This window comes from Rattus norvegicus, chromosome 12 (genome assembly GCF_021556685.1).
Source record: "Rattus norvegicus strain SHRSP/BbbUtx chromosome 12, alternate assembly SHRSP_T2T, whole genome shotgun sequence".
In the NCBI taxonomy this organism is placed as follows: Eukaryota; Metazoa; Chordata; class Mammalia; order Rodentia; family Muridae; genus Rattus; species Rattus norvegicus.
Genome location: NC_141545.1, coordinates 49,886,709 through 49,939,877, shown reverse-complemented (window position 1 = coordinate 49,939,877; position 53,169 = coordinate 49,886,709). Strand labels below are relative to the sequence as shown.

The 53,169-nt window shown below is 51.8% G+C and overlaps 3 protein-coding genes across 13 annotated transcripts in view; 2 read left to right on the top strand and 1 right to left on the bottom strand.

Annotated features, from left to right (window-relative positions):
• The first annotated feature begins 13,687 nt into the window (after nucleotides 1-13,687).
• On the top strand, nucleotides 13,688-18,553 carry Ficd (FIC domain protein adenylyltransferase). 3 transcript variants are annotated; one of them, XM_087578138.1, is made up of 3 exons: nucleotides 13,688-13,843; nucleotides 14,660-15,014; nucleotides 15,944-18,553. In XM_087578138.1, the coding sequence occupies exons 2-3, from the start codon at nucleotides 14,714-14,716 to the stop codon at nucleotides 17,017-17,019; spliced, it is 1,377 nt and encodes a 458-aa protein (XP_087434264.1). In that variant the 5' UTR covers nucleotides 13,688-13,843; nucleotides 14,660-14,713; the 3' UTR covers nucleotides 17,020-18,553.
• Nucleotides 18,554-21,260: 2,707 nt separating this feature from the next.
• Nucleotides 21,261-48,992, bottom strand: Sart3 (spliceosome associated factor 3, U4/U6 recycling protein). Of its 9 annotated transcripts, none has more exons than XM_087578614.1 (20): nucleotides 48,665-48,992; nucleotides 46,923-47,178; nucleotides 40,995-41,121; nucleotides 39,768-39,872; nucleotides 38,479-38,663; nucleotides 36,846-36,951; nucleotides 35,843-35,967; nucleotides 34,003-34,158; nucleotides 32,737-32,875; nucleotides 32,080-32,187; nucleotides 30,844-30,921; nucleotides 30,668-30,726; nucleotides 29,707-29,816; nucleotides 27,466-27,578; nucleotides 26,638-26,714; nucleotides 25,515-25,683; nucleotides 24,518-24,969; nucleotides 23,991-24,143; nucleotides 23,691-23,881; nucleotides 21,261-22,144 (listed from the first exon to the last, which is right to left on the bottom strand). In XM_087578614.1, the coding sequence occupies exons 3-20, from the start codon at nucleotides 41,035-41,037 to the stop codon at nucleotides 21,970-21,972; spliced, it is 2,544 nt and encodes an 847-aa protein (XP_087434740.1). In that variant the 5' UTR covers nucleotides 41,038-41,121; nucleotides 46,923-47,178; nucleotides 48,665-48,992; the 3' UTR covers nucleotides 21,261-21,969.
• A 1,140-nt stretch (nucleotides 48,993-50,132) lies between these two features.
• Nucleotides 50,133-53,169, top strand: part of Iscu (iron-sulfur cluster assembly enzyme) — a 5,425-nt gene continuing 2,388 nt past the window's right edge. The window contains 3 exon segments of the mRNA NM_001105936.1: nucleotides 50,133-50,287; nucleotides 51,406-51,519; nucleotides 52,264-52,374. Coding sequence (NP_001099406.1) covers nucleotides 50,174-50,287; nucleotides 51,406-51,519; nucleotides 52,264-52,374 — 339 coding nt within the window. The 5' untranslated portion in view covers nucleotides 50,133-50,173.

The following is a 53,169-nucleotide window of genomic DNA, read 5'->3' as shown; positions in this document are numbered from 1 at the left end:
AGAAAAGTCATTCGCTGAAGAGCCCGCCTGGGAGCCCAAGAGCAGGACACAGAAGCTGCTCGCCCGACTCCCAGCCTAACAGAGAGAGGCAGCCTCAGTGAGGGCGGAGGGCAGCCCCGGCAAGCATCCTAGAACAGGCACCAGAGCACTACATGCAGTTTTCTCAGTGGCTTTCCGAGGGCTCTGTCATAAGATGTCATGGATACCAATAGGTGCGGCGGCGGCCAAATGACGAACTCTCCCGCCAAAGGCATACAGATGAGTCAACCGGAAAGTTCACCAGCTTACACAGGGCCAGTCATAAACAGTCATCAAGAACCTTTTAAGTTGAGTGTGTGGTGCGTGCGCGCGCACACATATAAGCATATACGTCTGAGGACAATCTTTAGAGTCGGTTCTCTCCTCTCCCCTTTCTAACATGAGTCCCGGGGTCCAAACCCAGGCCCTAGGCTTGTGTGGGGCCACTGTGCTATCTTGTGGGCCTGAGAATTTTAAAATAAGGCCATGTCTGTAAGATATCATCAAGGCATCCTTGAGAGCCAATGGAGGAACACTAGCTGTACAAAGTGGGGCTGCTCCTTATGACAGCAAGGGGGTTGGGCAAGTGTGGGTTCCCGAGCGAGCCACGGTAGCACCATGCTCCACCATAGAAGACAGGCCTAGGGGGGAAGAGCTTCGGGGTGAGATGAAGCCTGAGGCTGTGCAGTGGCCACCCCAGACAGGATCCCAGAGGCCAACTGCCCTAAATAAGAAAGCAGGCGGGCGGGGTGGGGGCTCACTGCCATCAAGTCCTAAGATGTGAGTTTGATCCCAGGGACCTACAAGATGGCAGAACAGGCTCCTACAAGCTCTGCTGAGCTCTACACAGGCTGTAGCAATCGCCCGCCCCACCCCCACTGTCTCAGATAGATTTAAAAAAAAAATACACCAGTTATCACGGCTCCCAGACACTGTGAGAGCCCAGGTGACATTGGCTGCCACCATCCCTACTGTGTTAAGTGAACTGATGAAGAAATTAAAGTCGCAGGAGACAGTGGACTCCGCTAGGCTGGTCACAAAAAGCTTCACCAAGAAGTTCCGTCTTTGCTGAGACCTGAAGGGTGTGGAGGAGCTGGAGGTAAAAGCAGACTGACCAGAGGGAACTGCACAAAGGTCCTGGGGTGGCAGAGAGCTGGGGAGCCACAGCTGGGGTTTGGGGGGAGCTCCTCCCACCTCCATGCTTTTGCTGACTGTCCCCTCCCTCTCCCCTCACTCCCAGCCAATCAAACTCTTACTTTGCCAGCTTCGCTCTAATCTCTTGCTACCCTACATGGTCTTCTCTGTTCCCTTATAGGAACGCTTGTCCTTCAGTTTAAGGCAAAGCCAAGAAGGGTCAAGGTAAGATTCCCTCATTGCAACTGCAGATTCCCAGGTCCCATTGAGGGTGTGGATGTGGTTATTTGGTTTGTTTTTGCTATTGGTTTGAGATGAAACTCTGTAGCCAAAACTGACCTTGAAGTCTTAAACCTCCTAGTTCTGCATCCTCAACACTGGGATCATAGACAGGCGTCCCAGACCTAACTAGACATGGAAAGGGGGTGTCTTAGGGTTTTACTGCTGTGAACCCACACCATGACCAAGGCAACTCTTACAAGGACAACATTTAATTGGAGCTGGCTTACAGGTTTAGAGGTTCAGTCCATTATCATCAAGGTGGGAACATGGCAGCGTCCAGGCAGGCCTGGTGCAGGAGGAGCTGAAAGTTCTACATCTTCATCTGAAGGCTGCTTGTGGAAGACTGGCTTCTAGGCAGCTAGGATGAGGGTCTTAAAGCCCACGCCCACAAGACACACCTCCTCCAACAAGGCCACACTTTCTAATAAGGCCACTCCCGGAGCCAAACGTATTCAGACCATCACAGGGAGTGCTGTTAAGCCACCATACTGTCTCAGGGTGTCTCCAGCCAGTCTGCCTCCCCTCCTTGTGCAGTTTCATATTTATTTGGCATGCTAACCTCTCAGGAAGCAAGGACAGGGGTCGACCCTGTGCTGTGCTATGTATAGAAAGAGCTGCTGCAGGAGCCTGAACCATGGTCTGGTCTAGAATCTAAGCTCAGGGCTGGAGAGATGGCTCTGGTGTGTCTGAAGACAGCTACAGTGTTCTCATAAAAATAAATCCTTAGAATTTAAGTTCAGCAGGGCAGTGAAGACACAGTGGCATCACTCTCATGCATAAGATAAATGCCTTTAAAAGAGAGGATTGAAGCCGGGCAGTTGCGCCACACTCCTTTAATCCCAGTGCTCAGGAAGCAGAGGCAGGCGGATCTCTGAGTTCAAGGCCAGCCTGGTATACAGAGTGAGTTCCAGGAGAGCCAGGGCTACACAGAGAAACTCTGTCTAGAAGAGGGGGTGGGGGAGACAGACAGAGAGAGAGAGAGAGAGAGAGAGAGAGAGAGAGAGAGAGAGAGAGAGAGAGAGAGAATGAATGAGAGAGAGAGAGAGAGGGAGAGAGAGAGAGAGAGAATATGAATTTGATCCAGCTGTAAAATGAAGTCAAGAATTATGCAGGTGAATGGATCACATTGTGTGAAGTGACCCAGACCCAGAAAGGCAAACATCACATGTTCTCTCTCACCAGGGGAGTGAGTACAGATCCTGGAACAATGGATCCCAGAGTAATGGATCCCAGAGTAATGGATCCCAGAGTAATGGATCCCAGAATAACTGCAGAAGCCAAGACAGGGAGAGGAGTTTGGGGAGCAACAGAGGGGATTTGCAGGATGCTGGTGCTCTGATCATTGGAGAAGAACCTTGGACCTTGGAGAACGTACAGACACCACTTTACTAAACCAGCACAATCCCTAAGTGCACTCTAAACATTGGTCCTTACACCCACAGGGAAGTGTAGCCCTCATCCCTCATCAAGGACACTTCTCTTTGTAACAGATGGCAACTGTTACAGAAAACCACAGCCAACCAAAATGCAGAGTTCTGGAGCCCAGCCCCAATGGAAACACTGTAATACAATACAACTCCTGCACCGCGAGGCTCAGGGAACATTTCAGCAACTGGGGCAGAAAAGGAATGTAAGAGCTGGAGGATCTGGGAGCTTGCCGTGAGATTTCTTCTCAGAATGTCAGAAGCTACATGCATGAAGTCTCACCAACATGATCGCCTAACATAACCTGAACGAGAAAGACACCAGCAGACATGCTAAGGTAGACAGAGAAACTCACAAGGCTTCGACCTTAATCAAAGAACATCAGGCAACGAGGGAATGCTGAAGGGAGAAACAGTGTAGGCATAAATATTTTGCTACCTACTTTATAAGGGTTCAACCTCTCCTCTAGCCCGCCACCCTGCAGAGGTAGTGGATGAGAAAAGCTGTTAGGATGTGGGAGAAGTGGACCTGTTCAGCCATAGTTCATTGGAGGTGAGCTCAATCTTTGGCAGCAGTTCAGTCCCATAGCAAACACCAAATACGACTCAGCAGCTGCAGGCAGACACCAGGCACGAACCAGCAGCTACAGCCCAGTCCTTTCACAAGCACACACCAGGCAGCTGCAATTCAATCCTGAAGAAACCGCCAGGCTCACCCATGGGCCTGAGGCCAGGCTGCGGAAGTGTCGAGCTGCCGCAGGAGCCTCAGAGCAGTTCTTGGGCTGGTTTCTCTCAGTGGCAGTGTTACCACAAGTTGAGCTCAACTTCCCTATGTATGGTGAACCAATACAAGCGTGTCTCTAGTAAAGAATAGCGAGGTGGGGCAAACCAAACCAATGCTCAGTGCTCGTCTCCCGCTGATGGTGGGGCCACATTGATATCCCTTCATCAGGAGTCCTTTCACATGTTTACTATATCAAAACATCCCTTCACCTGTGTCTGCTTCAGGAAAACATTCTCTCGAGTGTTTGCTTTCACCTGTGTGCCCCAGCAAAGCACCGTTTGGCATAACTGACTTTCCGAAGAAACTAGAAGCTTCTATTTCAAAACAGTTTCCCCCACAGGAGAAGAGCACACCCACCAGCTATCAAATGATCAGCCCTGAAAACATACAGACAGGTAACATCACACAGACCGAGCAGGTCGAGTTTATGTATTTAGGAATACGTATTAAAAGAAAAGGCCATGGACTTGAAAGTAAGAGGTGGGTACGTGGGAGGGTTTGGAGGGAGGAAATAGAAGGAGGAATGATGTAACTACATTAGGAGCTCAAAAACACCTTAATTCTTTAAAGGTTTTCTTTTTTAAGGTAAGGACTGAGGGTGGCAGGGGACGTGGCTCAGCAGACAAAAGCGCTTTGCCAGAGGACAAGCGGACTGTGATCCTCAGGAAAGCTGCCCTACCACCTTTGATACAGGGCTGCTCACTTCTCTCTCATGTCTCCTCACAGCAGTATGACGCAAACAAGTGTCTTGAGAATGTCACTGAAAGGGAAGAGGGTGTGGGAGTTGCATGGGGCTGAATGTTGAGGGCACCAGTCACCTCAGTCAGGTAGGTGGCCTGGAGCAGAAGGACTCAAGCCGGAGGGCACAGACTGATTCCTCCAAGACTCTGGAGAACCCAGGAAATGCCATTCACTCCCTCCCCGCTCTGAGGGTGGGGGATAGGTATCCTTAAGGTATAACAAGATATATAGACATAGCTTTATATTATGAGAGGAACTGCTGGTCCAAAAGTGCCAAATTATTTATGGTGTGTTTCCCAGAACTCAAAGAAACACTGAAGTTTGGTTTTGTTTTTTGGTTTTTTTGGGGTTTTGTTTGTTTGTTTGTTTTTTGGTTTTTTATTTATTTATTTTGTTTTGTTTTTGTTGTTTTGTTTTGTTTTTTTGTCTTTGGCGCAGGCCTGAAACCAAAGCGAATTTTATAACAATACATCAGACTTAGCAGTACATAAATCCTCCCACCTTACAAAAACACAGCGGGAATTGTTCACTCTCTGTAAGTGGCTCAAGGCCAGCCTGAGTTCGCATGTCACCATGGACAAATTCCCATCACCGAGAAGAAGCTGCTTCTACCGCAGGTGATTCCCACAGTAGCAGAGGGAACAACTCGAGAAGCAGAGAAATCCCCACAAAGTGGACTGTGAAGACCTACCCCAATCTGCCTGCAGTGCATGGACCCGGAAACTAGTCTCCTCTTACTGAACTTCTGTCCTTCTGTCTCTCACATGGAACCAGGGGCAATGCTAGAAAAATCTAAGGGTAGGAACTATGTCTAGGTTTATGTCCTGCTGTAACCCAAGTACGGTAACTGCTCAATAAATGTTGGTTTGTGAGGAGGAAGGAGACAGGAAAAACAGTAGAGAGGAAAGAGGACACTACAGGATACAAATGTATCAGTTACCCATTGCCACAATGCTGCTGTGTAACAAGTGCCTGGAAATTTCAATGACTGAAAATTATTCTTTTTATGGTTGTCTCCGTGAGTCTGAAGGCTGGCTGGAATTCTTCTGGCCCCAGCTGGATTCACTCACACAGTTCCCAGTGTTCTAGTTGGTATCTGGTGACCTGGACAGCTAAACTTTCTCCCTCCTCTCTCCCTGCAAGTGTCTTTCACATGTTCTCTGGAAGGCTGCTCCGGGATGTTTTCCAGATGCCCTGGGCATGTTTCCATGAGGACAGTATGGGTACCAAAAGGGCTGACCCAATGCTCCAAAGCGTCATTGGACAAAACAGGTCACCTGTTATGACAGATCCAGAAAGGGAGTGAGTGGTAAAATACAGGATGTGAATGTAGCCAGCCTACCTCAGAGCAACACCCAACTCCCGAGCTCCCATTCCTAGCCTATGCCACACCCAGCTACCTAACCCAGGGAGGGAAAACAGACACCAAGAAACCCCAGCCTCTCATACGGGAAACGGTTGGCCAAATGCTCTTAGAGACGCGTTTGTTTGGAGAGCAGACACAAGTCTTTGATGATTTCACAAATGTATACAATGTATGTTGATCAGACCAACCCCCTCCCCCCTCTAGAAGTCCCCCAGGCTTGCATTCAACTGGAGGCAGCCCTTCCATCACTCAGGGGCTGAAGTTATGGGTATCTCTTCACAACCTGACTGATGACTGGAGTCTTTTAAAGTCCCTAAGGAACGTCTTAGAATCGTCATCTAGGAGAAAGGCAGTCCCACTGACACCCCCCCCCGCCCCCATCTTCTGTCTTCCAAGGCTCCTTTGAGCTTCAGGCCAGCACTTGCAAGCCTTCTGAGATGGACTCTCCAGCAGCAGGATGCAGGGGGCGCCCCCTCTGTGTTGGCTGGTCCTAATGGCCAAGGCTAGAACGCTGGCTAAAGCGTGAGTCTGGGTAACCTGAAGCTCCGCGCTGATTGGCTTGGAAACTCTCGGACTGGCTGTGCAGCTAATGACCGGCCTTATCTGACTGCTAGTTTGTCAGTTAAGAAACCACCTCCCTGGTACAAGGCCTGGTCTGAGAGGAACTGTGCGTCCAACCACGCAGCTCCAAAGCACAACGCCTGCCGCTTCTCCTTCCTCAGCTGTGTCCGAGAGCCCGGGGTTCAGTCGGCCATGATGTCCTTTTCTTGGCTTGTCTGGTACCACTCTGCTTTATAGAATTTTCTCACTTCCTAGGACGACAGAATAGATTATTTTCCTGTTATATCCATGAAACCAGGACCAATGGCTTCCAAGGACTCATGAGCCTCCCGAGTTTGCCAATAATCCAGGTGGGCAGGCCATAACAGTGAGGACCAATGACTTCTAAGGACTCATTAGACTCCCGAGTTTGCCAATAATCCAGGGGGGCGGGCCATGTAAAACGAGGACCAATGGCTTCCAAGAGCTCATGAGCCTTCCGAGCAGTGGGCCCGGTGGAAGGGAGAAACCCAATCTCCTGAGCCAGGCTCTGGAGTAGTCAGGTGTCTTAATCATGGCCAATCAAGAACTCTTCCTTGGGAATTTCAGTTGTCTCCCGGAAGGCCGAGCGTTGCTCTTGGCAGGGCAGGGCTGAAATCCGGGTCTTCCATATACTCATGCTATCCAGAAGCAACCTGGTTCTTCCTGCCAGGTGGCTCTGGGTCCAGGGTTCCGATGACATCACTTCCTCAGGTGGGGGGGGGGGCGTCTGGCCGTGGTTACCAAGGTAACCTGCTATGGGTCCTTTGCAGATCCCCTTAACTGACCCATTTGACTTCTCGGTTGTTGTCATACTTGCATTGCCAGCTTCCCGTCGACCCGTCCACCCTCCAACCCCAGGCATCCTCTCGCACAAGAACAGCAACCTTCTCAGATGTACATTAAACCAACTTACCTTACTTTAACCCCAGTGGCTTCCCGTCAGCCTTAGAATAAGACCTAAGTTCTTCACTGCAGCCTACAGGGCTGCTGAATCCCTGCCCCCTCCCTTCCTCATCCATGCCCTTCTCCACGCAGAGCATTCAAATGCTCGCCCTGAGCCAGTCCCTGGGTGTGGCAGGCTCTTTCCTCTTCTGAGCCTTTGCCTGTGTCTTGAAAGATTTGCCTTACTCTCAACCCTGCTTCCTCAACCCCTCTCCCCGCTGTAATTGCCAGTATAAACGAACATTTCTTCTTCCAAGGCCTTCTACCCAGCCACCATCACCATCCGGTAGAAGGCCCACTGTCACTTTTGATTGTCTTGGTCCCTTTGACATCTCGTTCGCTTATGGAATGTCAGCCTTCCACACTGGCACCCCAGTGTGGTTCTGTGCCACCCTCGTATGGTACAACCAGTGCATATTCGTCAGGATTCCCTAAAGGAACAGAACAGAGAGACAGAGGGGATGCTGTGGGTCGGGATGGAGGAGGAGGCAGCGGCGCTGTGGTTCAGTTCTTGCGGCGGAGTGTGCTTGGCATCCCGTTACAATCCCTGGCGCTGCATAAATTGGGCATTGTGGCATCTATCTTCAACCCAGCGCTCCAGAGGTGGGAGTAGAAGGATCAGAAGTTCAAAGCCATCCTCGGCTACACAGTTTGTACAAAACGAACAACAACAAAAAAAAAAAAAAAAACAAAAAAAACTTTTTTTTTTCTTCCCAGCCCCTGCTCCTGGAATGGCGACTCCGAGACTCATTAGTCACTATCAAATGCCTAGACCATAAGCTTTGGTTCACTCCCTGACCAGCTCGTAACTCCACAGGGTTAGCTATCTCTGCTTCAGTCCCGGCCTGCTTCTTCCTCAGCGTCTCGCTGTTTCCCACAATCCTCTCTCTCCTATTTCCTGCCTCCGCTCCTTGGCCGTAGGCCTTTTTATGGACAGGTGATGCTTGTAAGAGATTCTCTCCTCATGGTTACCTGGGCCCTTTGCCCATTCAAGTTGACACCTCAGATTAATGTGACTCCTACAGGGCCAGCACCATAGATCTGTCAGATGAAAAAACTCAGTGGGGACACACAGTGCAGGGTCAACACTGGGGTCATCATTTGGGGTCATCATTTGGGGTCCTGGGGTCCCGAGACTGTTTTGAGTTGGGATACAAACCCAGTCTGGGGTCATTGCTGGGTTCTCTAAAAACAGGCTCTAAGCAAAGTTTGGTTGGTGTCTTATTAGGGTTCATTCAGAACTCAAGCAGGCTGGGCACCTGGAGGCAGGGGCTGATGCAGAGGCCATGGAGGGGTGCTGCTTACTGGCTTGCTCCCCATGGCTCGCTCAGCCTGCTTTCTTATAGAACCCTGGACCACCAGCCCAGGGATAGCTCCACCCACAATGGGCTGAGTCTTCCACCATTGATCATTAATTAAGAAAATGCCCTACAGGCTAGTCTACAGCCTGATCTCATGGGGGCATTTTCTTGACCAAGGCTCCCTCCTCTCAGATGACTATACCTTGTGTCAAGTTGACCAAAAACAGCCAGGACTGGACAGGACAGGAAGGACATGCACCATGGTGCACATGTGGGTGTCAGAGAGCGTGCTTGGGTGCTGATCCTCAGATTCCACCTTGTTGGAGGCAGGGCCTCTTGTTCTCTGCTGTGCACTTCAGTGTAGCTGGTCTGTGAGCCTCCTGCCTCAACGCTGCTGTGCTGAGCTTGCAGATGCCTAGGGTGACATTTGCTTGTGTGGTAGGTGCTTTGCCTGTGGATGCCAGCCCAGAGGTGCTAGTTTGAGAAGAACAGGTTGCCTAGGCACTAGGCTCACATCTGGTTCCCCCTAAGAACCCCCCCGATGCCGCCGACCTCTCTGATTAGGGACGAGTTCATTTCCCAGTCATTAAGGAACCATGTCCTCGGCTCCTGAACTAAATCCTTGGATGTCTGGCCAGCCCCTCCTCCCCCAGGAAAATGGTCTCTAAAAGAGAGGCACACAGTATTGAAAGCTTGACTTCCCTGGCCAGCAGGAGCCTGTGTTCATTTCCACGGTTCCCGTTACTATGACAACACAACACTTCCACCCACAGAGCTTTTGGGTATCTGGATGAATCAAAGGGTCAGGGAGGTATGAAACCCCTCTGCCCTGCTCTGGTCGCCTTGAGCAGATGAACCAGAGGGTGTGGAGAAGCTGGAGAGATTATGGGGGTGGCTCCTCTGGGGCCACACTGCATCCTGATTTACCGTCCCCCAGCGGGAGGAGGAGAGAGTACTGGTCAGGTTGTGGTGAAGCCTGATGAAGCCAAGAGTACACTGAGTGCCCGAGGCAGCTTCCAAGTCAACACTGCATCTTGGGCTTTTCGCGCCACTTAGGAGTCCTTCAGCTGGGGAAGGCTCATGCACAACTCGGGGAGACGGTGACTAGCGGAGTCCCCGCTGCATTCAGATAAACGCTCCCAGCCTGGATCAAGACCGACCACTTGGCAGAATTACTTCTGGGTCTGAAGAGGGAAGGGCCAAGGTGTATGGTCAGAGGCTTCAAGACGGCCCTGATAGTCTTCCCCATGACAAGTCTCCCCGACCACAGGGAACCTCCCACATCAAACCAAGAGCAAAGGTGACAGACAGCAGGTGGTTTCCAAAGATAAAGTCATAAAAGGCACTGCCCAAAAAATACTTGGGAGGCAGAGATCTGGCTGCATCTGCCTCCCCAGTGGTGGGATTAAAGGCATGGGACGCCACACCACGCCTGGCTAACATCCACTCTTGAGTTATTCAGCCTGGGAGGACCCCAGCATCATGCTTTGAGAATACTCAAACACTGCCATAGAGAGACTATATATATATATATATATATATATATATATATATATATGTATATGTAGAACCTGTCTTCATGCACACCAGAAGAGGGCATCAGATCTCATTACAGATGGTTGTGAGCCACCATGTGGTTGCTGGGATCTGAACTCATGACCTCTGGAAGAGCAGTCAGTGCTCTTAACCACGGAGCCATCTCTCCACCCGTCTCCCACCACCACTGCCTTTTTAAATGATGTATACTGGCTGCCTCAGCTGGTTCTGTCCTTTGGAGCCAAGACATCTACCTCAACTAGAAAAACATAACAGACATGTAGAGACACAGAGGCTCGTGTTTGGTTTGGGTTTTCATAATGGACAGATTTTTTTCACCCAGCCATTTTCTAGATTCTTTCTCATGAGTCGAGGCGAGCATTTTAAAAACAAAAAACAACAACAAAAAACGTCTTGTGTGCCCCAAGGAGGTGATTCTACCTAATACAAACTATTTAAGGTCGAGAAAGCTAACTTTTCAGGATGACTTCAGGGACCATATTTTGTACATTCAACAAAGAAAGGCCACAGCTTCTCCAGACCAGGACTGGAGGAGGAGAGCCATTCCAAAGGAGCTACCTCCCCCTGGTGGCCAGACAGCCAGATACCCAGTGCTCTGTTCCTTCTGCCTCTCTCCCCTGCATGTTTTGTGCTTTGGGTTTTGTTGTTACATTGTTACATTTCCCACTCCATATATTTCGATCATATTCCCTCCCTCCTCCCCACCCTCCACCCTCCTTCCGACATCCCTGAGGCCTCTAAGGTCAGCTCTTCTCAGATTACAACCCGGCTTACAGACAATGCCTACTGTTAAAAATTCTGAAAATGCTACCTTAGAACCCGGACGCGATGAATCTTTTGAGAACTCTGGCCGGATGTCAGGGAAGCAGTCACCGGTTAGACTTAACCCAGCATAAGAGCTGTGGGCTAGACCTCAGCATCTGCAAAGGAAGCCCTGTGTTCTTGGGTACCCCATAGTCCCTGCCCCTCCCCAGTGTCTCCCATTCATCAGCAGGGCCCTCAGAACTTCTGCATTTGCCCAAGACCATTAGAAATTGTTTATGTCTGCCTCCCAGGAAGCCTTGGAGAGAGGAGGGCACTACAAGTGGTAATTTTATGTCTGAGCATCTCTGCTCGAAAACTTCAGAGGGTAAGTGACTTGTGCCCAAGGTGGTGGCCCTGTGTGTGAATGGCCATCAGTCTGGCCTGAGAGCCCTCTTGTCTTCTGTGACAGCAACTGCCCCCGACACACACACACACACATTGTTTGCCTCCTCTAGGAAAGGCTTTTACAGTGAAATGATTACTTAGAGTGTCTGAATGACACCTCAGAGGTTGCTCAGAGAACAGCGTTGAAGACTCTTGATCATAGGTTAAGCACAAGAACCTCGGCACCAGCCAGGGTTACGCCATCCAGACACAGACTAGAGCTGTGGGTTCTCAACCTTCCTAATGCAGTCACTACATGTAATGGTTATCCTGGGTATTGTCAACTTGACTATATCTGGGATGAACTACAACCCAGAATTGGAGGGCTCACCTGTGATCCAGGTCTTGAGGCTGGAAGACACAAGTTTCTGAGCCAGATCTTGGCATGGAGATCTTGAGGCATAGTGGCTATGAAAAGATTAGTACAGGTCTTTAATCCCAGGAGACTAAGGCAAAGAGATCTCTGAGTTCAAGGTCAGCCTGGGACAAGGCAAGTCCCAGATCCAGGCGTGGTACACCTTTAATCTGGGCCACCCTTTTGCTGGAGACCTACATAAGGACATTGGAAAAAGAAGATTCTTCTTTTTCTTCACCTGCTTGCCAGCACATCTGTTGGAACCTACTTCTACAGGAGGCCAGCTGACACAACTAGCCTCGTGGGACTGAGCAACTAGATTCTTGAACTTCCCATTCACAGCTGACCATTGTTGGGGAGTTGGATTATAGACTGTAAGTCATCACAATAAATTCCCTCAATATAGACATCTCATACTTCTGTGACTCTAGAGAAATACACTGCATAATAACATTGTATTTTAACATTGTTTCTCATGCTGTGGTGACCCCCAACTATAAAATTATTTCGTTGCTACTTCATAACTGTAAGCTTGCTACTGTTATGAATCGTAATATAAATAGCTGATATGCAACCCCCTGTGGGGTCATGGCCCACAGGCTGAGAATCACTGTACTAGAGGTATCTGGAGGGAAAGGAACTTCAACTGAGAAAATGTCTCCATAAGATCCAACTTTAGGGCATTTTCTTAATTAGTGATTGATGGGGGAGGGTCCTGCCCATTGTGGGTGGAGCCATCCCTGGGCTGGTTGTCCTGTGTTCTGTAAGAATGCAGGCTGAAACCCGGATTGGGTGGTGAATGCCTCAAGTCCCAGCATTCAGGAGGCAGAGAGGTAGAGGCAGGAGGCTGAGGATAGCCTGGGCTACACAGTGAGTTCCAGACCAATTTGAGTTTCAGTGTCAAAATAAAATAAAATATAAAAAGACTCCATCAGCACATTGCCTGCAGATGACAGATTGCAAACTAAACAGGTACTACCAAGTCAGTTCTACTCAGACTGCAAGCGGCAGAACCGGGATATGAAAACCCAGGACTGTGTGGCTTCATGTCCCAAATCCAGAACCCGAGGGCTAAGGCAGATAGGAGCCACCAAGCGTGATGACCTGAGTTCAGTCCACAAACCCATGCGGTAGAAGGAGAAAGCCCAACGTTTGCAAGCTGATCTCTGTGCACGTGCGCGCACACAAAAAAAGTTTTTTGTTTTTTTTTTTGTTTTTTTTTTTTTAGTTAAGTGATCTGTCGTCCCATTCTGCCGTTGAGAAAACTGCAGAAGGGAGTAAGGGAGTAGTAACATGCTCCAAGGTCAGAAGATGCTGAGGGCAAAATCTGTGGGCCATCTGACTCCACAGTGTGCCAGTAACCTCTCAAAGCAGGCCCTGGAAGCTTCGGTTCAGTATTTGTGGGTTGGGATGGAGGCCTTCCCTCTGCACCGAGGGAAAAACAAAAAACAAAAAAAAAAAAAAACAAAACAAAAAAAAAACGATCTGGTAAACAAGAAGGCCATAGCCGGCCGCTTCAGAAAATGCAAACTTTTGGTTAGGGAGGGCATGTTGGCTCAAAAGGATCCCGGTGAATTCTAAGCCAGCTTAGGCTACACAGTAAGTCCCGACGGCGAAACCGGGACTAAGAAGTGGAAAACGTTGGGTGGCATGGCTACCGCAATTGCACACCAGAGAAACTGAGGCACACAGAGCCCAGGACGAGGACTGAAGGAGGTAGGAGTTGCTGGCTGGGACCAGGGATACAGGACCCCAGTACTCGCACCGGCCGGTGGCCTCGACCCCGCCTCCTGCCGCTTATTGGCTGCTGCCTGCACGAGACGCAAACAAGCGACAGCCAATGGGAGTGGCACACGGCGCGCCTTTCCCGGGCGAACTCGAGAACCCGGAAGCGCGACGGATGGACAGGTAGAGTTAGCCAATCCGCCGCGGCAAGGGCGGCTGGCCGTCCAATGGTGAGGCTTCGGAGGCGGGCCGAAGCGGCGGAGGGCGGGCCCGGCGACCGCGGCTGCTAGGAACGGCCGCGCGGCCTCAGATGGTGCGGCGGGCGCGAACCTTGGGCCGATCCGCAGAGAGACCTTACGGCAGCCTCAGTTTCCCACTTCGGGAGTAAGCCCAGCATGCTGGGCTCAAGCAGCTGCACAGGCCGCGCGAAGTGATGACGTGCGGGTAAGGCCCTGGAACTCCGGCGCCGCCTGTCAGAACCGCGTCATCCCTCGTCTGTAAACTGGAGCCACAGGTAGCTTGCTCTTCACCGGGGGCTCACAGCATGCAAGGCTAGCCGCCAGCGCAGTGCCCGGCACACATAGTTGCCCAATAAATGCTTATTGTTGGCAAGATGGCATTTGCATACCTGACCCCTCGCTTACCCCTGCCAGCCCCAAGCTTGTGCTCCCCTCGCCGAGGTAGGGCATCACCCACTGTTGTTAGCCAGGCCCTGGGCTGCCTGTCTAAGATGGACAAGCCAGGAAAGGAAGGCCAGAAGGGACGCAACACTGTGGATACTGAGGAGGCGTTCGTGTGGTAACATCAGGACACCAGACGTTTGTTCTTATCGAAGACACGGGCGTGAGCAGGAGCGATAGCCCAAACACTACGTGTCCTATGGCAACTGACGATTGTAGCAGACTGGTGGACTAGGGCTGACAAGTCCCTGACTTCACTTTTCTGAGCTCTTACTGCATCTGGAGAGAGCGCTGTGGAAACATCACCTCCTCGGGTTGTAGTCTGAGATTATGGACGTTAATGTATGTAGGAAGTGCTCTGTAAACGCCTTAGATTTCTATCTTGCTACCCAGGAGCAGCTAGGAGTTAGTTAGGATGAGTCTTTCCACCATGAGAGCTCTCACCTTCCCCCTTTCCCTGGTCCCTAGTGAATTAGAAGGTGTGGAGATTCTCCATGTTGGTCTCTCCATCTGAAATCACAGTTACTGGGAGCAGGTCCACTCTCCTCCCTCATTCTTTCCGACGCTTGGTTCCTCGTAGATTCTGCTTTCCTCTGAGACGGGATATGCGCCCTGGGCCCGGCCCTTAGTCCAGATGATACTCATGCCGATGGCGTCAGTGGTGGCAGTGGCTGAACCCAAATGGGTCTCAGTCTGGGGCCGTTTCCTGTGGATGACACTGCTGAGCATGGCTCTGGGGTCACTGCTGGCCCTGCTGCTGCCACTGGGAGCTGTGGAAGAACAGTGTCTGGCTGTGCTCAGAGGCTTCCACCTGCTCAGGAGCAAACTGGACAGGGCACAGCATGTGGTCACCAAGTGCACCAGCCCATCTACGGAGCTCAGTGTCACCTCCAGGGACGCAGGGCTGCTGACGGTCAAGACTAAGGCGTCTCCAGGTGAGCATACTGGCTATCTGGCCCTTGTCGGTTAAGATAGATATTTATAGAGTTCCTGCGAAGGCCTGTGGTAAGCATGAGGGTGTCACAGTGACTGAGACAGTCTGGAGCTCCAGTTTGGTAAGTGACTGAGAACAGGTGTCCCAGCATTTGGTGGGAGACACACCAAGGGTGGGCTGCACCTCGGCTCTGAATGGGAGTGGTCCAAGAAGCAGCACCTGAGAACAATGCTTGGGCCAAACCACTGGGGATGGAACTGGAGAACGGTCAGGGATTCAGGGAAGCTGAGTGAGGGTGCTTACCCTCAGAGGAAACAGAGTTGGGAAGAGCTGGGCTCAGTCCCAGGTGGTGTGCACAGAGTGTCGCAGCAGCCTGCCTCTGCTGACTGGATTTCAGCAGCACACTGTCCCCAGTGGTGACAACCAGACACTACCACAAACTGGAATCACATCACTAGAAGCAGGGGCATATAGCTCTGATGGCACTTGTCTGGTATGCACAAGGGCGGGGTCCCGTCCCCAGCACTGCCAGAAAACAGAAATAGTCCAGACATGGGAAGGGCCCAGGGAATACCTGTGAGGGGAAGGTGTTGGCACCCCCAGGCCTGAAGGAGAGGGGCTCAAGAGATAACCTGTCCACAGGGAAGTTGGGCCAGAGCAGCCACACTGTAGGGGAGAGCATAGGGAGAGCAAATGCCCAGACTGTCTATGTCAGGCAGAAGACAGTTGGCAGGGGAGCCCAACTGGTGCCTCCCAATGTAGAGTGGCCCAGGACACAAGACAGCACCAGCATTCCACCATCAGGGCTGTGGGGAACAGCAGTACCTGGGGCCTGGCTAGCCCACGTGGCGTGATTGTGGTGGTGTCCCTGGGAGGGCTGCACAAGGGAGAACCCACCCTCCTCACCAGGCCTCTCTGGCTTTCTTCTAGCAGGGAAACTGGAAGCCAAGGCCGCACTAAACCAAGCCCTGGAGATGAAGCGCCAAGGCAAGAGGGGCAAAGCGCACAAGCTCTTCCTGCATGCCCTCAAGATGGACCCTGGCTTCGTAGACGCCCTCAATGAGCTCGGCATCTTCTCAGAAGAGGACAAGGACATCATCCAGGCAGATTACCTCTACACTAGGGCCCTGACCATTTCGCCCTTCCACGAGAAAGCACTGATCAACCGGGACCGGACGCTGCCACTGGTGGAGGAAATCGACCAGAGGTACTTCAGCGTCCTTGACAGCAAAGTGAGGAAGGTAATGTCCATCCCTAAGGGGAGCTCAGCGCTCCGCAGGGTCATGGAGGAGACCTACTACCATCACATCTACCACACTGTGGCTATCGAGGGCAACACCCTCACTCTCGCAGAGATCAGGCACATCCTGGAGACACGCTATGCCGTGCCAGGGAAGAGCTTGGAGGAGCAAAACGAGGTGATCGGCATGCACGCGGCCATGAAGTACATCAACAGTACCCTGGTCTCCCGCATCGGGTCCGTCACCATTGACCACATGCTGGAGATCCACAGGAGGGTCCTGGGGTACGTGGATCCAGTGGAGGCGGGCAGGTTTCGGAGGACCCAGGTCCTGGTGGGACACCACATCCCACCCCACCCCCGGGACGTGGAGAAGCAGATGCAGGAGTTCACACAGTGGCTCAATTCGGAGGACGCCATGAACCTGCACCCGGTTGAGTTCGCAGCCTTAGCCCATTACAAACTGGTGTACATCCACCCTTTCATCGATGGCAATGGGAGGACCTCCCGCCTGCTGATGAACCTGATCCTGATGCAGGCAGGGTACCCGCCCATCACCATACGCAAGGAGCAGAGGTCAGAGTACTACCATGTGCTGGAAGTCGCCAACGAGGGTGACGTGCGGCCATTCATCCGCTTCATAGCCAAGTGTACGGAAGTCACACTGGACACATTGCTCCTCGCCACCACCGAGTACTCTGCAGCACTGCCAGAAGCCCAGCCCAACCACTCTGGGTTCAAGGAGACACTTCCTGTGAGGCCTTAACCACCAGCCCTCCCATGGCGCCCTGAGAAGGCCTTTCTAGAAACAGTTCTCCCCAGTAGCAAAAGGAGACCCTTAAACATTCTTTACCTCCAGGTGTTTTTCAGTTGAGAAAGAAAACTAAATTATTAAGCCTGTCTTTAGGATAATTTATAGTTCAGCCAAGTTATTTATTTTTTTACCTTTTTGGTGAGCTAGAGGTGCTGAGACCAACCCTTATGGTGACCCCAGCACCCAGTAGGGCAGCAGTGCTTTCCTAATGTCCTGAGCCTGGGTGCCTAGACAGAATTTGCACTAAGGGTGGAGGCAGGGAGCCAGATCTGTGACATGGAGCCCAGGGCCACAGGGGTCACTGGATACCTTGGAGGTCCTGTGACCTCAGAAGGCAGAACTGCCCTGCGCTGAGGCCGGCCTTCACTCCTGAGAGGCTATGGCAGCAGCTTCCACAGCAGGCAGCGCAGCCCTTGGACACAGGAAGCCAACGTTGCCATCTCCGTAGTTGACTGCAGATTCCAGGGACCCCCTGAGCTACTAACTTTTAACCTGAGTGCCAGGGGGTGGTACTTCCCTACCCAGCCTGTTCTGAGTGCAGAGGGCGGGCAGCATGGCTCTTTCTTATCTTTGTCCTGGACTTCACTCGCATCCGCTGAGGCTGAAAGCTCTCCATGCTTGACAACCTACCCCATCACGCCACAGGGCGGGTTTGCCTTCACCTCCCACTCAGTCTCCTGCACAGAGACCTTAAGGGTCCTGTGAGGACCTGGAGGTGAGGTAGAACACTACCCAGCATGCACCACACCCTAGGCACCTCCCTTAACATTACAAGGGAATGTGTCTGAAGTACCACGCCAAACCCAAACAAGCAGTTCTGATAAGAGTTAAAACGAGCAAACACCCGTGTCCACAACCTGGCCTCTCCCCTTCTGCCCTGTGGTTTTAAACCCTCTTCCCCTCTAACGCCACCACAGGGTCCAGCGTCCCCACGGGTATGTAGACTGTCTTGGAGTGGCCTTGTTCTAGTGACTTGTGAAGTGATGGTGTCGCGTCTGATAGACACGTTTCCAGTTGTCCTCTTAGAAGACAATAAACGCTCTTCAATCATTTATGGCTAAGCGCCAGTTTGATTGCTGCTATTCAGTCGCCATGGCCAAGTCACTGGACCGTGTTCTGGGACGGCCTCCTCTGTCCCAGCATGCTGTGCTTTGAATGGTAAACCAGCTGCCAACCCATGTATCCAGCGTCTAGAAAGATACCCCAGCAGTTTTCTGACGGATTGAGAAAAATGTGTGAAAAATGTGTGTGTGTGTCTGCAAGCGTGCCGCACCACCAACAGCTCTGCAAGGGCTGGGTGGCAGAGTCACCCGGCAGATGTCACCCAGAGACACTGCATCGATTGCAGCCCCAAGCTCCCAGCTCTTCTCTGCACACCAAATCTCACGGGAGGCTCACTTTGGCCTGTGGTGAGAACCTGCACTTTAGCTACGTGTGAAAATATTTTAACAAGTTCCTGGTTCTAATAAAGTATTTTATTACATAAGCATTGTGTTGGCTTATCTTTCCCCACCATGTATGTACCTTGTTCTGAAACCATATTCTGGAGCAGCTCAGAAACTGCCTTCCTAGCTTCCCGGCCTGGGTTTTCTTCACACATGCTTATTGTGTGCAGCCTTATAAACAGACATCAGGCCAGCTTGGAGCAGTTGGTTCCCTCTGTCCACCGAGTGGGTCAGAGCTCTCCCTGCTTGTCATTGTGCCTTCCCTGCATTAAATTACTAGTTTCCACCCACATTTAGGATGACTCAGTGGGCCCTGCTGGCGTGTGGAAAGACTCAACTGTGTCATGATGCCTGTGGAGAGCACACCGTCATACCTGGGCACTGGCTACCACGCAAGCAGGGAAGTCCCATAAACCCAGTGAGCTCCCTCACAGACCGACCTAGGATGAGTCCATGCCACAGGAAGGGCTCTGATCCACGGGTGTTGTCTACTAGAAAAAGGTCTTTGTTACGTAATAAAGACGGAGGAGAATCTGCATTTCGAAAATGGTAACATTTATAGGAAGGGTAGACTAACATTTACTAGATGTGAGCTGAACTTGGGCTAGGTTCTCATGGCATTGAACGTGCTGCTGTGTGTGCTGCGTGTGTCACTGCTGTAGGGTGGCTGAGGAGTACACCAGTATCTGGAAAAGAGCAGTGGACAGACACCAATGAGGAGGGCAAGGGGCTGAATGTCAAGAGCTCCAGGACACACACAACTACACTTAAAAATGTTAAGGGATGCCCTGGAGAGATGACTCAGAGGTTGAGAACACTGATTGCTTTTCCAGAGGTCCTGAGTTCAAATTCCAGCACCCAAATGGCAGCTCTCAACCATCTGTAACTCGTCCCATGGGATCCTCCTCTAAACTCCACAGGCACCAGACACCACGTGCTACTACTCATACACACAACCAGGCAAAACTCATTATTTTTTTTAAAATGTTAAGTTAAAAAAATGTTAATTTAAGAACAAAAAACCTTGGGGCTGGCCAGATGGCTTACCGGGTGACAGCCTTACAGGAGGTAGGCTGAGCCGTCCTGGGAAACCCACCCCAGTGGAGGCGAGAGCCAACTCCTGAAAGCCATCTTCTGTCCATAAGCGCACCACAGCAGTCACGCACACACGGAGGAGGGGCTGGAGAGATGCTCAGTGGTTAAGAGCACTCGCTGCTCTTGCAGAGGACCGGGGTTCAGTTCCTAGCAGATCCAGCAATGCTCTCTTCTGGTCTCTCCACATGGCATACACACAGACACATAAAAAATCTTCCTTCCTGAGGGGTTGGGGATTTAGCTCAGTGGTAGAGTGCTTGCCTAGGAAGCGCAAGGCCCTGGGTTCGGTCCCCAGCTCCGAAAAAAAAGAACCAAAAAAAAAAAAAACTTCCTTCCCAATTTTTAAGTGTGGGAGGCCGAGGGCTAGAGTGCAGAGAACCAAACCAAACTTGTAGGAGGCCTCAGTTCCATTGCTAACCCTAAACATCAAAGAAAGCGAGACTGGTTCATGGGCACACAGCACACACATGGCAGCATCCAGCACACATGCACGGCTCCCTCCCATTTCCCTCCAGAGTTTTATATGGAGAGTCCTTTCTCCACTGCCCTCCCTGCCCTTGCTGTAGGGCTTTCAGAAACTGTGACAAGGTGAGTGGTAAACTACCCAGCAGAGTCAGGCTGCCAGAAATGCAAGTCTGTTACCATGGAATCATGTGATCAGCAACATGGGATTGACATGCTGCACAAGCTGTCAACACACAGCTGAGGAAAAGCAGGTGCACCATGTGACAGATACCCCACCCAACTCACACCCACCACACACCCCCCACACCACACATACCCTACACACATACCCCCATACACACACACCTACCACACACACACACACCCCACACACATACACACACACACCTACCCCCCACACACATACCCCACACATACACACACACACCTACCCCCCACACACATACCCCACACATACACACACACACCTACCCCCCCACACACATACCCCACACATACACACATACCTACCCCCCACACACACCCCACACACATACACCCCACACACATACACACACACACCTACCACACCCACCCCACCCACACACCCCCATACACACACCACACACACCCCATACCACACATACCCTACACACATACCCCCATACACACACACCTACCACACACACACCCCACACACATACACACACACACCTACCCCCCCACACATACCCCACACATACACACACACACCTACCCCCCCACACACATACCCCACACATACACACACACCTACCCCCCACACACACCCCACACACATACACCCCACACACATACACACACACACCTACCACACCCACCCCACCCACACACCCCCATACACACACCACACACACCCCATACCACACATACCCTACACACATACCCCCATACACACACACCTACCACACACACACACACCCCACACACATACACACACACACCTACCCCCCCCACACATACCCCACACATACACACACACACCTACCCCCCCACACACATACCCCACACATACACACACACCTACCCCCCACACACACCCCACACACATACACACACACACCTACCACACCCACCCCACCCACACACCCCCATACACACACCCCACACACCCCACACCCCCCCCCACACACACCCCCCCACACACACACCTGCAATGCACACAAGGACTCTGTAAGAACTTCAGTTTAATAAACAGAACTAAATGGGAACTCACTCTGCACTGGACACGGCACCAGGCATGAGTGTTTGAGCAGAGAGCGTAGGTCTTCAGTCATCAGGCAAAGAAAATGGGCCACAGTGGGTGGCACACACAGCGGGTGGCACACACAATTCCTAGGAACAAGTGTTGCAGACTCCCCACGTTTAGGGAACATAAAACAGTCAAAATGTCAATTACAAATACATAATAGAAAAACTCATAGGCTCTTTGGACAAAACCCATCAAGCGAGCCTTCTGTGATGTCCCTCGGGCACTTCACTGAACAGGCCACTCTGATGAATGCGGCTTCTTCACTCCACCTTTCACACTAAAGAGTGATGGGCACGCGTGCTGTGCAGGGCCGGGGAGGGGGTTCGTAGAAAAAGGGCCAGAGGCGGTGAAAGTATCAGGACAAGTAGGCCTCGAAAGCTGAGTCCCTCCTTGTTAGGACACTAACGTACCGTGGGACAGCCCGTAGAGCAGTCGGCCTCCGCCCTCAATGTGAGGGAACACTCCTCACCGCCATGCTCAACATAGGCTCTCCCTTCCCATCTACACCGGAGGAGAAATCGGTGGGCACGCAGGTTTGAGTGCCCAGCCCTTCTGTGCCCAGGGCCCACAGCAGCCAGCCTGGCCAGCATGAAGGAGCAGGTAAGGCATTCCATCTCAGAGTCCTGCTCACTTTCTCAGGAGTAACTTCGCAAAATCGGCATTGGACATCTTAGGAGCCTCAGTGGCCACAGAGGTGGTGGCTGCCAGCCCCGGAGCTGGGCCGTTCTCAGCCTGAGGAGCAGCACCCTGGCGCTGCAGAGCCCGAGGAAGAAGCGAGAGCTGGGTCCGTCCCTTCCCGCGCCTAGAAGAACAAACATAATGACCCTTTGGCAGTTCGGACTCCTGGCCCCAGCTGGACTGAGATGCTGGGATTATCAGGCCAAGTCAGAAGACGAAACTGAGAACTGTTGCTGGCCCAGCATGCACAGCTGAGTTCTAACCTCACACCAAGAAAAGAGCACAGGAACCACAAGGCACTTGATCCCAGCTAGGAAGTGAGGGACACTTGAATGAGCTTCCTTCGTTACAGTTCTGACACTGAGCATCCCTACGCCAAGGCACAGAGGTGACAAAATGGCGGCCACCTCTCCAACCTCAAAGAGCCTGGTCCTGACAGTTCCATCTATCCGGTGAGCAGAGCAGCACAGCTGCCTGCAGTCTGACAGCCACGCCTCGGGAGCAGGTGGGTTCCAGTCTGCTTAGGCATGGAGATCACCAGACGGATGCCTGTGATGCCAGCTCTGTAGGAGGCTAAAACCCTGTTCCAAAATGTCTAAAGCCAAAACTGCAGCTGTGCTGGCTTTGTTAACCTGAGACATGCTAGAACCGTCTGGGAAGAGGGAACCTTGATGGAGGAAATGCCTCCACAGATTAAGTCTGTGCGCAAGCAGGCAGAGCACTTTTCTAGTGACTGCCACGGAGGTCCTGGTCAAGGTCCCTGAGGTCCTGAGGTCCCTGAGGTGGGGCCGTTCCTGGGTTAACTGAGAAAGCAGGCTGGGCTACAGAGAAGAGCACCTGCAGCTCCTCCAGGACTGGAGCTGATTCCAGCACCCGATGGGGGGTGACTCAATCAGCTGTGATTACAGTTCTGGCCTCCACAGGCACTGCACACACGTCCTCCCTATGTGTGGACAGACATCCACCAAGGAAAAGTACCCATATGCATAAAAATAAAGACAACAATATTTTAAAAAGAAAAATCAGGCAGGCAGGCTGAGGGGCTGGAGAGGTGCTCAAGGGTTAAGGGAACTGGCTGCTCTTGCAGAAGACCCAGGTTTGCTTCCCAGCACCCATAAGGCACTTGTAACTCCAGCTCTAGGGGATCGGATGCCCTCTTTAGGCCTCTGTGAGCACTGCACACATGTAGTACGCAGACAAGATACTCATAACGCACAACATAAATGTAAAAACAAAAAAAGTGTAAGAAAGCAGGCTGGGCCAGGCACGGGGAGCGAGCCGGTGAGCAGTGCCCCTCCACGGCCTCTGCCTCAGCTCCTGCCTCCAGTTTCCTGCCTGCCTTCCTCTCAAGATGGGCTGACTATGCAAGTGATCAGGCAAATGAAAAAGACCCTTTCTCTGATGGTCTTTATCACCAGGACCAGAAACCTAACACTTGCCTGGTGGTCACATCCCCAATGCCACCAAAAAACGGTGCAGACGGGCAGGTCGCCACAGCATGCTACCAGAGCCACTTCCCTTTGGAGACTTCCTGTGCACATCTCCACCAGTGAAACCAAGGACCACACTGAGAGCAACAGGTCCTGGCTTTTCTGACCTACCTACCCCTGCAGCCATGACTGCCTCAGCAAAGGCTGGACAAACCTGCACAAACAGAAGCAGACACTTACGCTCCATACATCTGCCGGGGAACCATGGGGGCTCCTGGGGCTGTCCTCACTTCTGGCTTCTCTGGAACTTTCCGCTGAGGGGGGTTGCTGATCGCCACTTTGATGACGTTCTCTTTGATGGTCATGCCATCCATCTTCAGCACTGCCTGAGAGGCCTGGGACTCATTCTCATACTCCACGTACGCCAAGCCCTGAAACACGAGAAACTGTAAGCCCAGCAAACACAGCATGGGGTGGAGGAGGACAGGGAGGCCCACACCGGCTACTCTAACAGACCAGCGTCCGCCTGGACCCACTCACCTTTGGCTTGCCGGCCCTGTTAGTAACCAGCCTGAGGTCCTTAACAGTGCCATGAGCCTTACAAATGCCTTCAAGTTCCTCTTTGGTGCAGGAAAAGGGCAGGCCCGAGATGAAGAGTTTGTGTTTCTCCAGGGTGGTGCTGTATCTGAACATCTGAGAACAAGGCAAAGCCAGTAGCTGTGGCAGGCTCGCCCAGCATGTGTGTCCTGCACGCACGCCTGGGCCATATCTGGTCTCAGAATCTTACGTGACAAAGTCACCTGGGCACAGCCCTCTGTAGATGGCCATGCACTGAACACAGGGGAAGGATCACTCTTGCCACCCTCTTAAGCACCCAAAGGAAAGCAGCCATCTTTCCAAACGCTAACTATGGCCATCACTAATCAAGAGGAGGAGGCTCAAAGTGACCAAGCCATGAGACAGCCTTCCAGTTATCAGCAAACAGCCCTTGTGGGCTCCAGGAGCTGAGCACTGCATATCTACCATGAAGACACTACCCTAAAGACATCCTTCTTCAAAGAACATACCTTAAAATCGGGATTCTTGCTCTTATCCACACAGGGGGACACAAACATCGGCCTTCCTTCCACATTCTTCCTGTCTAGATCCAGGGCCTGCTGGGCTGACTTCTCCTCTTTAAACTCCACATAGCAGTAGCCCCGGAAGTCCCCACGGTTGCTGAAGATTGGCCTGATCTGGACCACTTCCCCACAGGCCTCAAAGAGCGGCCTGAGCTTCACCTCTGGTTCTTCTATGCTGTAGGGCAGGTTGCTGACAAAGACAGTGACACTGTCCTTGCTGCTGTCGTGAGCCACCTTGGGCATGTCCCGCTTAAGGGAGGCGGCCTTCTCTTTCTGCTTGGAAGGAGGAGCAACGTCTATTGTTAAGCATTTCCCGGAAAGTTTTGTTTCTTCCTCCTTAGCTGAAGCCACTCCAGAGGCCAAGCTGTTCTCCATCCTTCTGCGTTTGGAAGGCTGTTCTGCAGGCATTCAAAAGAAGCACAGGCCGTTAGCCAGGCCTGCGCTCCTTCAGCATCGGGCACGTCTCACCACCTCAAACTGCACCGTGTCCACAAGAGGGACAGCCACCATGCCAAGTGTGAGCCCAACTTACACAGTCCAGCAAAGGTGCCTCATCAGTGAAGCCAAGAACATAAATGCCTACTGCCCAGTCATCACTGCAGTCAGGAGCCCCTCTCCTGCATCCCCAAGTCAGCCATGAAGACAGGAACTGGGAAGCGTTCTGAAGGTCAGGCAGGTGATGACTGCCCCACACACGCATTTTCAATACTGTCTAGAGCCCTCCCTTCTCCTGCACAGCCCTCCCTCCTCCTGCATGCTGCCAGCAGACATGGACTAGCCTTGGGTGGCCTCTACCACAGCCTCAAGGGGAAGCGACGCAGCGTCCTGACTAAGCTGGGGTGGTACAAGGTGAGGTCGGTTGCAAGTGCTCACCCTGAGGAAATCGGGCCACTCTTGCACAGTTCAGAGAGGATCTGTGCAGCCCCTGCCTGTGTGACGTTACCTTCCTCCTCTTCACCGCACTCTCTCTCATCATCGTCCTCGCCTGCCTTGCGCTTGTCTGCACCTCGCGTCTTCTTCTTTTTCAGGGCTTTCTTCTCCGCCCGCACCTTCTTCCGCTGCTCAGCCTTTTCTTCTTCCTGCTGCACAAGAGCTGCTTCCTTCTCTGCAGCCTAGAACAAGAGGGCAGGACGTGCTGGGAGCTGGGTCGTGCTGGTTAGAATCTGACTGTGGACTGGGCCCAGCCTGTTCTTTTTACTTCATTTCGGAACCTAGCCAAGAAGGGGTGCTGGCCACATTCAGGGTGGGTCTTTCCACCCTACCCGGTTAATCCAACTCAGAAAACCCCAGCAGGCTCTAAGCCTAAGCAAGTAGAGATGCTCACACCCCACTCAAGGCCTATTGTGGCTCCTTTAAAAACTTGATTCTTGGGGTTGGGGATTTAGCTCAGTGGTAGAGCGCTTGCCTAGGAAGCACAAGGCCCTGGGTTCGGTCCCCAGCTCCGAAAAAAAAAACATAAACAAAAACAAAAAACTTGATTCTTGATCAAATTTCCCCTGGTCTCCCCTCTAGCCCTCTTGGATCCCAGCCCCACATCTCCCCCAACTGCACTGACTTTGTCTTCCCACTGAGTCCTACTAGTACCATGGATGTGTCCAGAGTCTACCCAGTGGAGGAGGTAACCTACCCTAGGCTCCACCTTGGAAGGAGACTGAAGGCCCCTCCCAGTAGCTGTCAACTACCAACAGCTTCCAGGAGAGAGGCTCTGTGAGCCACTGAGGCTTCTGTGTGTGTGATCAAGTGTGGTTAATTCATATTGAGTTCAGAGCTTTAAGTGAAGCTACAAATGGCCAAGGTAAGTTTAAATACTGACCCAAATGCTTTATCTAGTAACTTATGAAGGGGCTCAGAGATGGTCAGTGATCACAAGCACCAACTGCTCTTCAGAGGACCCAGATTAAATTCCCAGCACCCATATGGCAGCTCACAACTCTCTGACACTCCAGTCCCAGGGCATCTGATGCCCTCTTCTGGTCACCGTGGGCACTGCCCACACATGGTGCAGACATTCATGCAGACAGAGCAGAGCAGTACAGTCACCACCCCTCGGGAAGCATGTCTGTCACCTTCATCCTTTGCTCGTTCACACGAGCCAAGCGCGTCTCTGTCTTCTGAATGGCTAGGTCCCAATCTTCCAAGGTCCCTGGAGACAGAAAAGCAGAGCTGACACGATCGCTCCTAGGCTGCAGCCGCGCTCCCTGACCCTCACAAGCACTGCAGCGGCTCTTGCTTTAGACAACGCACACCATCAGGCTGCAAATCTGTAATCCCAACGTCCTTCTGGGCTGCGGCTGCTATGTGTCCTCCTCCTTCCAAAGACAGACTTAAGGACAAAGACTGGACTTTATAGGTGCTCGATGGCAAAGGCCATAATGACACACCAGTGCAAAGTGCATGTGAAACTCAAGAGCTGGAGGAGCCACCCCAGTGTGCTGGCAACTCTGTGCTCACCCTAAATCCACACAGGTCCCAGGAGAGAGAACCATGCTATTCCCAGGCTCTATTGCTATAGCTTAGAACCAACAACACTGTGGCTCTAAAATCCCACAAGGGACCAAAGGCCATGTGGAGCCCGGTCTCTCCGAGTGTTTGTGGTGCAGATGCTGGCAGAGTGGCAGTGCTCAGGCAGGCAGGCTCCTGTTGGTCAAGGGGACCTGCTAGGAGTCCATTTGGCTGTGGTGCAGAGGACAGCTAGTGATGCTAAGCAATGAAGCCGGGAGTGTGTGTGGCCTGAGAACACGGAGCAACCCTGTCCTGAGGGCTGCCTTCCTGTGCCTGCAGACTGAGGGCTCCTGACACAGGCGAGCAACCAGTCCGCCCCCACACTGGGTGCTATTACCAGCAAGGGTGAAGACCACACCCCGGCCAAAGGCAGAGGTAAGGCTCCTTCCTACCTTCTGTCCTCTCCATGGTGAGCAGCACTTCACAGACATGCTCAGGGTAGTCGCTCGTGCACTGCACAGCTCGGTGCAGAGCCTTCCGACAGTGCTGTGTGTCACCGTGTGCCCTAGGGCACAAAACAAACAGTTGCCACCAGGGTTGTAGCAAAGACCACAGACGGGCTACCTGCTGCGGCGGAGAGGACTGCAGCTTTCAGAGCAGCATGGCCTCTGCAGTCACAGAGGGAGACCCTTCCCTGCGAGCTTTCTCTTGACCACACAGAAGCACCTGGAAATGCACCTCAGGCAGCAGCTGGAGCCAAGCCTTCTGTGCACAGAGGAGGAACAATGCAGGTCCTGACAAAGTTCTCTGCAGTCCACTTGAGGACTCTGTGAACCCATGAAGCCAAAATGGTTTACTTCATGTTGAGTCAGGTTTCACCCTAACGAGTCACAGGCTGCTGATCACACTGGCCCGCAAGTGTGGGGTGTGTGTGTGTGTGTGTGTGTTAACATACTCAGACCTTCAGAGCAGGGGTGCTTTGGCTATGGTCTGTACACCCAAGGCTTCAGGAGTCTCAGTGGAGCATCTGAATGCCCTCAGGTTTTGCTGCAGTGCTGGCATTTGCATGGATGGCAGAGCAGCAATGCAGCCTCCGGCGAGGATCTATGTGCTACATGGAAGTGAACAGGCATTCCTGTGCACACACAAGGATGGTGCTTCCTAAAGGAAGTGGGCATCACAGGATTATAGCATCAGGCCAAAGGCCTATCGAATCAGGGGGCAGAAAGACAGACATATTACTACTGCAAGCCATAGAAGCTCACAACACGTTTCCAGACACATTCCACCTAGACCTGTTGAATTTTGCTGTCATGGAGGGAAAACAGCAAGCTCATGTGAACAGCTGTGAGGCTCCCCCTTCCTACCCCCATCTGCAGGCCAGCCTCTTCATGCCCTACAATGACAACCACAGTGCAGCAGAGGGAGACAGGGACTGACGTGAGAAGCCAGTTAGTCAGCTGTCGCTTACTATGTGAACACATTTGCCACAACAGGAGACGCAGGTTTGGAGATGGCTCAGTGGTTAACAGCACCAGCTGCTCTTGCAGGAGACACAGGTCAGAATGCAGCACCACATGTTGGCTCATAGTCACCTATGACACCAGTTCCAGGGGCTCCACAGACACCAGGCACCCAAGTGACGCACAGATACACTCACACAAACGAACGTTCACACAAACAGCTGCCCTCAGAAAATAAATTTTTTAAATTGTGAGGGTGCACGCCTCTGATCCCAGGAGCTGGGAGAAAAGGAGCAGGCAGATCTCTATGGGTTTGAGGCCAGCCTGGCCTACATAGTAAGACCCAGTCTCAAAAAAAGAAAAAAAAAATGTTTTGTGGTTTTTGTTTGTTTTTTAAATTCCAGACTGTGACACAAAATTACCTGGAGTTTGGAAAACATAAACATTTCTTTTTCTTTATTCTTAAAAAGGGTATTTACGTTAAGTGCATAATTCATCATCTCTAAAGTCATTTTCATTTGCAGGCAAAGTAAAGCTGGCCTCCCCACAGAAACTGAAGCGTGGGAGCTGCTGGAGAAGCCTGAGGAGCCTGAGGAGCCCGGCTGGCGGCAAGGCCGTGAGACCCCCCCCACCACAGCTCTATATCCATTTAACTGTTTAATTCAGACACATTTTTTTTTAAATAGGAAAACAAACTTTTTTAAAAAAGGAAAAAGTACTAGAAATACTGTGGATTTTCAATATGTACTGAATCAGACAGCTGCAGAGTGATCGCAAGCCTGTCATCTTGATATGCACTTGGAAGGCTGAGCAGGTGAATCCCCATGAGCTAGCCTGGGCTACACAGAGCCTCAATCTTGGGAGGGCTGCAGCAGTGTAGAGGGCCACAGTTCAGACACACTCCCACCACACCATGACAGAGCCCCCCCAACCCTTAGTGACAGACAAGTCTGGTCTCCCGGCTGACCTGATGCTGTCTGGTCTCCTTTAGTGCCGTGTGCTTTCCTATATGTAACAGACTACAAGTAAACAACGACCCACACCCCAGTCCAGCCAGGCATGCCCGAAATAACAACGACTTTAGAGTTTCATGGCTATAGGAGCACACACACACACACACACACACACACACACACACACACACACACACACACAGAGAGAGAGAGAGAGAGAGAGAGAGAGAGAGAGAGAGAGAGAGAGAGAGAATGAGAATGGAAGTCGGGCCCTCACCTTTCCAGGTTGTAGTACTCCAGCCACATGTTGGCGTACTTGGCATTCCCTCTGGTCATGATGCTGTCCCAGAGTTCTCGAGCTTTCTGCATGTTATTGCACAGGCGAGCCTAAAATACGTGAACAAGATCAGCTAGGACCGCCCTGGACCCTCACCAGCACGCCTCAGAGCTCCTTCCTGTCCCACCCCACGACTGTCACCCTGATCCCTGAGGGTCGCAGGCCTCCCTCAGCACTGTCGGTCCTAAAGCCTCTCTGCAGCGGCAGGCCTCCACGGTCTGCAAGTGGAGCTGTAGCAAACATGGACACGGGGCTTCAGCACACGCAGTTCTGAGCGGCCATTTCCTCTTCCTGCATGTCCGACAAACCCGACTGCAAACTTCACTTAGGGAGCATTCCAGGGAAGACACTGATCCAGCAGCAGGCGCCAGACCAGCTACTTTAAAGTCAAACTGGTAACATCACCTAAGTGCAGAACCTGTTTCCCTGCCCTTCCAAACCAACAAGAATCTCGCCCAGAAGTAACCAACGAAGCTTAGCTCTACTGCCCAGCTCCCTTCATTGCACAGGGGTGGGGTTTCTAACTCTTCTCAGTTGGCTCTCTGGACTCCGTGTGCTGGCTTAGGGAGAGATCGAGTGTGCTACTACTGCTCAAAGAGCCCGCCTTCTGGACGGAGTTAGAGCTTCGGTCGCAGGGCTGGGCTCCTCACAGCACCTGCAGAGGCCTGTGAACGGCACGCCCTCAGCAACCCTCAGGCAGAGGTGAGGGAAGGGCTGAGAGGGAATGAGCCAACGGCCAGCGTCCGGCTACGCTGCTTCACGGCTCTGGCTGGCACCAAGCACGGCACACCAGGTGAGCAAAACTCCTTTGGGCCCTCAAACACAGCTCAGATGCTGGCCCAGTCTTCAGGGATGGGGACCGCTTGGTCAGAGGGTGGAACAGGTCTGTGAAGATGCTCACCTCAACCCGGGCCCAGCTCTGCATGATCAGGCAGCTTGGATCTCCGCTCTCGCTGAAACCTTCCAGAACAGGATGGAACAGTTAGGATGGACAGAGAGTAAGCACTCTGCCTGGGAAGAGGGGCTCGAAAGCAACACTGGTAAGGCAGTGGGCGGACAGCGGGCTGGGTCACTTACGCTCCTCAACCTCCTGCTGCAGATACTCCAGAGCACGCGTGAACATGGACCGCAGCTCTTCCAGCTCTTTGCTAGAGTCTGTTGGAAAAGGTGAGAAACTCCATAAAGCCACCAAAGCTGACATTTTAAAATCTCATACCAGAACCATGGAGGCCTACTATGGACTCAGGAACCTGCCAGACATCCTCTCATAATTAACAGCAGGAAGGTGTGGTGGCAGTGAGAAGCGCAGGCACCGGCCAGCAGACAGGCAAGTGACACAGGGACTATATGGAGCAGTGTGTGACCCAGAGACAGGAGGTGGCACAGGGACTGTATGGGGTAGTGTGTGACACAGGGACAGGAGGTGGCACAGGGACTGTATGGAGCAGTATTTGACCCAAGGTTTTTCTAACTGACCTTTGGTATGGATCTAAAAGATCTAAAAGAACAGAACAGTCTTCCTGAAAAAAAGCCTTGGGGTTTGTGACTGTCAATGTCAACTCCACAGAATATACAATCAGCAGGTGGCTGTGAGTGATGACCCCCATTACATTAATGGAGGGAGGGAGGGGAGCCTGCCCACTGTGGGCGGCGCCATCCTCTGACAGACACCTGCTGCTCTCCCTTCTCACCATACATGTCCTGCAATGGCTGCTCTAAGCTCCGTGCCACAATTCCCCTATGTGCTGGACTGTGCCTTCAACTGTGAGACTTTAAACCCTTCTCCCCTGGGCCACTTTTGTCAGAGTATTTACCATAGCAACAGAAAAGAGACTGAGGGGTTGGGGATTTACCTCAGTGGTAGAGCGCTTGCCTAGGAAGCGCAAGGCCCTGGGTTCGGTCCCCAGCTCCGAAAAAAAAGGAACCAAAAAAAAAAAAGAAAAAAAAAAAGAAAAGTGACTGAGACAAGGCCAATGGAAGGTCAGACACAGAAAATGAAGGGTGAGGCCCCAGCGGCTGCCAGGAACCTGAAAAAGCACAAGGACCACTATTCTTTTCACCTCACAGTTTGACTTTGGTTGGAAATTGCTAAAGTTTCTGAAGAAAAGCATTACTGAGGGCAGGTCATTCACCAGTCTTCCCAATCACAGTGTGTCTGAAGAGCAGAGACACATCTCCAAGGTGTGTTGAGAAAAGTACACCGTCCTAAAGTGCTTGCACGTCAGCACAGGGACCTGATCCCCGTGCCCAAGGAAAGAGCCCGTGAGGTGGTGCAAGCTTGCAGTCCCACTGCTGGGGATCTGGGGACCGTACCTTGTCTGAAGTCAACCCTTCTCCTCAGGTAGTCTAGGTACACCTGCCAGATCTCCACATAATCAGTGGCCTGGATGAATCCGGCACTCAGAGCATTCTCGAAGGTCGCTGCAATGTGAAAGATATGACATTCACTACTGACAGTTCAAAAGCAAAGAAAGCCGTCAGAACTCTATAAACAAGTGACTTGTGCACTTATAAATTATGCACTTATAAACACAGAGGGCTACAGGTTCCCATGCTCAGCACCACACACCAAGGAAGGAAAAGAACTGACCGAAGTGTTTAAAGGGAGCTGTGGTCTACAAAGGACTCTTCCCCAGTAAGCAAGTGAGCGAGTGAGCAGGTGGGTGAGTGGGTGAGCGAGTGAGTAGCCCAGCTGGGCAAGGAAGACAGATGGTGACTTCTACAAAACTCACGAGTGACAGAAGCTAAGAGCACCTGGGAACCACGAAAGCCTCTACTGCTGCAAGGCAGGCCCGGTGTGCCAGCTCAAGACTGCCACAGCTCTGCTCCCCAACTGAGAGAAAAGGCCTAGAGCTGCAGACAGGGTGGCTCATGCCTGTCATTCCAGCAAGCCTGGGCTCTACAGTGAGCTACACAGGAAGAACACTCTGAAAAAATAACTTAGAAATTCTCCCACACAAATGTTCACACCGGAAATCATTTGATGGTCCAGTCCGTGTCGCTCCATGGCCAGGAGGTACCGACTCCACAGGGCAACTGTCCATGGGCAGTTCCTCACAGCTCGGCTGTGTACAGATAAAACCAAATCCTTTACTTTCAGCTGTCGATCCTATGACAAAGAATTCCAGAGTGAGAGGACAGAACATAAGATGTCCTCAGTATTGGAACTGGAACAGAAACTCCCCGCATAGGCTCATGGGTTCCACCGCTCAGGACCAGCTACTGGCGCTGTTTTGGGAAGTTCTGAAACTCTGGGAGGCAGACCCCCCGCTGAGCAGGTGGGCCTGGGAGAGGTGAGAGCCTTCAGAGTTACAGCTCAGTCCTCCCCCAACCCTGTACCCTGTCTCTGGTCCCTGACGAAGACCAAGCCATAAGCAGATGGTTCTGCCAGAGCCACAAGATCACAGCGCCCTGTCATCACAGCGCCCCATCATCACAGCGCCCCCGCCCCCTCAGCCTCCTCCTTTACGCTGCTTCTTTTCAGGTTTTGGCCATGAGAAAAGTGATTCGTAAGCATCAATGAGACATGCCCCGCACAGCAAACGGGAACTGTCTCTCATCACGGTGGTGTGCACAGGTGTGACCTGTCACCTCAGCACTCGGGAAGCTGAGGCAGGAGAGTCACACATTTGAAGCCAGCTTGGGCTACATATTAAGACAAAAGAAATGAAGGCAAAGCCATAAATAAAAGAAGCTACAGCTTTGCTCCCTCAGGGAAGAGATTGCCAGGGGAGCAAGACAGGCAGGGCAGGGGAGCAGGCACTGGACACGGTCCAGAGACACATCCCTGACAGACGGACTTCACCGGGGCTCTTTCCTGCAGAAAGACCTCCATGTGCACACTGGGTCAGCAGTGAAGAACAGAGATGAAGACCCAGGGAAGGATGGAGTAAAGCCAACAGGGAGCCCAGCCACACGGGCTGAGCACTGCTAAGGCCAGCGGTGGTGGTGTGCAGAAGGCCTCACTTATTCCATCTCTCTCACATTTACAATGTTTCCGTACTGGAAACGCAGCATAGAGCACTGATCTATTAAGAGTCCTCAGGAAGAAGACCACAGACAAATTCTTTCTAGAGTTCCCAATCAGTTTAAAGTAGCCTCAAATGCAACAAATTCCTATGCAAATGACAAACAGGACTGCAGGACAGTGGAGGGAGGAGGGAGCGGAAAGGGAAAGGTGCCACCGCTGTATAAGGCTCGCCCTTGAAGGAAACAGAACTGGAGCAGTTATCTTACTAGGTACTGACTGTAGCGGATCCATAAGTCTGGCACCAGGCAGTTCTCCACCAGGGCACGCTCAAAGATCAACTGAATGCGAGCAGGATCCCCAACTTTCATCTCAAAGTCGATGTAAGCTTGGTACTCCGCCAGCCGTGGAGCCTCTGCTTGCAACTGGAACACAGGAAAATCACACTTGTTAAATTTAAGTGCTTGACAGTTTCAGATAGCATAAAACATCTTCAAACAGGTGAGCCTTGACAAGGGCAGCTAACCCAAGATGAGAGCCACCAGGTCTTCTTGTTCAGAACTGCCAACGACAGGATAGATCTGTGTGACCTGCAAGCACTGGGAGCTTTAGCCACCAGCATCCAAAATCTGCTCTACCACACCCCAAGCACACAGAGATGACTGAGCAGAGCCTGCCAACACCCGCTGCTCCCCGTAGTCCCTCAGGCGTCAGTGTTAGAATACAGGTGCAGGCTGAGGCGGGTGGGCCGGGCTGACAAGCTGCACAGCCCATTACCCCTCTTCAGCCCCTCTGCTGACAGCCAGAGTGGAACAAACAGCTTTGGATACAGACATGCACACACGCCGTTTACAGATGAAAGAGGGGAGCACACAGCGGCAGCTACGCCAGAGCCATGTTTCCACAGTGATGACAAGCTGGTCATCAAGACGCTGTGACAGTGAGGGACAAGAGCTGTCCCAGTAACAGCGACAGAGGGCAGGATGTAAGGAGGCAACACTCCTACACGAGCAGCTTGTGGATGAAAACACACCCATGATGTGAAATACCAACTGCATTCTGTACATCAGCAACCACAACAGAAAACAACTCTAGCTTACAAAGTCACCGAAACCCATTGTCTGCTGAAAGCCTCTATGAACAGTGGGCGCACTTCTGGGGTCACCACGGCCTCCGAGGTGAGATGGGAACTCCTTCACACTGCCCACAGACCTATGCAGCAGCGATTAAACATTTAACATAACTGAAAAGTTAAGTGTAGGTCTGACACAGACTTGATCCGGGCTGAGGTTTCAGGACGATGAACCATCACCAACAAAGACAGTAGTTGAAAAGTAAAAAGACACCATCAGAAGCCAGGACTCCCAAAAAGTACCCAGAAAAATAAAAGGAAAGGGGAAAAAGGGTTTTACAACTTCTAAAACTTTCAGGCTTCACAGAACAGAAAGCCCCAATGGCCAATGCACAAGAGGAAACGCTCTATCATTAGTGATCAAGAAAAGACAAACTCCAACCTGACTTGGAGCACAAGTTAAGCTCACTCGTGTCAACACAGGACTGGTCACTGGTCACGCTGTCAGGGGTGCAGAGACCCAGGACCTTCTGCAACATGGCCCTATGACCAGCAAGTTCCCTGTTCTAACACATGCTAGGGCTGGAGAAACTCCTCTGTCTGTACAGACGACACTGCTACACATACAACCCCACAGGGCAACACACAGGCTAAACATTGGTGACATATAAGCTACACACACACACACACATACACACACACACACACACACAAGGTGGGGGGGCGGACATGCACGCAGCCCAAATGACCACGTCAAGTTCTTCAAGCAGGGTCAAGCACTTTGTTAAGGGTCCTTTACAGTAGCACAGCTATCAAAACGGGTGGGACTACCATGAATTCATCAAGTGACTACCTCCAGGGAGAGGAGCACAAAGGAGATTCCTAGGGCACTGCAGTGCTCTTTCCTAACCTGGGTGCTGGGAACACGCATGTTGATGTTGTTATATGCAGTGCATGTATGCAGTTAAGACAAACCTCAGAGAGACTGTTCACATGGTGGGAGAGCTCTGGGACGTCCCAGGGCACAGGGCACTCACCAGTGCTTCCTCGTAAGGCTTGTACTTCTCCAGCTGCCCCAGTGCCTTCTGATAGCTCTGAAGTACGGACTCAGGTATGGGCTCTTCTGACCATTCTTCATACTCTGCAAAGGTGGCCTCCATCTCTACAGAAAGACGGATTCAGGCTGTGGGTTGTGCCATTGAATTTTATCAACAAAAAGCCAGAAGACTCAAGTGCCACCCACTCCTCCCACATCTGTGGTTACCACAACTCTCTGTTCAGTTCCCAGTCCTGTGAAGCCCGCAGGTACCCTCGGGACGTCTCAGAACAGCAACCGGACAACCTTCCCCACATGAACAAGGCTCCCAGCACTGATCAGGAGCTGCACAGCAGTGTACACTTCCTCCCTGCCCTCCTGGGTCCCCCACCTCCGCACAGTGGTGTGCTCCACTGCAGGCCCCAGGTTAGGTGAGGAAAGAAGCGGAAGTCTCAGCAGAGCAGCCTGGCCGCCTAAGCTACCAGGTCAGATGGAATCTACGACAGGTCAGCTCTGCCTTTTCTGGAATACGCCCAGCAATTCTAGTGCAGGCCTGAGATAGACAAGGGCGCCACCAACCCCACACAGGAAAGGCCCTCCCAGCACAGCCCAGCCTCACCAAATGGGCCCACCCACAAAGCCCCTAAAACTGAGACATGAATGGCTACAACCAACTTCTGAAGCAAGTCACTGCACAATTTGCAGGACGCCCGTGGCATGCACAGACAGAACAGCATGGGACTCTTGGTCAACAGTGTCTCAGGGAATGAGGCACTGTGACCATGTCCCCCTTTCCAACTATATCTTAAAGTAAAAAGAAATGTCAGCTGGGCTCCAGGAAACATGGCCTCTCACCCTGCCATGGGTCTAATAACTCAGATTAACACAAAGCAGCCTTTTCCAACCTGAACACCAACCCTGCCTGCCCCGCAGGATGCTGGGGAAGGCCGCGAATGAGGTACTAGCGAAGCAGAGGGCGGGCGGCAGACAAGGCTGCTCCTTACCGTACAGTGGGATCGCCAGCTGCCGCCGGAAGAGGCTGTGCACTCTCTCCAGCTGTGAATCAAAGGTTTGTTCCCGGTCAGAAGGGGAAAGGAAGGCAGCTATGGGCTAAAGAGGCAAATCAGTAGTAAGGGAAAGCACTGGTCCTCCTTCAGAAAAACTCTCAGCAAATCATCAGCTCCAACAGAAAAAAGAGTCTATGACGCTTTACACAGGCGGTGTCCTCCATACTGTTGCCTCTAGGGCTTATGGCAGGAAGACAGAAAGGCATACAAGGGACCCAGGGGTCAGTGAGATGACTGTGCGGGTAAAGAGAGTTTGCTTGTCCCTAGGTTGTCCCTAGGTCCACAAGGTAGAAGGAGAAAACCAACTCGCACACGTTGTCTCTGACCTCTACATGCAGCTGTTGTCCACATATAACACTAACACACGCACACGCGCGCGCGCGCGCACACACACACACACACATACACATAACACTAACACACACACACGTGCACATGCGCACACGCACATGCACGCACACGTAATAAAACAAACAAGCGAAACCCAGTTTTTTTAAAAGGAAAGAAATTTAGGCTGGAGAGATGGCTCAGAGCTTAAGAATACTGGTTGCTCTTCCAGAAGACTTTAGTTCGATTCCCAGCACCCACATGGTGGCTCACAACTCTAATAGGATCTGATGCTTCTTCCAGACTTCCAGACAGTTGTTCAGGAAGATAGAACACTCATAAATAAATCTTTAAAAGGAAGATGAAGGAAGAAAGGGAGGAAGGGAGAAAGGGAGGAAGGGAGGAAGGGAGGAAACCAACTACAGGTACAGAGCCTAAGTATCACAAAGGAGAGGACTTGGGGTCACAGCCTTGGTCGGGGACCTGATTGCTTACAGTACAGAGGCAAGACCTAAACGTAGGGCCAAGTTGCAGGCTCAGTAACTGCACTGAGAAGGCTATGGTAGAGCCACAGCAGACAAATCAAGTGTTTGGAGGGGCAGGCATAGCAGGCACGCGAGCCTAGCAGGGAGGCAGAGGCAGTAGATGCTATTGTCTGAGGCCAGCGTAGGCCTGTGTCCAGACGTCAGACTCTGAGCACAAACACAACCAGCCCTGGCACCCAGAGCAGGCAGACGCCTCCTCCACCAGCCTGAAGGCTGGTTTACACAATGTCACAGGAGGCCACAGGGCCAGGCTCCCAGTCCCACTGTCAGTCAATGCTCAAAAGGTTTAGAGCATGGAGCATTTTGGATTTCTCAGTTCTAGATTTGAGATACTTGACCTGTGATGACCACCTGTGAGGGGCCCCGGAGAGGGCACAGCTGTCTATCCACCCTTGAAAAGCCTCCCCTCAGTCACATGATCATGACACAAAGATATGCATACATTAATATACACATACACCAAGACACAAAACCCCATGTTCATGCACACACACACACACACACACACACACACAGAGTTATATAAAGCAAGAAAACAGTCATCTACTTCCAAGCAAGATAAGTCCCTCACTCTGCCAGAGACTACTGACTTTGCTGTTTACTGGCCATCCCTTAACAGACCAGCAAAAGCTGGTTAGACTCTTGGGGGCTTGTTTCAAAATAGCGCTTCCTACAAGTGTGGAATCACAGGCACTCACCCGAGCAGCTTCCACAACGGCACTTTCAAACTCCCGGTAGGCCTCCCAGATGGCCAGACCTTTTGTCATGTGTAGGCCAACAGATGACAGGGCTCGTTCAAACACAGAGCGAACTTTCTCTAGGCCACCTTTCTGACCAATGCCACCAACTGAGTACTGGCCATATTCTAGCCAAATGTTCGGACCTAAAAAAAAAGAAGCAACTTATAAGCCCAGCTCATTAATATGCCCCATGTCACCCTCATGAGGACAAAACACAGGCCCACCCAATATGTGCAGAACAGCACCGCCAACAAGCACTCCAGCCTCCCGCAGCGTTGACTCTCAGGAGCTGTCTGCATGTTCCTAAGCACAGCACACTGACCACTGCACGCCAGGGGACAAGTATGTAACTGAGTGCACAGTCGCAACTGAGGGGTAGAACAAGGAGCCATGCATGCAAGGGCCTGTGGGTAGGTTTATCTCCAACAAAGTGACAGACAGACAGACAGAAACACAGGTGGGGGGGGGGGCTTGAAGGAACCCACTTGCATATTTCAATGACTACAATTATAAATCTGAGTCACTTTTCCAAAATATCTCAGTTTCTAGAGTGTTTCTTGCTAGACCTTAGTCTTGCCAGTCTTCTGATGAAAAGGAACAGATAAACCAAGAGCCCCGAGCCTGTGATCAGGAATCCACTTGTTTTGAGATTCTGAGGCGAGGTCTTCCCTTCAGCCCCACTGACTGGTACACCTGTGACAACTAATGAGCCTACCACGATGGGTGTGGTGGTGACACCTGTACCCAGTACAAGAGAAGCAGAGGCAGGAGGATCACCACAAACATGAAGGCACGTGGCCACAGCCCCTTTTGACACAACTATTCTATTTTTGGCCATCTTAGAGCTATGATGCAAATGCTGCTCTCAGAGGTTGGGTTTTTTCTTTGAGACAGGATCTCATGTGTCCCAGGAGAGCCTTCATCTCACTAGATAGATACTCTAGGCTACCCTTGAACTCCTCATCTCCTTCTTGACTGCTGTAGCCCAGGCTGGTGACAGGGACACACCTGTGCATGTGCTGGGACGGGGCTGAAGCACAGCAGCCTGAGCTGGATGATGAGGCCTTGCCTAAAGCATCAGCAACAAGGACAGAGGGACAGACTCGTGTCTGTCCCAGCATTCAGGAGGCAAAAGTAGGATGCTCATGAACTGTAGCCTGGGAAGGCGCATGCGTGTATATATACCCCCAACACAGCACAGGGCAGGAGAGGTCAGGCACCACAGCACCCAGGGCCCAGGCACTCACAGATGTAGTCCTTCACGGCTCTCTCAAAGAGCTCGTAGACACGCTCGCGGTCCAGGCCATCCACAGCCATGCTGATCTCATCGTGGAGCCACTCCAGCCAGAGCTCTAGAAATGACGGACAGCTCAGCTCAGCACGGCTCAGCACATGCCTTCACCTGCTCCCACTGGATCTTAAAGTAGGGCACAGACTGCACTCCTGACACAGAGGCCGCCACAGCCGTCATGTCAGACACTCACTACTCTGCAAAGCACTTGACATGTTCCCATCCAATCTGCATGTCAATCTTGTAAGATACTCAGGGCCTGGGGTTGGGGATTTAGCTCAGTGGTAGAGCGCTTGCCTAGCAAGCACAAGGCCCTGGGTTCGGTCCCCAGCTCCGAAAAAAAGAAAAGAAAAAAAAAAAAAAAAAAAAAAAAAAGATACGCAGGGCCCACTAGCACGTGACACACCTATCCACAGGTGTGGATCCTACTCTGTTGTGTAGCAGCTGCCCTCGGTCAACTGCTGAGAAACTGAGTCTCCACAGTCTCCGTGCTCTGTTTATGGTCTGTTAGTGAGAAGCCTTAATAGAACCATTCAGTGTGCTCTCTCCCAAGTTTCATGTGAGTTCTGGGGGAGAACTGTGTCTGAACAACACCAGGGTTGCCAGGCTGAACAGTCAGCTGTAAATACGCACAGGCCCAGCCTGTGACAGAGGTGCTCACTGCCAATGTGTTTCTCAGGAGCAAATGTGTAGACATAAACAAAATGCACAACTACTGCCCCAAACACACATTTGCATGTGAAACTATTACATTTCCAGGCTGGGGGGATGACTCAGAGGTAAGGAGCTTGCTGCTCTTCCAGAGGACCTGGGTTTGATTCCGAGCACAGTGAAGTTAAATTATGTTAAAGAGGATGTTTCTCTTAGTATTGGGGTAAGAAACCAGTATTCCACACGTGAATCTGTATGATCAGACTACAGATCACACAGACTACAGACTACACACTGTTGTGCAGAATAGTGTGAGACAATGAGGAAACAAGAAGCAGGCAGCTTGGGGTTGGGGATTTAGCTCAGTGGTAGAGCGCTTGCCTAGCAACCGCAAGGCCCTGGGTTCGGTCCCCAGCTCCGGGGGGAAAAAAAAAAAAAGAAGCATGCAGCTCTTCTTCACTCACTCTGCAGGCCAACTGCTCCCCTCCCCCCACACCACCCCATCCCACCCTACCCCCAAAGCATGTGTTACCTTCAGTCAAGGGGAAGATCTCGCTCATCTTCTGTCGGGCCATCCTCACTTTGTTGAGCTCGCCTTCCAGCCGCAACAGCCTGATGAGCCCCACGTGGCAGTTGTAATCATAGCCATTGATGGACAGCTGAGAGGAAAGTCACAGGCCTAAGAGCCAGCCTCTCAGGGCTCAGCGCATATCACAGCACCGGCCCCACCACACAGAAAACACCAGAGGCCCCCCCAGGCTCTCTAGCAAAACAAAGAGTGCCATCCTTATCCCGAGCCAAGTGACCTGTGACTTCCTCAGCCTCGGCTCCCCAACTATATGGGGCCCGAGTCTCCGTCCACAGAGCTCATGGGGTTTAAATGGCAGGTGTGTCCCGAGTTCCTTGACTGTACTGAACAGAAGAAGTAAGGACATCAAGATGGTGTGGGACCCATGGCTGTAGCCACCAACCCTGGCACACATCCCAAACCTACCAAACAACTCCTGTGTGGCAAGACAGCCACAGGTTCCTGGGCTGCCTCTAGACAGACAATGCCATGACCACAGCTTTTTGGCTGTTTCTTGTTTTTAGTATTTTCTTTAACTATACACATCTAAGGTACCTGACATCGGTTGTTCTGAGTCTAGAAGGCAGAGCCACAGTCGGCTGAGGTTATAGGGAGTTCCTGACCTGTGTGCTGAGGGCCAAGCCTGGGTCCTCTGCCAAGTGCTCTCTCTCCAGTCTCATGTGACTGGTTTTTGAGAAGGGTGGTGCATTCTGGGTAGCCCTGGACACCCTCCTCCTACTCTGGAAGGCAGATCTTACTGTCACCAGAGACCCACTTGTCACTGGAGCTGAACTTGTTGCAGCACCGGCTCCCCAGCCTTGGCACCCAGCTCTCTACACCATGGCGTATCACACCATGGCGGGATTCCCCAACCCCAACTGGAATCTGCCCAAGCTCAGATGTACGGGCTTTTACATTTGGAACCTTTCAAGGTAAAAACTGAAAATACCTCTTAACTCTTGCACTCAGTGAAAATAGAATATAAGAACAGGATTAGCAGCAGACCCACCCCGAGAGAACCAACGAAAGTCTTCCGACAGGATGGCGTGATACTGAGGAGGGACTGTGAAGCCCACAGAACGGAAGGAACAGAAAACAGGTGAGCGAGGGGAGCCCTGTCTGTCTCCTGGGAGCCCTGTCTGTCTCCTGGGAGCCCTGTCTGTCTCCTGGGAGCCCTGTCTGTCTCCTGGGAGCCCTGTCTGTCTCCTGGGAGCCCTGTCTCCTGGGAGCCATTCCTAAATCATATCAGGAAGAACAGACGATTTAAGACCCTCTGGCCCCAAGTCAGCCTTTTACGAGTGGGAAGGGAAAAGGCTTCCACACCACTCAAGTCAATGCTAAGGCCCTCAGTGGAAGATGCCAACACACAGAGCAACACGGTGAGTCAGGCGTGCTGCAGTCCCAGCACTGCCCATCAGAGGTGAGAAGACTGAAGTCATAGCCTTGGCTACTTCGAGAAATTCCGTTTCAAGGGGGGAAAACTGGATGGTGTGATAGTGCATGTCTTTAATCCCAGCACTCAGACAGAGGCAGGCAGATCTCTGGTCACCCTCCTCCTACTCTGGAATGCAGATCTTACTGTCACCAGAGACCCACTTGTCTGATCTACACAGTGGATTCCGGGTCAGCCGTGGCGACACAGGGAACCTGTGTTGAAAAAGAGAAGAAAAAACTGGCAAAACCCTTTCAGCAAACAGGCAGACTGCATGAGGGTCAGCACCCTTAGCCAGAGAGGACAAGCCCACAGAATCCAGTGTCCTTAGATCCACAGGGGCTGACAGACACCAGTCCCACCACTGTAATCGTGCAAAGGCAAACCCCTGAGCCTCCACACCAGGACAGCCAGCACATGCGAGCTCATGAAGCCGTCTTCCTAGCGCCCAAACTGCACACAGCCGGCATGGTTACAGCGTAGGGCTAAGCCACGGTGGACACTCACATTCTGCTACACACTCAAAGGGAGGGACATTCTTGAAATGGAAAGGTGGTTCCGAGTCAAAAAACAATTAGTGTAACTTTCCTCTCAGCAGATAAAGGGGAGACAGTGACCTTACTGCAGAAAGGGCATCTGACAAAAGTGTCCAACCAGGACTTAAAATTTATATTTGGCAAAAGAACAGAAAGACAGAGTAGCCTGTGAGCTTCCCTGGTGATCCCCCATGGACATGCACCCAGAACCTTCTAAAACCACACAGAGATGTCCACAAGTGTTCTCTGGTCAAACATAGTTGAGTCTGAGGCTCACACAGCTAAAGAAAAGAAATGACTGCCGTAAGGGGAGGGAAAGATGACAATGCCCACGTGCTGAGACAGTGGGTAAACCATGGCTAACCTACAACTCATTAGAAACAAGAAGCCAGGCTAGCAATGCATACAAGTCTACTATCACAGGAAGTTTCTGGAGTAGTTAAACTCACAGAGAGGAAGCTGACTGGTGTGCTGGGCTGGGAGAGAGAGAAGGGGCTACTGCATGGGCACTGGGATCCAGGTCTGCAAAATGAATCCTTCTACAGATCTCCACAGATATGAACAGAACTTATACTAAGACCTGCACATCTGGAAATGTTCCAGATGGCAAATTCTAGACCACAAAGTCTGAAAATAGCACTTCAATAGGCTGGCACAGCACAACCCTAACTGCAAAGTGTCACAGAGCCTGTCTCCTGAGTGACAGCATGCTCTCAGGGCAGATATCTTCACAGTTCCTGAGGTCTTGAAGACCTACAGCAACAAGCTTATGTACCAGGAGTGCTTACATCCCGGACTCCAGAACTGTGGTGGCCCTCGCCTCTAGTCCCAGAACTCAGGCAGCAGAGGTAGGAGGATCTCTGTGAGTTCTGGGACAGTAGGGCCATTTTAGAGAGAGCTTGCACGAAAAAGAGGGGGAAAAGGGAAAACTTGTTTTGTTTTTTATGTCGGAAATAAAAGCAGTGCTGAGAAAGCAGACCGCTGAGCTGGCGGAGGACTGAGCAGGAAGAGCCCAAGCACACAGACAGCAGCGCTTGTTCTGTCCGTCCATCTGCTGAAACCAGCCAACGGCCCATGACTGCAACCCTGAGGTGGTAAAAACAGGACTCAGAGCCTAACTCTTATACCAGACTTGGAGTAGCTCTCCAACTGCTTGCTACCAAAACACACAGAAAGATAACAGAACATAAAAAGGACTTAGAAATGAGCTGGAGAGATGGCCCATGGTTAAAAGCCCTAGCTCTCCTTCCCAGGGACCTGGGCTCCCTCCTCGACACTCATGCAGCAATCATCCCTAACTCCAGATCCGGGGATCCACGCCTCTTCCAGCCTCTGACCACATGTGCAGTGAGCACTGGGTTTCTTTCTTTTTTTTTTTTTTTGTTTTTGTTTTTTTTGTTTTTTGGTTCTTTTTTTTCGGAGCTGGGGACCGAACCCAGGGCCTTGCGCTTCCTAGGCAAGCGCTCTACCACTGAGCTAAATCCCCAACCCCTGAGCACTGGGTTTCTTTAAAAACACAGAAATATTATAAAAATGTTTTTGTTTTAATCCCAGGCATGGGATACAGGGCTGCTTTAGACTGTCCACAGCAGCTAACTATGAGTGGTCTCGTGCCCTAGGAGGGGCATGATTTTGTCAGCTGTAAACGGTTCCTGTGACTACCTGGTGTTTGCAGTTCTGGGGACTTTTCAGAGGACAGATAAACGCTGGGGCCCAATAGTGGGAGGCTGGTTGGTGTTAGGATGCAGCTGACTGCAGTCTGTCAAGTAGTCACTGTGCAGAGAGAAGATCTGACATCCTGATGGCAAAGATCAGGCTTGCCCCAAGGAACTCGATGCCTTTAGTCAGCAGGAAGCCCTCCTGTCCCCTCTATCCTGTTTTCTTCTCTACCTACTAGTAAGGGGTTGATGGGTAGAAGAAAAAGGAACCCACAGAGTAGCAAAGACAACTACATACACACTTGTGAGCCCAGCATCGGAAGCTAAGGCAGCCTGAAGCTCATCCCACAACCCATCTCAGCATTGGCTGAAATGCACTGGCCAGGCTTGAGCCAGTGAGCTGGTCCTGCAGGCCCTGCACCCAGTGAGCTGGTCCTGCAGGCCCTGCACGTGCACTGTGCTGGGGAGCTGGGAAGGGCACACCTCTCATGGGTCCGTGCTTAAGATCGAGCATTAGTCAAGGTAAGAGCAATGGAGTGGGGTCAGCAGGGACATACTTCAGGTTCCCCCCGCAAGGAGAACACAGTCACAACACCTCGGGGCTGAGAGCCCAGGACCTAAATGTGCTCTGTGACCATCACAGGGGGTTCTTGATGGTTAGCGCCAGGGATGGCTATGTGTCCTTCCCATGAACACGGCATGTGGTCAATTCCCACTGTCAACTGACACAGCCTAGAATCACATGGGAAGAGTCTCAGTGTGGTTTTTCTAGACCAGACTGGCCTGTGGTGTGTCTGCAAAGGACTGTCTTGATCGCCCTAGGTGGGGTGGCACATTCCCTAGGCAGGGCAGTTCTGAACTGAGTTGAGTACACTCTCACAGGCACGCATGCTCTCATTCTCTCTGCACTTGACTGTGTGTGACTGGCAGCTGCTCCAGGCTCCTGCTGCCTTGACTTCCCTGTAGTGATAAACCAGACCCTCAGGTCGTGAGCAACTTTCCCCTAAGTTGCTTCAGTCAGGTTCACCACAGCAACAGTGAACAGAATTAAGACCTGACATGTAGGACTTGAAGCAAAAGCCAAAGCGAAGGGTGGCCTTTGGTGTCAGCTTCTGACTTTCTGAACAGGACGATGCCAGGATGGACTATGAAGGTGTGCTGAGCCCCTGACCCACATCGGACAGCCCAGGCAGCTCAGTGGGTAAGCACCTGTGGACCAAGCAAGTATGAACCAAGCACAGGAACCTGAGCTCGCTCTCCAGCGTGCACCTTAGAAAGCCAGGCATGTGGCTCGCTAGCAATCCCAGAGCTGGGGAAGGAGATGGGGGGGGGGGGGGGTGTTCAGGAAAGGATGGACTCTGGCCTACGTATGCACACGTACACACAGAAACCCTTCCAAACAGTTCAAGTGATGAGCGAGTGTACACTCTGTTCTATCCTAGGCTCAGGCCATCATTAATGACGTAAAAGGCTTAAAGAGGAGACTCAGGCAAAGCTACCTGGTCAAGACAGAGCACAAAGGATGCCACACACACAAGAAAGGCACAGCAGAGAGGGTACGGCTGGCCAATAGTGCAGAAGCCTTCACTTAACATGCATTATGCACCCAAATGGGCCACACTTACGGATGGGCCAATGTGAAAGTGCACATGACGTATACTGCCAATGCGAGAAGTGTGCACCACTGCACAGCCTGAACACATTTCCTCTTTAAGGGCAGGGAGAGCCAGTCTATCCCCCAGTTTCTGCTGAGTCAATGCAGTGAACCCCTGGGCATGGTAGCTAAAGGCTCCTAACTCTGCATGTGAGAGGCTGAGGCTAAGGCAGAAGATTGAGCCAGCCTAGGCTAGAGAGTGAGCGCCAGGTTAGCCTGAGCTACAAAGTCCTCTTGGAGCTGAAGAGATGGCTCAGCAACTGCAAACAAGCCCTACACTGTAACTTGGATCCTGGGGACCGCGATGAGGACGGAGAGGACTGACTCCTATAAACTGTCCTCTGACATGGCACAGGCGCACCTGTGTGAGCACCAAACAGAAGCCTGCATTCTAAAAGACAATAGCGCCTCTCAAAACAAAAGGATTCAGAACACTTAGTACTAAAAAGTAGGAATGATAACCACCTGCTCCAAAAGGCCTCTAATAATTAGACAAAGGGACAAGTGGGGCAAGCTAGAGCAACATTCTGTAACTGGAAAAGAATCAGTGCTATAAATGCAGGCCAATGCAATTATTGGTTAGAGGTTAGCCGATTGGCCTGTGTTACTCACCACAAATCACTGAGGGACTGCACCTCCAGGGGGGTATCTGGACCACAGATGACCATAAGAGATCAAGGCCCACTTGTGTGAATTCAGCCGAGTCAGATCCTACCATTTGCTGAGCCTCGTTTCCTCACGAGAACAGGCTTCATCTTTTTGGTCCCACTCCTCCATATCTTCTCCTTGTCCCATGAACAACTGGGGTGCACTAGATTTTGGTCTTCTGGCACAATGGTTTACAGCTGGGTTTGCCCAACAGGAGGCACTAGCAGAAGCATGGGGGGTGGGGGGAGACAGTATCAGGTCTCAGGTGCTACCTCCATGAATTTAAGGCTTTCCAAGTAACATAAGGCTCCCTTCACCCCTTCAGACCTAAGATAGACACCGAGTCCTGCTGTGACTGGCTACGGGAACAAAACTTGCATCCCTGGTTCCCCTGCCCACATTTATAAACAGTGACTATTCATGCATCTTTGCTCAAATTACTCTAACTTGACTTTATCACCTACCCCTGCTAGCACACTGGATTGTAAAGGAGCTATCGCCAATGACAGATCAGGGACCATTTTACTGCTAGGGACCGGGCAACTACGGCAACTTCACTAGGCAGGTGTCATGGGTTATCATAATTATGATAATCCCATTTTACAGGAGCTGTTGCTCCTAATTTACATCAGAAGCTGTTAAGAAAACAAAAAACAAAAAACAACAACAACAACAACAACAAAAAAAAACTTGAGGACACATGAGTAGAAGAGCTATTACACAATCCCAGAAGGATTCTGGCTCAGCGATGAGGACCACTGGTTGCTCTTCCAGAAAACCCAAGTTTGAGTCCCAGCAACCCCAGAGCGGCTGACAACAGTCTGGTAATTACAGGTCCTGGAGACCTGATGCTTTCTTCTGGTCTCAGCTCACACACTCATGCAGGCAAAACACTCATACACAGAAGATAAGAGGGAGTTAGTGGCTCCTGCCTAGCAGGGACGACAGAGGGAGGCAGACCTCTGTGAGCTCCAGGCCAGCCCGGTCTACATAACGACTTCCAAGTCAGCCAAAGCTACATACTGAAATCCTGCCTCAAACCCCGCCCCCACCAAAACAAAAAACAAAAAAACAAACAAAACAAAACAAAACAAAAAAAAAAAAAAACGGGCTTCAGATCAAAAGCCTCAACCTCTGCGCTTCTACTACAGTCGCGGTCTATTTTCCGTTCTACACCACATTTGACCATTATTACTATCCCTAAAGGAAAATAAGTTCTCCTCCGACTGTCAGACGGCTAAACCTTATCTGGTTAAGAGTGGCAGTCCCGGGCTGGAGAGATGGATCAGCAGGTAAAGTCGTTTGCCGCCACACCTGATGACCAGAGTTCAATCCCCGGAACCCACATGGTTATGAGACAACCGCGTCCGGGCATGCATACAAACACAAGTTTAAAAATACAAAAAGGATAAGAGCCCTGATTGGGTTCAGCCTGAAAAGATAAACACTTTCAGCTGAGTGTCACCTTGGGCAGGAGCCTCAGTTTCCCAGTGAAACCGGATTAACACTACTTCCCCAACCATGAAGAGGATCCAATGGAATACTTTACGGAAGTTCTGGGCACCCACTGAGCTCGGGAACCGGGGACCCACGGTGGCTGACAGCGCCCTGGAGACCTCAGCGGTCTCCATAACCACGGAGGACCGAGGGGGCGGGCCGGGCCTGGGGACCCGAGGGAAGAGAACCCGCCGCCCACCCCGGCCCACCTGCTCCTCCAGCCGCTCGATCTCCAGCTGGTTCTTCTCCTCCTCCTCGTCGTACTCCCACTCGTCCTCCCCGGCGGAGCTCTCGGCGGAGGAAGCCATGGCGGCGTCCTCCTCATCCCCATCGCTCTCGCTCACACCTTCCTGGTGCACCTCCCGCTCAGGGCCCTTGGCTTTGGCTGTCTCCGCGCTGGACAGCACCTTCCTGCCCACACCCGCCGGCTTCGCCTCATCCTCCTCTCCCTCAGCCTCAGGCCGGGCCTGGGGCTCAACCTCCGGCTCGGACGCCGAGGATGCAGTCGCCGTCGCCATCTTGCGCAGCCCGCGATTCTCGGGTCCTCCCTCGCCCGCCGAAGCCCGGCGAACATTAGGCTGTCCGTGGCGTCTGCCTGACCAAAACTCCGCTCGGCGCCAGCGGAAGTGGCACGAAGGGCCTCAGGGCGGAGGAAGCCGTGAAGACTCCACCACTGATATTATCCTTAGGCGTCTCTGGACGCCACTGTCAGGAAGAAAGGCTCACTAGCATAACCTGCGTCGGGCTACGACCTTGGACAGCTTTTGGGTCTTGGGACCGGAAGTGGCAGCCATACCGGCAGTTGTGTGTGCGTGATGGCCATAGTTAAGGTCCAGACGCCATCTTAGGAAGGTCAAAGTCATTTTTTTTTTTTTTTTTTTTTTTGGACTAAAGGATTTCTGCAAGGCTCAGCCCGCTCCAGTGCGTTGTTGTTTCGCAGCAACCGGCCCTCAGGTGCGGACAAAATTCCAGTTCCTCCGCGATACAATGCACCATTCACGAGAAAAGCCTATCTCTCAGTATAAAGCTCCCTCCCCTTTCTAGCACCTAGTATCTAACAGGTGTTAGACGCATCGATTTTGTGACTATATAGCCAATGCTAACACATTACAGTAAGTATCGTCTCGGGATGCAGTGGATTGTAAAACAAACATGTACATGTCGAGGAGGTATGGTGTTTGTTTCTTTTATACTCCTCGTTGTTGAGGTAGAAAAAAAAAAAAGAACACTGCTGTTTTCCTCTGCACTGCCTTTCTCCTTCATCAGCAAGGTTAACGAGACAGGAATTGCTTTCCTCGGGACTCCCAGGAATTTTTTTTTTTTAGTGACACCTAGTGTACACTTGACATGTTATTTGCTCCGTAGATGAAACGGCTGCCTTTGAATTAGAAAAAAAAAAGCCTGAACCTGAACAGAGACTCATGCAAGCTCGAATCCCAAATAAGCCTGAGTCTGAGCATCCTCGGGCAAGTCAGGCCCGGCTTCCCACTTCTGGGCGGCCCCACGCCCATCGCAGCACCAGACAAACGTGACCGCAGCTTCAGACCTTCCCGCTCTGCGCCGCGTCCACGCCCCTTCCGGAGGCGTGACCAAAGAGACCGGCCGAAACGCGTGCACGCGCTTGGAGCGGAGAGCGCAAGCGCCAAGCAGCGGTGACGTCATACAAGCGCGCCCTCCCTTCGGCGTCGCAGAGGTCGACGCAGGTGCAAGCCGGCAAGATGGCGGCGGCTGGAGCGGGCCGTCTGAGGCGGGCGGCGTCCGCGCTGCTGCTCCGGAGCCCGCGCCTGCCCGCCCGGGAGTTGTCGGCTCCTGCCAGGCTCTACCACAAGAAGGTATGGGCGGGCGAGGGGGTACGCGAACCATCGAGGGGACCTGCAGCTGTTGCACAGATAACCACCGAGGACCCCGCGGCCACCTCAGCCCCGCCGCGGCCGCTACTCCAAGTGTCCCAACTCTGACAGCCCAGAAGGGAGGGTCCTGGTATGTCGTGCCGGGGGTCAAGGGGCAGCACACATACATGCATGAGCACACGTTGCAGCACCGGCATGCTCACCAGCTAGGCCATTGCCCTGGCTAATTGGCCTTGAGCAAGTCACTGACCCTTGCCCAACCTTTCTCTTAGATCTCACATGGGTCTTCTGCAGTCCCTGTGTGTAGAGCGCTCGGTCCAACAAATGGAAACCACTTATGACGTTTACTATAGGAGCTGATGGCCTCGAGCTCAGCCAAGCACCTAGGCAACATAAAACTTCGATTCTCGGTTATTTATTTGTGGTGAGCAGAAAGTATGGAAGGGTAGTTTACGGCCCCCGCCTTCTAGGGACGTTAAAGTCCCCTTGACATGAGACTCACTCGAAAAAAACAAAACTACCACAAGCTGTACAAAACACCAAAAGTCCTGATTAGATGATGCGTGATGGAGCCCCAGGGCCAAGGCCTTCACCCCAAAGGGAAGGTTGTTTTGTTGACATTAGCTACAGGACCTTGTGCGAGCTGGCAGCGTTAAGGCACCAGAGGGCGCTCCTGCATCGGGGTGGCGGCGTGTTTGTTTACAGCCACCAATGACTCATTCATTCCCCAACCTCCGGCTCATTTCTAACAGTCACCTTGAAACTTCTTGGGAAATCTTACATTTGGAGCCATTTTTATTCTTGGGATTTTTAAGTGTATAATTCTCTTTGTGTATTGTGTTTGGTAAAAACAGAAATGGTGCTTGAGCACAGACCTGGTAGAATGTCTGAGTCAACTGATGGCTTTTGGTTGACAGCCCCTTGAAATGAAGGTGTGGCTGAGTTTTCACCGATACCATGGACGTATCTCCAGTACAAAGGTCGTTGGGGAGGAGATAGAGTTTAGGTCTCACTTTGAGCTCCTATCTCTGTCCCATACAAATTGCTGATCCGAGGGAGAGAGGAAAGCCTCAGTGATATCTGTTGATCTGCCATTTCAGGTTGTGGATCATTATGAAAACCCTAGGAACGTGGGGTCCCTTGACAAGACATCTAAAAATGTTGGAACCGGACTGGTGGGGGCTCCGGCATGTGGTGACGTCATGAAACTGCAGGTACTGGCTGGATGAAAAGGATCACCCCCTGCACCCCAACAAGAAGTTTGCTCACAGAGCATTTCATCTTGTCTGCCATTCCTGTGAGGAGGGATGGGCGGCTGACAAGGATGGGTCTCTGTTCCGAAACAGGTGGCCTCATTCTCCACAACACCACCACACCAAGGCATCGGTAGATCTTGCTTTCACCGAGTGAAAGACTTTGTGACTGTTCTGACCAAATGAAGGCCCCCAGTGAGAAAAGGAATGTGTTAACCAAACCTCTCCAGGAAAAGGAAGCGGGGTGGAAGGTGGTGGGCTGGGCCTCAGTCAGCTGGAGTTTTAGCTCAGCCTCAGCCTCCTTAATGGCAGGCAGAAAAGAGCTGTTAATTACAGTTGGTGCCCAAGAGAAAGGGATTGATGGAGACCTTGGTTACAGACTCTGTCAGTGCCTGAGGTGCTGATGGGGGGACATCTATAAACAGACCCCTGCAAAATAGGCACTCACATACAGCAGGCAAGGGCCGAAAACAACCAAGCGGGGTGAGGGGCACTGTTCCTTGCCCCTCTCCCAGCTGAGCCTGTGTGGACCCCAAGTTTCACTTTCTGTCGCCAAGTCCTTTGAAGCAAAACACAGTGATGAATGTCATGGCATGTGGAGTCATAGCAAACCAGGGCTCGTGTGGAACACTCACCTCTGGAAGTTCCCGGCTCCCGGATTCCAGGTGTCAAGCTGTGGCCTCTCAGCTCCCGTCTCTTTTCTAGATCCAGGTGGATGAAAAGGGGAAGATTGTGGATGCCAGATTTAAAACATTTGGCTGCGGCTCCGCCATTGCCTCCAGCTCCTTAGCCACGGAGTGGGTAAAGGGGAAAACGGTAAGGCTGCTCAGAGAGGGAGGGAGAGAGAGAGAAAGGGGGGGGGGGAGCCCATTTTTCTAAGGTTTAATTTCTCTTCCTACCCGAGCACTGATTACATTCCTTACTCTGGAAGTTTAAGACCATCTTGTTGCTTGAGGCAGTGTGTTAGTCACTGTTGTCACTGGTTGCCAGTTCAGTAGATGAGAATCGCCACCAGGCCTCCCAGCAGTAGAACTGAAAGATGGTTTTGGGCTTTCCCTGATGTCCCTAAGGTCACCAAGGTCCCCTAAGAGCTCCTGAGCAGCATTTACTGTTTGTTTCATCCCATCTCCTCCTTCAAGGAGGAGTCCAGAAAGACATGCACAGATTGCAAAAACAACTTTGTCGGAGGGAGGAGTTGGAATTCAAAATCTGGGGCTGGAGAGATGGCTCAGTGGTTAAGAGCACTGACTGCTCTTCCAGAGGTTCTGAGTTCAATTCCCAGCAACCACATGGTGGCTCACAACCATCTGTAATGAGATCTGATGCCCTCTCCTGGTGTGTGAAGACAGCAACAGTGTACTCATATACATAAAATAAATAAATGTTTTTTAAAAAGAAGCTAAGGAGCATTTAAAGAAAAAAAAAAAAAGACCCAGTAGCTGTGAAACTACCCACACCAGCACAAGGTGGTGGCACACGGCACACCAACCTGTAATCCCAGCTCATAGAAGGAAGGGGCAATTTTTTTTTTTTTTATCTTTATTAACTTGAGTATTTCTTATTTACATTTCAATTGTTTTTCCCCTTCCCGGTTTCCAGGCCAACATCCCC

Coding starts and splice junctions, on each gene's coding strand:
- Ficd (XM_087578138.1), top strand. CDS start 14,714: ATGATACTCATGCCGATGGCGTCAGTGGTGGCAGTGGCTGAACCCAAA. Junction 15,015..15,943: donor CAAGACTAAGGCGTCTCCAG/GTGAGCATACTG, acceptor GCTTTCTTCTAG/CAGGGAAACTGGAAGCCAAG.
- Sart3 (XM_087578613.1), bottom strand. CDS start 48,973: ATGGCGACGGCGACTGCATCCTCGGCGTCCGAGCCGGAGGTTGAGCCC. Junction 32,188..32,736: donor GGACCATCAAATGATTTCCG/GTGTGAACATTT, acceptor TTCACATTGCAG/CGACCTTCGAGAATGCTCTG. Junction 24,144..24,517: donor GCAAGAATCCCGATTTTAAG/GTATGTTCTTTG, acceptor CCTTGTTCTCAG/ATGTTCAGATACAGCACCAC.